Here is a 72,089-nt window from a genome sequence, read left to right on the forward strand (position 1 = left end):
GACTAGTGAGAAGAACCCGCAATTTAAAAAAAAAGAGGGGGAAACTGCCTTTACCTGGAATCAAAACCCTGTCCCAAGACCCAGACCTCGACAATACCCTACCAACTCAAACCCTTACCCCTACTGCTCAAATCCTCATCCTGTTTACCACACCAGTATCACTCATCCTCGACCTCGCTCAAATTATGCCAACCCGCCTACAACCCCTTCCCAAATATCTCAACCAAGCTTTCAACAAGCTCGTCCTCGGCCTCCTTACCACCAAAGATTTCCCCTACCAAATAGACCCACCTACAACTATCCCCGACCCACTGAAACTTACAATCAAAGCCGTACCCGAACCTTCACCAACTTAGGCAGGCCTTTGGACCAAATATATGAGCAATTGAAGGTTGCCAGCAAAATAGGCGTGATTCCCCCTCCAACTTACCTTCATGGCATGCCTGCTGGGTACAATCCACATGCTATTTGTGCCTATCATTCGGGGGTACCTGGCCACTCAACCGTCGATTGCAGGGCACTTAAGCACAAAGTCCAAGACATGATCGAGGCTGGGGAAATAGTGCTAAGAGGAAAGGGTGGACAAGGACCAGGTGTAAGCACAAACCCCTTTCCCAAACATGAGGACACTTTAGAGGCACCCACCTCCAGTGACGAAATCTGAGAATCTTGAAGGCACGTTGCACAATTTGGATGGCCGAGTATTTTCCCTCTCGAAGGGATTTTTGGTAAATCTAGGGGTTGTTATTTACTAAATTTCACAAAAACTGTTTTTTGCATATGTGAATAGTTTAATGAAGGCATCCTTTGCAATTGAGTTTATCTTGTTTCCTCTTTGATTTGGAGTTGCATGAAATGCATAATTTGCTTGATTTGATTATTGTCTTGATTCTTTTAAATTCTTTTAAGATGGCCAAAGTTGAAATTATTTGACCCTCTGAATATCACTGTTCTGGAATTCGATGAAGCCGCACATTGAAAATCCCTTCATTGAAAAATCCCTGCATTAAAACTCCTGTCCTTAAAAAGCCTTCAGTGAAAACTCCTTTCATTCAGAAATCCCTTCATATAAAACTTGCTTCATTGAAATCCCTCCATTGAAAATCCATCCCTTGAAAAAACCTTCATGGAAAAGGCCAAGATCCCTTCATTGATAAAAATTCCTCCCCTGCCAAGCTCGAAGCTGATTGATCAGAGTAGGGTTACCAATGATTGATTCTAATTGATGAAAAACAGCTGAATGTCATAAGCATGACCTATGTTCATAACAAAAGGATCCGCCACCGACCTTCTGAAAAAGGAAACAAAGTGCTAAAGCGATGAAAGACGAAGTCGAAGGCAAATTTGCTTCAAATTGACAAAGCTTATTGGGTGTTCAAAAGAGAGATGGAAGGACAGACATTCCCTCAACCTATCAACTCGGACATGTGTAAGAAGTTCTTTATTTGATTATGCAAATTCCTTCTAGGAAATCATGCAAGAGACGAGGCAAAAGTCAGGCCATCTTCCTTTCCAATCAAAATATTTCATCCCTAGTCATCCCTTTTGAGCCATCAGAATTGACAAATTTTCGTTTGGCAACCCCTGAGAATTGCAAACCCCACACTGGGGCAAATTCATTTTGAAAATGATCAGAAAGGAGGGAAAAACCCCACACTGGGGCAAATTTAGTTTTTGAAGAAAAATGCAAAAGTGAAAAGTGCAATGAAAAGCACGAAGAGAAGAATCCAATCAAACTGGGGCAAAATTTTCCTCAGTTTCGTTCAAAATTGGAAATAATTTCAAAATGATGCAATTTCAGGCTATTTCACACCCCTCTCATCAAATTTGCTTTCAAGCCTCAACTTTTCTTGAAACACCCCACCTGACTTCATTTCAAAAGCCCAAAGTCCTGGCTTTCGTCATTTGCTGTATTTTCTATTGGGAAATTTGCTAATCAACTGGCAAGTGATGTCCATAATGCCTTCGCCTAATCTTACAAGGAAGCGCATTTCACTGATGTCAGCAATCTTCAGTTCATACTCCTGAGTCGATTATGGTTGAGTTTTTCCATTGTTCCTTAGGTGAAAACCCGAAAGAGCACCTCAAAAGAAAAGGAAAAAAAAGAAAAACAAAAGCAAAAACAAAACAAAAGAAAAAAGTGGGGGCAACCTTGGTGAAAACCCGAAAGGGCGCCAAGGTAGGATTTTGCAGCGAGCGAGCACGAGGAAGAACAGCTGGTGATTTGGTTCATTTGGATTTCTCCTCATTTTGTCATCCTTCTGTCAATTTTGAATTCCAGAACAAAGATGTCCAGAGAATTGAATATGACATTTGTTGGCCAAAACTGTGTCATTTTGTAAAACATTCTTTTGCAAAGCTCATTTTTCCAAATTACTTGCATTCATGGCATTTTTGTAAAATTTAAGCACAAATGGTTATGTGTGCATTCTTGTATGACATGTGAATTTTCTTGCATACTTCATTCTTTATCGTTGAATTTTGGTGAATAACAATCCCCGTGGTTTATTCGAAACATACTTGGGTTCAGTCATCTCCTGAAAAGGGTTAAGGTTCAACAAAGTCAGTTACGCAGACTTCACAATATGGCAAAGCACATACCGGATCAGTTTGTAAATCGGAAAAGCTTTGAAAAATCCAACTCAGTCGGCTGCCGCAACAAAAGTTGATAAAGGCATCGAAAGACTCATGTTTACACGATTCTCAAAGGAAAACGGATCAAATGATGGTGGCAATTTCTTTGTCTTCTCTTTTGCAGAAAAACTGCATGCACAGATGAAAGTAATCACGCCTCGCACTGGAATCGGTGTCGGAAAGAGTTCTCCGGTGAGCAAAGGCAGATTGAAAATGTCGCAAGCAAATTTCATAAAAAAATGCAACAGCATGGCGATACCGAATCAACTCTGGACTCACATTGCAAAAATTCATCATACTGGGGCAAATTAATTTTTTGGAAAGATTTTCAAAAGTCAAAAAGAAAAGCAAAAAAAAAAAAAAAAGAAAAAAAAAATCATCATCAATCAAAAAATCAACACAAATTTTATCACGGCAGGCTCGGGTTTAATCCCACTGACCGATTGTCAAGGCACTTTTTATTTTACTCTGCCACTAGCTGTGAGTCAGTCCCACTAGTGCGCATTTCATTTTGCATCGCCACTAGCCGCGGGTCAGTCCCGCGATTCAAAGCATTTTCGGGTCAGTCCCATGATTAAAAGCATTTTCGGGTCAGTCCTATGATCAAAGCTTATTCGGGTCAGTCCCACGATCAAAAGCATTTTCGGGTCAGTCCCAAGATCAAAAGTTTATTCGGGTCAGTCCCACGATCAAAAGCATATTCGGGTCAGTCCCACGATCAAAAGCATTTTCGGGTCAGTCCCACGATCAAAAGCATTTTCGGGTCAGTCCCATGATCAAAAGCATATTCGGGTCAGTCCCACGATCAAAAGCATTTTCGGGTCAGTCCCAAGATCAAGAGCATTTTCGGGTCAGTCCCATGATCCAAAGGTTTTTCGGGTCAGTCCCACGATCAAAATCATTTTCGGGTCAGCCCCGTGATCAAAACTTATTCGGGTCAGTCCCGCGATTCAAAGCCTGTTCGGGTCAGTCCCGCGATTAAAATCTTATTCGGGTCAGTCCCACGATCAAAAGCATTTTCGGGTCAGTCCCATGATCAAAAGCATTTTCGGGTCAGTCCCACGATCAAAAGCATTTTCGGGTCAGTCCCACGATTCAAAGCTTATGCGGGTCAGTCCCACAATTCAAAGCCTGTTCGGGTCAGTCCCGCGATTAAAATCTTATTCGGGTCAGTCCCACGATCAAAAGCATTTTCGGGTCAGTCGCATGATCAAAAGCATTTTCGGGTCAGTCCCACGATCAAAAGCATTTTCGGGTCAGTCCCACGATTCAAAGCTTATGCGGGTCAGTCCCACAATTCAAAGCCTGTTCGGCTCAATCCCGCTATTCAAAGCTTATTCGGGTCGGTCCCGTGATTAAAACTTGTTCGGGCCAGTCCCATGATTTGAATTTCTGTCCAGGTCTATCCCAATTTTACATTTCTGTTCGGGTCAGTCCCGTTTTAAATTTCTGTTCGGGTCAATCCCGTCTAAATTCCTGTTCGGGTCAGTCCCATTTAAATTTCTATCTCGGGTCAGTCCCGCTTTTAAAATTTCCCGTCAGGGGTCAGTTCCCCATCGTTTGAGTAATTCGCAGCTGAATAACACAGGTAAGTTTTGGTGTCTACTTCTTTGTCTCAAGTTTTTCCAAAACTCAGACAAAGAGAGGCAAACTGTAGACACCAAATTTTTGGTGTAATTTTTAGTTTTTTTTATTTATTTGTCGTGTTCATTTTTAGTTTTTAGTTTCCAGTTTTATTTTTATTTTTAAGTTTTATCATAGAATTTGTTGAAGAAAAAGAAAAGAAAGAAAAGAAAAAAGCATCAAAAATATGTTTTAGTCATTTTGTTTTTATTCAATGCTTTCTTGAAAGAAAAAAAAAGAAAAAAGAGGAAAAGAAAGAAAAGTCATAAAAAAGAAAAAGGGAAATTTGTTCGCAAAAATATGTTTATTTCTTTAAATTCAACCTTTTTGCACTTTAGTTATTTTTATTAAGTTATTTTGAAAAAAAGAAGAGAAAAAAGGAAAAATGAAGAAAATTTGAAAAATGGACATTTTTGTTGTTTTTATTTATTTAGTTTGTTTTTTTATTTATTACATGGTTTTGGCAATTTGTTATTATTATTATTATTTTATTTTATCATTTCTGTAATTATCAGGTTGTTCCTAAAAAAAAAAAAAAAAAAAAAATTGATACGCGACTGCAAGCTGCGTTTTTACGCAGCTTGCAAACAAAGGATTTAGCGGCCCTTAGCTGCAAATATGGCAAGAGGGCTGAATTGTTTTAGGGTTGGTTTTGCTGATATAAATAGAAAAGAGGGGACAGCCGCAAGGGGGGAGGATTGAGGAAAGAGTTACGGGAAAAAGAGAGAAGAAAGAAACGGCAAAGGAAAGTGACGGCTAAAGAAAAAAAGAACAAAAGGCTAGAGGATACAGGGAAAGAGAGGGGAGAATACGACTGCTGATAATAGGTAGAGGGGGAGGTGCCGTGAGGGGGAGCCGAAAGAAATTTGAGGAAGAAACACAGAAAGGGAAAGGGAAGTGGACGGATAGAAGGAACCATCTGGGAGCTTTTGGAGTTAGAAGAAGGCCTGAGAAACAGCAAGGGAGAAAACGTTGCGGGTCTTCATCAGTAGTTGAATCCACTCATCTTACCAGGAGGTAATTTTCCCATTCTTTTGCTCTCTGCCCAGTGTGTTCTCCTTTGGTTGTGTAGTTCCACTCCCCTGTTATAGCTTTGACGTTGGCAGTGGTAGAAAGTGCTGGGCTGGTTCGAAAGATTACATCTTTGACTGATTTTTGTTGGTTGTGTGCCTTGAATGTCGTGGTTGTGAAGCCACGGAACATTATCCCAGATTTTTGCATGACTTTGTTGGGTTTTAACGTACGAACGGTGACTTGAAAAAGAGGAGATTAGATATTATGTAGGATCTTCATGAATAAACTTGGTTTTAGTTAGCCTTTCTGCAACTCAGTTCTTCCATTTCGCTTATGTGTTCAGCTTCGACTTCGGATGAAGTGTTTTAGTAGTCTTTCTGCAGATATTATGTAGGCCTATGAGGTTTGTTTGAGTCGTAGTATGGTTATGTTGGCGCTTTAAAGTTTGCCGCAACATGCCATTTGTTTTTTTTGCCCATTGCTGCGTTTTGGCATTGGCTGGGGTTTGGTGTCTCCTTTGCTGCATTTTTTTGGGTTTCCTCATAGCTAAAATTGATGTCTGGAAAATGGGTGTGCTCTTGATGAACAAATGGTGAGTTTAATGCATGTTTCGGCAGTTTAATTCTACATGGGCTTGTCGCTGCAAAATTCTGCAGCAAAGACAAAAGGAAGTTACACTTTTCTGTTCTGATTTTCTGTTTCGTGATTGCTCCCCAAGTTTTTGCACCTGAGTCGCATGTTTAATTGGTATTGAGGGCAGGGAATGGAATGATGTAGTGCGGGGTTTGGGTGTTTGAAGTCTCAAAGACACTTGCATCGCATTCAGTGTTTGCTGGAAAATTAATTTCAGCTTGCCGAATAAAATTATATGGTTTTGTTTCTTGAGTTTTGCTCTTCCTTTTCGACCATTCAGCTATGGTGTTTGTTTAGATAACGATTTCATCCCATTTCTTTTTGGTTTGCTTGCCTGAATACTTTTAAACCGAATAAGGGAATAGCATGAATGTGGTTGCGGGAAAAGCTGAAGTTTATGGGAAAAGTTGCAGCAGTTTTGTTCATCAAATGTTTGCATACTTGCCCAGAATTTTGCATGGGATTTTTCTAAGTTTTCTGCCTGTTTGGATGATGGTGATCATGTAGTTTGCTGCTAGTTTAAAGCTTTCATATTTGGGTTTGAGAACTGAACTTGAAAGCAAGTTATGTGGCTGTTTTCTTGTTGAAGTTGCGGTTGCTAATGGTTTTGGTAGGAGATGTTGCAGAAATGTTTCGTAAGTTTTGCAATAGAGTTGGCCTGAAATTTTTTTTTTAGATGTTTCATGTTTGTTATCCGACTCTTGGAGCTTCAATCTACAAATTTCATGATGAAAAGTGAGGAATTGTGTGATAGTTGTGTTTTGGATTTATTTGAAAGTTGTTTTTTTTGTAAAATGCTGGTTGCAGAAAGTTTTGGCTGAAAGGCTTGTTGCAGAATGCATTGTTTACGACCGTGCATGAGCTTGCATGAAAATATTCTTCAAAATTACCTCTTAACCCCCTCAAGTCTCACCTTATGCTATTATGACCCACAAAATTGAGAAAATTAATCAATTGGGTCCCTGAAATTTTTGCAGCAATGCATTATGGCCCAATTACATTCCATGTTCTTGCAATCAGGTCCTAAGGAATTTGCATTTCAATTATTGTTTGGCTTTATTATTATTTTGGGGACCTTTGAAGTTCTTAAGTGTTTCGATTGAGATCGAATGGGTGACTAATGTTGCAATTAGTTCCCTCTTACATGACAATTTGCCTTGGCATGTTTTTATGTGATTTGTGGACAATGTTAATAGATTTCTAGGACACAATCATGAAAGCGTGGTAACCTGGAAGCATTGGTGGTCTTGATTTCGTTTGATTTAAATTTTTGCTTAGCTAAATTTTGTTGTTAAACTTTAATGAATAATTTTCCATTTTCTCCTTTTCATCTAATTGCGAGGGATCCCACCTTCGACCACTCAATTTCGTACTCCATTTTAGACTATTGATTTTTTTTTTATTATTTATTTAGGACCGAGTTTGCCTCCCCCTTGCATGGTTTATCCCATCTTTAATTATCATTTCATGCTTAATTTCCACTTTTATGTTTAATTCTTGTTTCATGTGATTATTCGATAATTTAAGTGGTACCTTGACCTTTTTATTATTTTGGAGGGTAAGTTAGTAATTTCACTACGTTAGGGCGTCGCTTCAAGGGAGGTACACTCTATCCCTCATTTGCACTACATTTGACCTTACGTGCTCCTACGTGTTATGTGAATATGCATGTCTACTTCGCTTTCCTTACCTCCTTGCATGCGTTTACTCGCTTTTAATTTTATTTAAGTTTTATGGGGTATGTGTACACCTCTTGGCTTGTAATAGATAGGGCTCGGAGAGCATTTGGTCCACTTCCCCTTCCCCTTGGTTGCTTGCTTTTGCTGTTACATGTTAAATTGCTTTAGTAGGCTCTTGCATCTAGTCGAGCATGCTAAGTGCTACGTGCTACGTGTTTACGAGCGTTTTGGCATGTCTACTTGCTTTCATAACCATGAATGAATGGAATGGATGAATGTACGTCACCACACTAGTCCAACGCTAGTTGTGGCTTCTTTTATCGTTTCCACTAGTCCAACGCTAGTCGGAATTCATAGAATGGGCTAGTCCAACGCTAGACCCTTAGGGATTTTCCCTCGTTAGTACATCATTTGCTTGTTCACCACATATCACGCATTTTCCTTAGTTTTATCATTTGGCATGATACTCGAACCCCTTTCCCCTCACTTTAGGTCTTGCATCTCATGCTAGTTAGGGTACATTTGCCTGAAGAATCCCCTTCCGATAAGGGAAACGAGCGAGTGTGGCTACTCGATAGCCTTAGCACGCTAGTTTCGCCTCCTAATCAAAGGGAAAATCGAAGTCGAAAAGTTAGGAGTCAATCCCCGTACCCGACTTGTTGCATTCCCCTAGGGTCATACTTTCATTTTTATCACTTCCATACTCTCATAATCACATTTCTCTTACATTTCTCAATCCATATTTTTTCACTACATCTTTATCATTTATTTACTTTACTTCACAAATGAAATTCAAGTTTCACTTATATATGTACTATTCTATCTTCACACACTTGCACACAAACACTTGGATTTTTCATACAATTTCACACATGCACCTTTTCATACACTTGCACACAAGCACTTGGATTTTTTATACAATTTCACACGTTCACCTTTTTATACACTTGCACACTTGCACTTTAGCCATCATTTGCATTAATCGACCTCTATAAGGTTTTCCTTTATTGGCCGCCACAATTCATGTGGTTGGGACCAAAAGCCTTACAAGAGACATTTTAGAATTTAGGTTTGCATCTTTTCCTTTTTTTTTGCATTCATGTAGTGCATCCAAATGTAATAAATTCTTTGGTTAAAACAAGAAAATCTTTGATTAAATCATGCAACTAGCCTTGGCTAGGTCAAAGGGGTGCCTTGGATTTTATCCTTGCCTTCCCCTTTGTCAAATGTGACTCCCGAACCTTTTTCATTGGTTTACGTAGATTAGGAGTCGTTTAAAAAGGGTTTCTCACTACTTTTCCCTATTTTTCTTTAAAAAATACATTTTTTAGGTGACTTGGTACACCTTAACTCATTACCAAGTGGCGACTCCCATTTTTTCAAAAACCCTTTTTAAACTATAATTTTGGGTCAAATCGTCGCATTTTCAAAACCCCCATTTAGACCCATTTTTCTTTTAAATCACAATTCATTTTCCAATCACAAATTAAATCAAAAAATACATTTTTTAAACATTATTTTTATTTATCAAAAAAAATGGGGCGCGACAGTTTCAAACAAAATTAAACATTAAAATAAACTGTAATTTATACATATTAAAATATCTGTAATTTATACACATTTTGCAACTACTACTTTGTGTTTTCTCTGTAATGAATTTTTTAACTATTGAGAACTTAAGTTTTGTCTTGCAAATCTATACTAGTACAATAGTTTTAAACAAAATTAAACATTAAAATAAATGTTTGAAAAATATCAAAAGTACATTTATCACTTGCAGTAATGTAACAAAATTTTCTCAACCATTATCAATATTTTCACAAAAGTATTAAAAACTAGCAATTGACAATATTAAAAACTAGCAATTTAATTAGTGACGACTTTTCTTGTCATTATAATCTTGAATAAATTAGTGATAACATTATGTCATCACTAAATTTTCTTTGATTTTGACTTAACAATAATGTCTTATTAATAGCATTTGATTATTTTGAATGAAAGTCTGTTATAACCATAGAATTTGACTTTCGTTATTTTCAATTAATGATGTACTTTAGTGCTGCAATTATAAAAAATTGCAGGGCTAAAATATTTGCAAATTATAAAAGTATATTTTCACTTATATGTAATTAACAAATTTTGCCACCTATATTGATGAAAATTTGTGTTTTTGTACTAAAAAATAAAGAATAATACTATAGCAATAAAATCTATGGTTCAAACCAAATTAAAAATAAAAAAAAGCATGATGATTGGTCTCAAATGTTGGGAAAATGATTATTTTTATTGAAACTATGTTATAACCATATAATTTGAGTTTAATTATTTTCAATTACATGATGTTCTTTAGTGCTGCAATTATAAGAAATTAGTATAAAATATTAGCAAATTATAAAAGTACATTTTCAATTATATGAAATTAACAAATTTTGCCACCTATGTTGATGAAAATTTTTTTTTTGCTAAAAAATAAAGAATAATACTATAGCATTAAAATCTATGGTTCAAACCATATTACAAATCCAGAAAAAAAACATGATTTTTGGTATCAAATGGAGGGAAAATGAGTGAAGTCAAAATTTTGATCAAATCATAGTGAAAGTGCTGCGCAACAAAAACAATATCCAAAGCAAAGCAAAGACCAAAGCAGCGGAACACATTCTAAAAACAAAAGCAACGGAACACTTGGTCTGAGTTAAAGTAACGGAACACTTGAGCAACACAAACTTTCACCGAGCTGAAACAAACAAGCTTCTGCACTGAGCACAAAACAGAGCTTCCGCACGGCACCTGATACTTTCACCCACACAACAAATCCGTTCTCTGGCTTCTCACTAGCATCACCATGGCTGTCCAGCATTAAAGGGCAAGGTTTTCATTGGAAAGGTTCGTTTTTCTCTCTCTTATACATTTTCCCCAATTTTTCCAAATCCCTAATATTCTACAATATTTTTTGCAAATTTCTGCCCAAAATCTTTTAGTAGCTCTTGATTATTAGATGCTATCATAGCTATGTTGTACTCGGAACTCCCCCCGCTCGACTCGATTCATCTAACCTGTGGCTGATTTGTTTCAAGTTCATTTCTGCAAGCGTGATTGGTCGTTGAGTTGGATGTCCGTTATTTCGAAGAGGAGTCCGCTTGATTGGTGCATCGATCAGGTTTGAGAAGCTGTCTATTCGAGTCTTAAACGTCTGTCAAATTGTTAGCCATGCTACTACATTTTCTTCTCTTCTTTTTTTTTTTCCCAATCTTTTGCCCCCTCTATTTATGTTGAGGAAGCACAGGGGAGCTTTAAATTGTTGAGGCTTCAATTTTGGCTTTTCATTTTTCACATTGAGGTAGATTTTAGCGTAAGCACAACGTAACCATCGACCGACAAGTCACTAGGGGGCATCTATAACTGAAAACCGTTTACTTGTTTACTGCGATGATTTATTCTTTCTGGACATTGGGCAGGGTATGTAAAAGCAACCCAAATGAATGCAAAGGTTGTGTTACAAAAACCAGTAGTTTATAGGCTTTCTTTTCTTTGTGGAAATTCGATTTTGGAGTCTTTTTTTTTGGAGTCTGATTTAGAGAACAATAAACAAAGGAACGGACAATTAGAGATGGTCATTACCATAACGGTTTTGTTTTTTATGTCCTCCACCGTGAAGTGTGGACGGTATGGTTGAAAGTCTTGCCAACCGGCAAAGGACGTCATACTGACGACCACCTAGTCTCGCTCTCTCTCTCTCTCCCTCTCTCTCTACAAGACATTAGTGGCTTACCATATAATTGGGGATATTCTTGATAAACAGGGTTGGTGACAAAAGCACTGGACATTTTCTCACAGTTGCATTTCAGACCAGATATAAGGAGGTTCTTGTAAAGGCACATACTGCTGCATCTGGAGCAGTGCTAAGATTGGAAATAGCTCCTGTTCTTGGTAGGAAAAGGAAACCAATTGAGTGGTCTGAGTTTCAGGTACTGTTCCTTCATACCATTATTCAGGCTTGAAATTTATATTTGTGCTTTACTCTTCTATTATTTCTGCGTTGGGCATCTTCCCTTTACAAATATATGATGCCTGATCCTATGTTTTTTGAACATGTAGTGTGCTGTTAGCTAGCAAAATCAGCCTATGAAATTGATTATTCATGTTATGGCTTTATCTTTTGTTTGCCAAACTTTTGCATGTATACTGTGGCTACAGATTGTATTTAGTTTGTTGCCTTACTAATGCATTTGTACTTGAGATGGTTGATTTTTGCTAAAAATGTGTTTTACACCTTGGATCCCATTGCTGGTATTTGAGGAGTTTAAATTTAGTTCATATTGCATTGCATTTGTTTTCTATATAATGTGGTGGTCATATTCTTTATGGTAGGATAAAGGGCTGCAACAATATGGATAGGAGTTGGATGTCTATTAAGAACTACCTAGACCCCAAGTATTTAGATGGAGTTGATGAATTTATTAAGTTTGCTTTTCTAGGCAAGGATCCTAATTGTAAACTGCCATGTCCTTGCAAAGTATGCAATAATTTTGAGGATCAAACTAAGGAAGTCATGACCAATCACTTGTGTCGAGGAATTGTTGATAGTTATACTAGGTGGATATTTCATGGCGAAGGGTTTGAATCTGATGATGAGAATGATGACATAGAAATAAATGACAACGATAGTGACTTTGACAGTATGGAGGAGCTGTTAAATGATGTAGGAGTTGCTAACTTTGGTGAGAGTTGGAGACATTCACCGGAACTTGATACGGGTGCTTGTACCGAGAAAGAAGGAGAACCAAGTAGGTTTCTCAGATTATTATCAGAGGCTGAAAAATCTCTATACCGGGCTGTGAAAAGTATTCAAAACTCTCGTTTATTGTCCATATCCTCCACTTGAAAACAATGAATCGGTGGACTTGTAAATCTACTGATATGTTGTTGAAGTTCTTGCATCAAGTATTTCCTACAGCTTTGATTCCCAGTTCATATTACGAGGCAAAAAATTTCATTCGTGAGTTGGGGCTGAAGTGTGAAAAGATCCACGCCTGTGAAAATGATTGCGCACTTTTTTGGAATGAAAATAAAGGCCTTGATCATTGTCCAAATGAAAAATGTAAAGCACCGCGGTATAAATCTCCAAATTCCAAAATACCTAGAAAGGTGTTGCGTTATTTTTCATTAAAACCAAGGCTGCAAAGACTGTTTGTGAACGAAGAGATTGCTCGGGATATGAGGTGGCATAAGGAGAGACGTGTAGATAATGAGAACATGATGCGACACCCTGCTGATTCATTAGTTTGGAAGAATTTTGATAGAAATCACAAGTCCTTCGCTGAAAATCCTAGAAATGTGAGGCTAGGACTTGCTAGCGATGGCTTTAATCCCATTGGAACCATGAGCAATTCATACAGTATATGGCCTGTTATCCTTGTTCCTTACAATCTACTTCCTTGGAAATGCTTAAAAGATCCATTTTTTTTCCTATCAATGATTATTCCTGGTCCCAAAGCACCTAGAAATGACATTGACATATTCTTTAGACCACTAGTTGATGAGTTAAAAGAGTTATTTGCCACTGGTGTAGAGACATATGATGCCTTTAGGGAGGAGAAGTTCATGTTACGTGCAGCACTTTTGTGGACAATAAACGATTTTCCAGCATATGGCTATTTGTCGGGATGGAGTACAAAAGAGTACAAGGCATGTCCTGTGTGCTTAGATGAGACGACTAGTCTATATCTTAATAATGGTCACAAATGTTGTTACATGGGCCATCGCCGTTTTCTGCCTATTGATCATAAATGGCGTCAAGAAAAAAAGCAATTTAATGGAGAAAGAGAACATAGACAGCCTCCTAGGACCCTATCAGGTGAGGAAGTCCTCCAACAACTTCTTCGTATTGAGCAAGTTGAGTTTGGCAAGGCACCTGATTTGTTGCAACAGAAGAAAAGAAAATGCGTGCAGAACAGTTCAAATTGGAAGAAGATGAGCATATTCTTTGAACTTCCATATTGGAGTACCAATAAAATTAGACATAATTTGGATATTATGCACATTGTCAAGAATGTATGTGAATCTTTGGTAGGTACATTGATGAATATCCTTTCGAGAACTAAGGACACATGGCAGGCTAGGAAGGATTTAAAAGAAATGGGATTAAGGGAAGAGTTGCATCTACAACCGGGAGGTGGCGCATCTAAAGTTATGCCACCTGCATGTTACACTTTATCACGCCTAGAGAAAAAGAATTTCTACCAGTTTTTGAGCACTATCAATTTCCCGGATGGCTTTGCTTCAAACATTCCTCGGTGTGTGAAGACCAAGGAGTGTCAACTTTTAGGAATGAAGAGTCATGACTACTATGTGTTCATACAACGACTTCTTCCACTAGCAACTAGAGGAATGCTGTCAAAAGATGTAGCTCAGATTTTAGTAGAGATCAGCAATTTTTTTCGAAAAATTTGTTCTCGAACTCCCTATCTAGATGAGCTGGAAATGCAGGAAAAAAATATGTCGTGTTCTATAATATGTTCTTCATTGCTTGTAATTAAAGTCATTTGATAGAATATGTAACTATTTCTACTACTACAAATTTAGGGAGCATAGACAAATTCTTGAAAAGCAAAATTTATCGAGCGTACAGCAAAGGCTAGACTCGGAGTTTCCAAAGTGGTTTGAAGAACGTGTAAGTATTGGAAGAGATGTTAAAAACTTGTCAATTTCCTTTCCTTTTTATTTTAGTAAACTATTAAAGAATCTGGTATGGCTGATGTAGGTCATGTATACACATGCACGTGGAGAATGTACTGATGAATTGTTGTCCTTGGCTAGAGGACCTGATTTTCGAGTCAATACATTTGCTGGCTGTAATGTGAATGGATTTAGATTCCACATTAAGGCTCGGGAACGAGAAAGAAAGACACAAAATAGTGGAGTTATGGTAAAGGGGGAGCATGCTGATAAAGAAACATACTTCTATGGTATAATTACTGATATAGTTGAGGTTGAATACTCATTTACTCAAAATCGAGTAGTTGTGTTTAAATGTGATTGGTGGGACTTGAGAAATAATTCGGGAATCAAAGTAGACAAGCAGAGCAATATCACTAGCATCAACATGTCAAAAACATGGTACTCAGACCAACCTTTTATATTAGCATCCCAAGCTGAACAAGTTTTCTATCTTCAAGATACGAAGCTTGGAGGTAATTGGCATGTTGTAGAGTTAGTTAGTCCACGCTCATCTTATGATGTTCCTGAGAAGCATGAAGATGATTTGGTTGATAACGAAGAGGCTTACCAAGAATAGTATCATGGAGATTTGATTGGTGTACAAGAAAATCTTGAGTTGGTCAGTTTGAAGAGAGGAGATGTGCAAACTGAAGAAAGGATAGAGGCTGGTGCTATGTTTTTTATAGAATTGTCAGCTAGCCGTGCAAGGCAATTGGATGACAATTTTATTGATAATGATGAGGAAATTGAGCAACAATTCAATTCTGAGGAGGTAAATGAACAATTTGTACAAATCGATGACTATGAATCAGATTAAACATTGTTGTTCATTGAATTTCTTAATCAAATTTTTTCTTGTATTTTTTCTGTAGTTTATGATATGTTGTCATGGCTGCTTGTGTTGTTTACGATTTTGGTGGTGTTTGCGTTATATGATTATATAGATAGATGGCTGGACCAGGGAAAAAGGGAAAATTTACTTTACGACAAAATCAGGATGCTGGGCGAGGAATTGTGGATCAAACTGAAGAAAATGTAAGCTGTCAGGTAAAGAAACAAGAGTCATTTCCAGATATTTTCTTTTTTCCTAAACTAGCAATTATCATCCTAAACTAGTTATTATTGATAAGCGCATTCTTATGTTATTGTAGCAAGCTAGTGAACCAAAAAATAGTGCAATTCCCAAGACAAGCAATGTCACTGAACTTGTATTAACAAAAAGTCTTCTAGGATCTGTCTATTTGATGAATCTGAGGTTAGTTATTATTTTTTTCAATCTGCCATTTAGATAAACTGGTTTATGACAAAGCAATTGATTCAATTTTTACATGTCACTGTATAATGGTGGCTTAAATTGCTGGATTATAGATTCCTAGTGCATCCTCTGCTAGAGAAAATGCTACAAGAAATTCAGGTATACAAGCTGAGAGTAGACAGATTGCTGAAAAATCTTCAGGCAATGGAATGACATCACAAGAAGCTGCTGGGATGCAAACTGATGGAACTCCTACTTCACAGCATGTTGGATCTAATCAAGCTATTGGTTGTGAAAGCAATGAAACTGAAAGTATGCAAGACCTTGAGTCAAACGGTTCAAGTATGTCAGTTTTACGTGTAATTCTACTCTAATTAACTAATTACTGCCATGGCTGCTATTGTTAGAACTTATGGTCTTGTTTACTTTGTATCTACTAGACCAAGTGACGTTAAAAAGAAAAAGAGGATATACGCGTAATATTGCACTATCAAATGAAAGGAAAGCTGGAAAAAAGGTGAACATTATTGTTTCTGAAATAAGTGGAAGACTAGTTGGAGAAGGTGCTCAACGATACATTTCAGATGCAAGTTGCGTTATTCGAAAGTATGGTAAGTGGAAAGCACCTAAATGGGGCAAGCTTCCTAAAGATGATAGAGATCAACTGCTAAGAATTACTAATGTAAGAATCTGCTATCATAGTATTTTTTGGTTTTCTAGACGCAATTTAAATTAGTCCATTAATTTTTTCTGATTTTGATATGTCCTTCTATTTTTAATTTAGAATAGTTTCACTTATGATAGAGGAGAGCATGTGAAACCAGCTTTAATTAAGCAATTAAATTCACAGTATAGAAGTCGACGTTATAATTTTCACATGCTATTCAAAAAAGGTGGCTCTAAGGAGGAAGCTCTTACACGTCGACCAGAATATGTGGAAGAATCAGATTGGATTTACCTTTGCGATTACTATTGTAGTCCAGAATTCAAGGTATGTAGCACATACTTGTTAATTTGCTATATACTTTGCCAATGTCTCTTTTTTATCTAGATCTAAGATAGAATTGACAATTGTAGGCCTTAAGTGAGCGAAATAAGCTGAACAGATCAAAGCAGCAAACTGCCCATACAGCTGGAACAAAATCATTTTTACGTCATAAGGATGACCGGGTCAGTAAACGTGTAAAGTAGTTCATTTATGATGTGTGGTTGGGTTATTTAACCTGTTTTGCTAATAGGAAGCTAAGGAGGGAAGGACAGTTGGACCAATTGAACTTTATGACATGACACATTTTAGTCGAAAGAAGAATGCTATGGTTGACGAAACATCAACTGAAAAACTGGTAAGAAAAATATCACTTTCAACTGAATACCAATGCTTCATGTCTCTTATGCATATATCAATAATAGCAAACCTGTGATTGTAGAGCCAAATGAAGGAGTTACAGCTAGAAGCTCAATCTAGTGGTGTAAATCGAACCGAAGAAGACATCTGTATTGAGGTGACTGGGCATATAACTGGATATGTACGTGGCCGTGGCCCCTCCAAGGCTAGTTTAATTACACAAAAACTTGCAGAGATAGAAGAATTCAAGAAAAGGGCAAAACAAGCTGAGAAACGATCAGTTGAATTGGAAGTTCAAGTCCAATCTCAACAGCAGCTGATGCAAAGGCTTGAGAATCAACAAGCTGAAATGCAAAACCAGCAGCTTGAAATGCAGGAACTCCTCAAGGCTTTACGAGCAGAATTGCAGTCCAAGAACCAAGGCAATGGAAATGCATCTGGTAGTAATAGCTGGTAATGCATCCTTCTCATACGAATAATTGAATTACAATACTAATGTGAACTGTTGCTATTCTGATCCTTTAACTTATTGATTTTGGGGCTGATGTTATGCATCATTGTGGACTATTTTTTATAATAGCATTTTTTGGGGCTGATGTGACCTGTTTTTGGGTAACTTGTGGTCACTGTAGACTGTTTTTTGGAAATAGCTGGTAATAGCATTTTTTAGGGCTGATGTTATGCATCATTGTGGACTATTTTTTGTTATAGTTGTGTAGTTTATGGTTATGGTTATGGCTGATCTGTAGTTTTTGGTAACTTGTGGTCACTGTGGACTGTTTTTTGTTAATAGCTGGTAATAGCATTTTTTGAGGCTGATGTTATGCATCATTGTGGACTGTTTTTTGTTATGGTTGTGTAGTTTATGGTTATGGTTATGGCTGATGTGTAGTTTTTGGTAACTTGTGGTCATTGTGGACTATTTTTTGGTAATAGCTGGTAATAACATTTTTTGGGGCTGATGTTATCCATCATTGTGGACTATTTTTTGTTATGGTTGTGTAGTTTATGGTTATGGTTATGGGGCTGATGGTTGTGTAATAACATTTTTTGGGGCTGATGTTATGCATCATTGTTATCTGAACTTATTCTTTGGGAAATATCTAGGTATCATGTATATAGTGCTGTTAGTTTATCAATAGAGAGGTAAAAATCTGATTGTTCATTTGCAATAGTATATTATTTCCAAGTACAAGCGACAGACGATGCATGGATAGCAATCTTCTTTTTGCCTATGTAGTGACTTGAAAGAAATGAATATAATGCAAAGGGGGCATTTGTGAACTTTGATTGGTTTCACCTGTTTAGATGGTCTTCACTTTCACATTGTGAGGCAAATAGCTCATTCTCTTTGTACAGTTTAATCCTACAGAGGCATCGTTTCCTTCATGATTTATGAAGCATAAACTCCTAAAATCAAAGAGGGCTAGTACCTCCTGTGTTCACACCTCGTACAATAAGTTGCTTTCTGTGTTTTAATATATAAACAACCAAAAGCATAAAGATTAAACAATAATTACTGTGGGAGTCCAATTTAATTGTTCAATAAGTTGAGCTATTTAAAGAAGAAGAAAGAAAATAAAAAAAAAACTGTTTTAGAGAGCTCTTTAGTTGAGCTTATGCAGTGTTGTATTTGTATAGATTGGACTGTGATTTCTAACTTCTTGCTGGTGTTGTAATATGTGGGCCCAAATTATATGAGGTTCTTAATGAATTGTAATTTTTGTCTTAATAATCTAAGTCTCATTACTTGTTCTTTATTATTATACTCCTCCCCTTACCTACTTCTTTTACTCTTTTATGACAGATTAATGCTATTCATACTAGTTTTTGGAAGATATTTATGGTTATGGTTGAAGAATGTTGAAGACAAAATTGCCTTTTGCTCATAGAGTGGTTCATTTAGATGTTCTTCAATTTCTTAAACTGTGATTGCTTTTGTAAATGTACCTTATGTACAAGTGATATTTTGGACAAATGTTATTTTTGTAGGCATTAGTTGGGTAATGTACACTTGAATTTGGCATTTGAGAATGCTATATTATTACCATGTAATCTAATGCAAATACTTTTGGTTGTCAATCGTTCATATTTATTTGTATGATTTGTTTAAAATCAATGATTTAGCAATGATTACAGGCCAAATTATGATCATTAAGCTATTGAGAAATTATCTAATGACAAAAAAAAGTTGTCACAAAATAGAAAATAAGAACTCCTTGTCACAACAGAGACTGTCACTAAATCTAAGCGACATTTGTGACGACAATTGTTGTCAGAAAAATAGTTATATACAATGGCTTTCGGTACTTTTTAGTGACGACTTTAAGTAGAGCATTTTTGACAAAAGGTCAATTCGTCAATAAAACACTTCCGGATTGTCGTCACTAATGACAACTATTTAGTGACGACATTTCAGGTCGTCACTAAATAGTTGTCATTAGTGACGACAATCTGGAAGTGTTTTATTGACGACTTGATCTTTTGTCAAAAATGCTCTACTTAAAGTCGTCACTAATGAGAACTATTTAGTGACGATATTTTAGTTCGTCACTGTTTACTTTTACCGACGGGGATTTAGTGACGACTTTGTGACGATCAAAAAGTCATCAATAAAAGATATTTGTGACGATATTTGTATGTTCTGCGATGACTTTGTGTTGTCACTGATGAACAATTTTCTTGTAGTGTATACTTCTGCTCCCAATCAACCACCCTTCCCCCCCTATTATTTCTGTCTGTCTTTGCACCATTCAATTTTGTTTATCAACATTTAATACCTTTTTATCGACTCTAAGAATCATTGGACAAATATGCCCCTATTGTTATATTCTTTCTTTGTGTGTGCGCGCACACACTTTTCCCTCTTCCTTTCTTTTCTCATTTTTTTTTTCTTTTTTTCCCCTTGGCTTCTTGATTTTTTTCCATGCAACTAAATTCTCACATGTCTTTTTTTTTTTTTTTGCATTTTTAGAATGAACTTGTTATTTGTATAATCGCATCTTTTCATTTTTTTATGCAGTCTTTGGATTTGTTATTTTGTCACCATGAATGACTGATTAATCATGAACTATACCATGTCAAGCTATATTTGAAGTACTTACAAGAGAATGTAATAGTCGCAAATTTATGGTAATTGAATATTTGAATGGGTATGCCTTCGAAGTATGAGCAATATAAAACTAAATATAAATAGTGGAATAATTAATCAAATTTTTTTTGTAGCACAATAAGTTGTCAATCATCACCTTAGCAAATCAATTAACCTTGTTATTCTTGTTTACATAATGTTATGACTTCTATGTGGGCATTGAAATGATTATTATACTTTTGTTATCGAAATATGTTGCATTTATGAAAAAAAAAGGAAAACAAAAGGAAAAGAAAAAAAAACCAATTGAAAGGGCACTTTTGTCCCTTAAAATTTTAAAGGGGATAAAGTGATGATAAATGAACTTGAGAGGAGGAAAGTGACACAAGGGTGTAAATTACGGGGTGAAGTGTAATTTACCATTTTTTCCTCTTGCCCATCTGTTTCTCATTTTGTGATAAGAGTTCTAGCAACAAATAACTGATGAGATTTTTTTTCTTTTTTTGACAGCCAAAGAAAATAATTATGATAAGAGTTCTTAACATAATCAAATGTGCAACACATAAAGCAACGGTTAATGTGAAAGCAACGATTAATGTGAAAGGCATTCTCTCAATCATTTGCAATGTCAAGGAATTAAAGGACACTACATGGGGTAGAAAAACAAGAAGGAAATATTAATGTATTAAAGTATTATGAAAGGGAGTTGAACACTTGTCTTGACAGACTAGGGATCGACCCTAATTACGACTTGCATTTTCTGCGTTTTTTTTCTAGAAGAACCATCGTTTTTTATGTGCTTTCCTTTTCAATGGGTAGTAAACACTACCCATTCCTTCACGCTCGATGCAGTAGCACCATTTTTGCTTATTACCACACTTGTTATTGGTTGCATGTAGAAGTTTAGCCAACAAATGATGTTCATATATTACAACTTTAATTACTTTATTCATTAACACACTTGTGAATACAATTAGCGCATTGATATTACTAACATGAATAGTTTTATTGAAAACTTACCCTGCAACTGTTAGTTACTCATATTATTAGTCTTTTTACTTATTTCAATTCATGTTATGAGAGTTTGGTTGCGTTCATTTCTTACTGTTTCGTATTGATTTTAACGTCTTCTATTACCTTATCTTTATGAAACTTAACTAAAATTTTTACCCTCATTATTGATATCAGGCACGATTTTTACTAGCTAATAGAATACGCTCTTTTATGAACTCTGCTTAATTCAAGTGCATCAAAATTTTTTCTGTTTATTAAACAAATCAGAGTTCTTTTTCCTTACTTAATAAGTTATAAGTTATATCTACCTACTGCTTCAGCTTTGGCTCCCATTGTGATTCCTACACTTAGGTCCACCAATGGATGCCAGAACAATAGTTATATTTATTGGATTTTGCTAATGGGTGCCATAGGTAGGCATGGTCGCAGTTTCAGAATCGACGGTTCTGGTTCTTCAAAGAGCTTGAACCAGAACCGTATAGTTCTGATTTCGGTTCCTTATGGTTCTGGTTCTGGTTCCGTATGGTACCCTACAATTTTATTTATTTCTTTATCCTTACCAATTTTAATACGAATATAACAATATATTTAAAATTTCAAATAGAATGTGCAAAAATAAATACAAAATAAAGATCATATTTTAATTTTATTATTATTCTACAAAGTAAGAAGTAAAAAATAGACAATACAAATTTTATGAAAAGTACATTACATTATCAAATTAAAAAATACATTACACTATCAAATGGTTGTCATGTGTTGACTTTCTTGAGTTGGACAATCATCAATATTGAAGATTTCATTTGAAGAAATATTGCAAAAAATATTTTTTTTGCTTGCTTGATTTTGAGGATGAGCTACTACCATCAAAACTTGCCATTTTTTGATAGCAAATAAGCAAAAAAAAATTTGTAAGTAATAATTTAATACTTGCAAATTATAATGATAGATATTAGGCGAATAGAAATAATTAAATAATTAGTAAAATACATAGAAAGTCTATAAAATTTAAACTTTCTTAAAACCTATTAAACACAACTAATGTTTTTGAATTATCTCACTACTTATATTAATTATTTTTAATTATTTTTAACGGCTCTGGAACCGGTGATTCTGATTTTGGTTCTAGTTCTATTTTTTAGAGAACCAGAACCGGAACCTTTATCCAAGGTTCTGCCATGGTTTTGGTTCCGGTTCCGGTACGATTCCCGGTTCCAAATGGAACCATGGCCATGCCTAGCCATAGGGCACTCATTAACAAACCTAACATTAATCTAATCTATCATGTATATGCACATACTAACAATTATTACCCTCTTTTGTGTTTTTATATTTTTTCCTATTTAATCTTATCTACCCTTCCTTGTATTTATTTATTTTTTCTAATTAATTTTACATTTTAAAAAATATGACATCTAAAATAAATCTTAATGAATGCCCTGTGAGCAACCCGTTAGATAGATCCATATCTATTTGGGATAATTTCAGAAACCTCCCTTGAGGTTTCAAACAATTTCAGAGAGCTCCCTTTAAATTTTAACAATTACATCCACCACTCTTGCTTTCACTATTTATGCTTCAAAATAGACCCAATAGCATACATTTTTCGTCATATATATCTTAAACTACCCTTTCTGCCAAAAAAAAAAAGGAAAAAGATTTTTGCTGATCGTATTCACTAATTGCCTTCTTTGTTGACTGTCTTCTTCCAAGCAAGACTATTAAAAGCCAAGAAATCCTCTCTACCAAAAATTTTTAAAAAATAAAATAAAATAAAAAGAATTTTGATGATTGCCTCTTTTTTGGGCAACACCATCAGAAAAGCCAAGCAAACATCCCAAGCTGAATCAAAAGCAATTCCAACAATTGTAGGCACGCAAAACATTGCAATCCAATTTACTTTCGGCAGCCTAGGCTAATTCTTACAATCTATCCAGCCCCAACACTTTCTCTACAAGGTAAATACACCTCTTTAGGGGCAGGTCACTGGATCGACCCCGGAGAGCTAACACACTGTGAACCTTGGGGCAGGGCTCTCACAACCGCAGGGGATTAATCGGACCCAATGGTTCTGGACACCCCTGTGTCAAAAAAAATATATATATATATATATACACCCGCCTCTTATTATTAAATTGATAAAACTCAACCAATACTCCATCAAATTTTACCAGAAATAAAAAACCCCAAATTTTATCCAAAACCAACACTCCATCAAGAACCAATCCCACATGTCAAATCCCCTTACTCTTCCTCCCTTTGCAGCCTTTCGTTTTCTTTCAACAACCCATTTTATGAAGCCCAAGATCCATTTCTCAAACTCTTGATCTTTGACATCACTAAGTTTTATTATGAGGACTTGTAAAATCCCTTATATTTTTCTTAAAATTCTCTTTTATTTGGAAATTATGACTTTATATTGGCCCTACTACCCAATCACCTCACAATAAGTGTAAATGAACATAGAATGAAAGGTTTTCCCTTTTCGTTTTCAAGTTAGTGCGAATTAGGATTTTACGCCTATCTGTAGTGCGACTATCCGGTACGAAGTGTGGATCAAATTTGGTGATTAAAAGTGAGTTTTAGATGATATTAAGTGTGGGATTAGAGGTGATAATAATAAATTAGTGAATTATAAGTTAAAACTCTACTATACGTGATTTAAGGAAAATCGGCTCGAACCTACGGGTATCGCTCACTACCGATTGATCACACCACTTGACTACCACTTTCTCACCAAAAAATATCATTGATATTGGTGCAAAATATCTCCCTCATCCTCAGCCCTCTTAGCCGAAATATTTGACCAAAAAATGCAAGGAAAAGAAAAAAATTTGAGATGGATTTTGGTTGCGACAAGTGGCAACCATCCCTTAAGTGTTGACCAACCAATTTTCCTCCATATTTATCATCAAAAAACACACAAATTGCCCTCATTTTCTTCCTCCTAGCCGTGAATAAGAGAGAGAGAGAGTGAGAGCAAGAGAAAAACAACTTCACTTCATCTTGATTTGCACTATTTGAGTGAAAAAAACAAGATTCTAAACCGATTAACTTGTAAATTGGAAGTTTGGGAAGCTTAGGGAACTAAAAATTTCAAGGGGAAGTGAAGCAGAACACTAGCAAGTTCTAGTTTTGAGGTAAAATGGCTGACCACTCTTTTCTTTTTCCCTTAATCATGTTGGAGTTGTTTAATAACTTGTATTTGTGATTGTGATGCTTAAATCAAGAGATTTTGGATGATTGGGGTGATGCATTTGAGTTAGGGTTTGAATGATCATTTCCATCTCATACTTGTTGTATGGATGGTATATGATGTATACAAGCTTGTATATGAGTGGTAGTGATGGTTTTAAACTAGAAATGGGAATTATATCTTGATTGTAGCAAATTTCCAGAATTGAAGTTAGTGTATACCCTGTTCTGCCCGGTTCTAGTTCACCATGTTGGAGGCCGAATTAGACTTACCATAAACATGAAAGTTGTATAGAATGATGTTTTATAGTTTTCTAAAAAATTTCAGCTCCATCGGAGCAATGTAACTCATGAAAAGACAAAATTACCCCTGAGACTGCCCTAGGTAGCATCCAGCAGACAGTTTTGACATTGCCTCACGTTGGATGCATTTTTCACCTTAATCCGTATCAAACCAGTCTTTGACCAAAACATGAAACTTTTAGCCCTATGTTTCAACTGTCCAACGCCCTTAAGAACGCCTTAATCGGACTTCAGTAGCTTGAGTTATGGCCATTTGATTGCAGTGCAGTTAACTAGCCTGTTGGTAGGAATCCGGTTCTGTAAATTGGGAATATGACTTGGATACATTAGAAACTGGACTGAGTGGTCTTCATCAAAGTTGTAGGTCTTTGTCGTAGCTTCGAAACGGTATAGATTTCTTCCCAATCCGATAAGCTTAGCCTCAGTTGTGTCCGTTACGGAAAACAACGTCAAATCTGTCTTTTATTTCTTGACTCAAACCTCATTTCCGCAAATGTTCCTAGCTTGGTTTGGTACTTGTAGAACTTTGTGTATATGGTGCGCACTTCCTAGAATTCCAGAAACCCTATGGCGAGTTACTCGAGTCGAGCCGGCAAGGGCTTGGTCAATTGGGTAACGAACTCTGGGTCTTTTGTTTTGTCGAGTGGAGTGATATCTCCTCAACTAATCGGTATACTCGAGTATCACTACCAGTGTTTATTGAGGATTTTGGGCCTAGTAGGGGGTTTGGATGGTGGACGGAGAGTAGTTTAAGCGGTGCTCTACTGGATTGATTACTTACTTGAAAGTTAACGGAGTGTCAAACTATTACTTGATCAAGCTCTGGTGATGCAATGGGGATTTGGCTCCTAAGAGCCATCTATATCCTTATACTTGGAATGATTAGTACTTATCATGTTATTGTTTCGTTTTCAAACTTTACACTCGCTCATGTTGAGATTTGCTATTTGAAGTGTTATTGCTTACTTTTATGAACTTTTCATGCTCATTCATTGCTACATTGAAACTTGTACTGATAAACAATGGTCGATTTGCTATTTGGAACCTCACTGGGCATTTAACTCATTCCACACCATTTGTTTTCCTTACAGGGGGTACAAGCAAGGCGTGAGACCGGTACTGACTAGCGTAGTCTAGTTTTTGACTTTTGTAAATGTACTCACACAAGTCGCTCGATTAGGGTTGAATGTATTCAGAATTCCAATCTTTTGATGTATTTGGGATTGTATGGATGGTTAAAATAGAAATGAATGTATTTGTATGTCCCAAGTTTGGGAACTGTTATTTCATTTATTATTGATGGTGCACCTTATTTCATTTGATGTGAGTGAGTGAGTCCTGGCGAGAGTTGGGCAGGCGGTCCGCCGAACCCTTTGGTTCGCCCTAGAGGGAGGTGGGGCCATCACATTTATCACCCATGATCAACCAAAATTGGATAAAGAACATAGATAAAAAAAAAATCAAACCCACTACACCCTGAATAGGAAATAAAAGGAAGGAAGGGATAAGTCTAATCAAATCAAGTTTGCAAAGAGAAGGGAATTGATGTAGGAAAAGTCAAAAAAAAGAGAAGCCGAGAAGGAAAAAGAGGGGGATAAGCACGGGCAAGAGTTGAGGGACAATAGGTAGTGTCCTGAAGTAGAGCAGGAAAGTTGGGTAGATGAGAGTTGGGCAAAGGATGTAGTGGGAAAAAAAAGGAACGTAAGGGACGCCCAAGAGAGAGAATCAATTGTTGTTGTTTTTGTTTTTGGTTTGGATTTTTGAATTTTTTCCAAAAAAAAGTCTTTAAGTATTTTATGAGGGGTAGTAGAGAACTTTTGTACTGATAGGGGAGGTATGTGTAATTTTAAAATATTGAGGAAAGCTTTCCTGAATTTGTCAAAAACCTCAAGGGAGGTTTCTGAAATTATCCCTATTTATTTAGAATACTCTTTTTACTAATGAAATCAAACTAATAGCACAATACATTCATTGACAGGGCGTCAGCCTGTGCAATAATAATAATGAATATAGAACCTAGCTACCACTAAAAGCAGTCAATAATTAATCCTAGGTACTGGAGCAGGGACTCTAGGTGTGTAATGGGTTATTTGAATCACCCTGTTCCCGAAGAGTTTGCTTAACCCGATATACCAGAATTAATTAGTTGACAAAAATTACTAAATAGTAGACAGTGGCAAGTAGGGTCGTCTCCTTAGGGACTGAAGATATCTGTCTCTTTTAAAGTCCAATTGATAAAGGGGGATTTCACCGGAATGAAACTAAAAATAATTAGACAATTTAACTAAAAATGAATAAATAACTAGCACAAATATAGCAGGAATTTAATCAGGAATAAATAAATTCTAGCCAAGGATGCAACTACTCAGGCACAGTCCATTTATCCGATCATTGATGCAGGAGAGGTTCACTTAATTTATTAATAGGTTAGTTATAGCCATCGATAAACTCTGATGACCAATTTTTCCTTAATTTATAGATGACCAAGGTACGACCATTAATCACCTCTAACCAGAAAAGTACTCCTAGGTACGACCGTAGGAATTAATTTCCCAATTGCATTAATAACTAGAAAAACCTAGCCCTAACCAATAACACGCTACGAGGGTTATTTAAATTAGATTGCACGTTCCCCTAATGTGTAAACACACCAGTTACCACTAATATTAATCAATCAAACAATTACGGATTTAATTGACTAAATTGGCACGAGATTAGTAAATCACATTGAACATCGGGCCCTTGACATCCAATTAATAAAATAATCTCATGAAAATTCAAGCAGACAACGTGCAAATATTAATAAATAAAGGAACACGCGAAAACTAATTAGATCTCACAGATTTTCGGGACTGTGCCGTCGAGTTGACCCTTGACTAGATGGAAGACTTAGCCACGCCGCATAATTAAATCACCACACGAATTAATAGATTGCAAAGACATTGCGTTTTCTATTAAGAAGCAAGGAATAAAAGGTGTTTTTCCCGTTGGGGAATATTGTCGAACACCTGACGTGTGTCAGAGGCCAGTCAGGAGAAAGAAAGAAAAACTAAAGACTAGGCTAAACACTAAAACTAAAAGGTCGTCTAAGAGCTCCTCATCATAGCTCCTGTACGTCTCTTTTCTTTTTAAAGCCAAAAGAAAGATGCCTAGTTTTCTCTCTAGTGGTCCCCACCCAATTGGTAGTCAAAGCTACCCAAAAGAAAGCCTGCCGATTTTACTTCCATGTTTTTCATCTCTGTACGTTCCTTTCTCCTTAAGAGCCAAATGACCAATGCTATTCCGTGGGCCTCCACCGAATTGAGAAGATACCAAAGATAGGCTCTGCGGAATTGACTCTTGTCTCCTATTGCTAGTAGGACCATTTGGTAATTTTCTGCTTCACTCCTGAAATTGATTCCAAATACCAAATATAAGTAAATATCTGCAATTAACACAATATTTGTCAGGGATAAAAGGGAAAATAAATAATAAAATTACTAACAAATTATACCCTATCAATTCCCCTCACACCTGAATCATGCTTGCCCTCAAGCATAATTATCTCAGAAGTACAATCAAGATAGGAAGCAATTTACAGCAGTTCATACCAAAAACGGCACTCCAAATTCCCCAATAACTTCATCGAAATCAAAATATACCAAATCAACAATGCTCACAACTCAAAGTGCACTCATTCACTCCGAAGTATATAGGATATATATATATAAGATGGCTCTCAAATCAACACAATAGAATGATACTACCATAAGCTTGCTCATATATCATATCTCCACCACTTACTTATGAATTTAAATGCAGCAATCAAGGGACTTTGCAAGGTTGTAATGGGACTAGGGTGAGAAGGTAGGATAAAAAAGAATCAAAAGGGTGTAAAAGTATAAAGAAAGTGCTCAGAAACTTACTACACAGATTCTTGCATATTGGGAACTTCAAGGCATCTCAACCATCACAAGAGTAGAGTAAATTGGCACTTGCCACGACCTTCGACTTTTCCTTTCTCCTCTTTTGTTCTATATATTTTTTTTTTCAACAACTCCCAACCAGCACCATAAGAATCAACTTTACTCGTTACTTTCTTGCATTTTGCCTTCTTTCCACCTCTTTTTTTCTTTCTCTTTTTGTGGTTTTTTTTTTTTAGATTGCAAAGCCTCTCAGATACTATTCCACAATTCTGTATAATGAAACCAAAGCACTTCTTCACACGAGATTCAGAAAAAAAGTCTAAAAAGAGGTTTCACGGTTAAAAGCTGGGGTCTCAAGCAAAGATTAGGGGTTAAGGCTCAACTTGGCTCCCTAATGGTAGTAAACAATCCAAGGGTCGGTTTTAAGAAATTCCAAAAAAATGGCTCATTCCTAGGTGCCCTATCATTTCAACGCATTAAACTCATATAAATGCAGCCTTGACATGCATAACCGAGTAAGTTCTAGAATGACAAACCATGTGCAATAACCACTCAAACAAACGAAAAATTAGGCCAAAAAATCACACAAGTGGTCAAATTTATGTCAAGTTCAGCATATTAATCAATCAATTCAGTATCAAGAAAAGTATAACACCCCATGGCATGAACTTACTATGTACGCTCATATCTCAATTTGTATTCATCATCGTTTAAAGAAAGGAACTACTAAGGCAAGGAAAAACGTAATCAGGCAACTAAAAACACAACCAAAGCATAGTCAACCCTCCCCCACACCTAAACCTTACATTGCCCTCAATGTAAGCAAAGGAAGATCACAACAAAGGTACTGGGGCAACGACATTTCCCTTAAACGGAGGAGGGCAGAAATGAATCACGGTTGTAGAGGGAAAGGCGGGCGGAAGCCCACGTGATGGAGATACTGCACTAAATTCTGGGCCATCCCGCCCATTTGACGCTCCATCCGATCCATACGAGTGTCCATGTGCTGCATCTGGAACCGAAGAGCTGCAAGCTGGCTATCAACGGAGGAAGATGGTGGAGGTGCCGAAGAGGATGGTCCGGGGGCATCCGTAGAAGGACCACCAGCCTCCGGGTCATTGGTTTTGGAAGCTCTGCGCTTTGGAGGAACAGAGATTAGCCCCGGGGGAGCAAACTGAAAAACGCCCGCCACCTGTCTCACAAGACCCATTTTTTCCAAACAAACCAAATCGAAGGGTTCCATAGTACAAGCACGATGCAAGTTATGATTATTTAAGTCCAAAACCCCAAGATTTACAGCCAACTGAGTGATAAATGAGCCTAAGATTAATGGCTTATTTTTCTTACTTAGCACAGTTCGGAGGTGGAGGGCAAACCAGCTACCCAAATTGACCCTAGTCCGAGTGACCATGCACCAAACGAAAAAGAACTCGGGCTTGGTCAGAGTACCCGAGCTATCCTTCCTGCCTGAGAAACTATAGGCCATGAATCTATGTAAATAACGGTAGGCGGCGCTCTTAAGATAAGAAGCCTTAGACTGACTGGGGTCATAGGTGTGTCGGTCAACCGACAAATCTCTCCAATAACCAATGTAATGAGAGAAAAATGGCTCCGAGTACTCGCACACACTGTGCATATACTCCTCACTCTGGGAGTAGGGAATATCAATAAACCCAAGAGCCAAATTAAACTCGGTGATAGATTGGTTGAACTCTCTACCCATCAATCGAAACCTCACTACCCCCGGAGTGGTAACGGAGAATTCATCAGGAATATTAAATTCAAAAGTAGCATTGAATTCCCACGTGAGTTCAGTAAAAGCAGGTAGAATGATAGAAGCATAGCGGGTCCAGCCTACGTTAGTCAAGTGCTGCGTGACCTCATCCCTCAAGTTGAGCATATCAAGTGTAGGGTCATGGATGTATTTACAAGGAATTATCTTCCTTGTGTAAGCCGAGGCATACCGTTCCTTGTCGGCAGCCCGGGTGAAGGTCAAATTTCTGCCGAAGTGGGCCGGAGAGGAGATATGAACCTCCATATTCCGTCCAAGGCGGGTACGGGGCCCTCCCGACTCAGTCGAGGGGGCAGGTCCCCCTAAGGGGACCGTAGGCTGAGGGGTGGAGGTGGATGACTTGTTCTTGCCTTTAGTTTTGGTTTGGTCATTTGGTCTAATGGATAGGACAGAGGCAAAGCAAATGTGCACAAAAAAGGTCAACAGGCAGCTGATTCAGTAAAGGGTCCCAATCACAGCTTCCAATCACAGACAAGTCCACAACCAAACAATAAAATTACCCCAAAAGCTAATTAGCATTGTGAGCAGCAAAATTTTCCCAGAATACTACCAAATTGACCCAAAAAGTAATTATTCAAATAAACAGAGCAAAAACTCCCCCCCCCAAAAACTAAATAAACAGGCAACTAGAGCAAAATTTTTCTTCCAATATCACTGGTTGAGCACAAAATTTACCAAACAATTAACAATCCACCACAGATATATCACAGCACCCAAACAAGCACAAAATATCTGTCCTCCGTTAGCAAATAAAAAATCTGGCCTCAGCTACGAAACATCAACTAATAAAGAAGTAATAATCTGGTCTCAGCTAATTAGTGACATAAAAATAAAGAAAGAAATCACCGGAGTGTTTGACTGGCCGTGGGTGAAATGGAGAGCAGGGTAGGACCTAGTACGCGTGTGTGTCGCACGCACTCTGGCAAGCACACGGAGGCTGAGTTGTTGCTCTGCCACTCTTGTTGCGCGAGGAGGCTCGGCTGAGGCTGGTCGCGGCAGGCGCAGCAGGTCGTGGCTGCGGATCGTGCGGCGCGCGGCGTGCTGTGCGCCTGGCTGCTGGGCGCTGGGGTGCGAGCTGCTGGCGCGGGGATTGCGAGCTGCGCTCGCGCGAGGCTGGGCACTGGGGTGCAAGCTCACGGCAGCCTGCGGATGGCTGTTGCGGCTAGTGCGAGTGCTGCCTGCGAGGGGGGTCGCGCGAGGAGGGGCGCGCGAGATGGTGGAGATCGAGCGGCGGGCGACGATCAGCGAGGAATGGTGGCGTGCGGCGCGGTGTGGAGCGGCGGCGGACCAAGCAAAAGAAGGGAAAGAAGAAAAGGAAGAAAAGAAGGAAGAAGAAAGAAGAAAGAAAGAAGAAGAAGAAAAGAGTAGAGTTTCGTGTCTTTTTTTTCATTTTTTTTATATTTATATATATATATATATTTTTTTTTTAAAGAAACCCAGTCTTAGGAGCGGGCATGCCTAACCGCTCCCTCGTCTTTTGACCATCCGGCGCAAATTCTCGATCCGTTAGCGTGACCACCTGGCGTGGGCACGTCTAACTGTTATGGAGTCCGCAGATTCTGAACGAAAATTTCTTTCCCTCAGGCGCGACCACCTGGCGTGAGCACGTTACTACTAATTTCCTGCCACCAAACATCAAACTATTAATTGATACTAACACTTAACTAAAACTTCAAAAATGCATGAAAACTGAAACAAATAGTCTTGGGTTGCCTCCCAAAAGCGCCTTTCTTTAACGTTTTTGGCTAGACGTTGTCCAAAACTTTGCTTAAACTAAGCTAATCGAGTCCTCCAAGTGCATCATCTCCACCCCGCTCAATTGGAAAACCTTCATGATATGGCTTGAGACGGTGACCATTCACTACAAATTGCTTCTCAGTTTTCAAACTTTGGATCTCCACTGCACCATAATGAAAGACATCAGTCACAACAAAAGGGTCAATCCAACGAGAACGTAATTTACCTGGAAATAACTTCAATTTGGAGTGGTATAGTAGAACTTTTTGCCCACACTCGAATGTCTTCCTCGAGATCTGTTGGTCATGAAAAATCTTAATTTTTTCCTTACAAATCACCGCATTCTCATAGGCTTCATTGCGAATCTCCTCCAATTCTTGTAACTGTAACTTCCGTTGAACACCGCCCTCCTCAATATCCATATTGCATTGTTTTACTATCCAAAATGCTCTATGCTCGAACTCCACTGGAAGATGACAAGGCTTACCAAATACCAACCTATAGGGAGACATTCCTATAGGTGTCTTGTAAGCGGTTCTGTATGCCCACAAAGCATCTTCCAACCTTGAACTCCAGTCCTTCCTATCAGGGCGGACCATCTTTTTCAAAATAGACTTTATTTCCCTATTCGAGACTTCAGCCTAGCCATTGGTCTGTGGATGGTAGGAAGTGGAAACCTTATGAAGTACACCATATCTCCTGAACAAAGCAGCAATTGTCTTGTTGCAAAAATGCGTCCCCCTATCACTCACAACTGCCCGTGGCATTCCAAATCGTACAAAAATGTTAGACTTTATGAAATCTGCAACCACCTTAGAATCATTAGTATGGGTGGCTTTTGCTTCCACCCACTTCGAGACATAATCCACTGCTAGTAAAATGTATAAAAATCCACAAGAATTTGAAAAAGGACCCATGAAATCTATACCCCAAGTATCAAAAATTTCAATAAAAAGCATGGGCACCTGTGGCAGTTGATCCCTTCGGGATAAATTGCCTACCCTCTGACATTTATCACATGTCTTACAAAACAAGTAAGCATCGTTAAATAAGGTAGGCCAAAAAAATCCACTTTCCAACACTTTTCTAGCAATCCGTTTAGGTCCAAAATGACCCCCACATGCAAAAGAGTGACAGAAAGTCAATATAGATTGGAATTCACCTTCACTTACACATCGCCTCATTATTTGGTCAGCACCTTGTTTCCACAGATAGGGATCATCCCAGACATAATACTTTGCATCGCTTTTTAGTTTGTCCCTTTTTACCTTGGGCCAACCTGCGGGTAATTTGTCAGTAACCAAATAATTCACAATATCTGCAAACCAAGGAGGGGATGAATTAATAGAAAGTAAATGCTCTTCAGGAAAAGACTCCCTTAATGGTAATTCTTCCTCCGCTACCAGTATTCGACTTAGGTGGTCAGCTACTAGATTCTCCGCTCCTTTTTTGTCTCTGATTTCCAAGTCAAACTCCTGCAGGACCAATATCCATCTTATCAAGCGGGGTTTAGCGTCCTTCTTGGTCAGTAGGTACCTCAAAGCTGCATGGTCAGAATACACAATTACTTTAGCACATAACAAATAAGGTCTAAACTTTTCTAAAGCAAAAATAACAACTAAGAGTTCTTTCTCCGTAGCAGAGTAATTGAGTTGGGCGCCATTTAAAGCTCTAGAGGCATAATATATTGCGTGCGCCGCTTTCTCCACCCTTTGTCCCAAAACTGCTCCCACGGAGTAGTCGCTGGCATCACACATAATTTCGAATGGGCGATTCCAATCAGGAGGTTGGATGATAGGTGGAGAAGTAAGTAATTTCTTCAACTTCTCGAACGCTTCTTTGCACTCCTCGTTGAATTCAAAACTGACATCCTTTTGCAAAAGCCTAAAAAGTGGTGCCCCGATCTTTGAGAAATCCTTGATAAATTTGCGATAAAAACCTGCATGTCCTAGAAAAGAACGAACTTCTCGTACAGTTACAGGGTAAGGTAAAGCAGATATCACATCTATTTTAGCTTTATCAACTTCAATTCCTCTAGATGACACTACATGTCCTAGAACTATCCCGTACTCAACCATGAAGTGACATTTTTCCCAATTGAGCACTAGGTTAGTCTCTATGCATCTTTTCAAAATCAATGTTGGATTATCTAAGCAATCATCAAAACTATCACCATAGACACTGAAGTCATCCATGAATACCTCAATTATTCTTTCCACATACTCAGAAAAAATGCTAATCATGCACCTCTGGAATGTTGCGGGGGCATTGCACAATCCAAAGGGCATCCTTCGATAGGCGAAAGTGCCAAAGGGGCAAGTGAAAGTTGTTTTCTCTTGATCCTCTGGCGCAATTGCTATCTGAAAATAACCAGAAAAATCATCTAAAAAACAATAATAGGCACGACCAGCTAACCTTTCAACCATTTGATCAATGAATGGAAGGGGAAAATGATCCTTCTTGGTCACTGCGTTCAATTTACGGTAATCGATGCACTGGCGCCAACCCGTAGGCTTTCGAATTGGAACAAGGTCCCCTTCATGATTTTCTTCCGCAGTTACCCCTGCTTTCTTTGGCACCATTTGGACCGGACTCACCCATGGGGTATCTGAGATAGAGAAAATAATTCCGACGTCCAGAAGCTTGATTACCTCTTTCTTGACCACTTCCATCATGATGGGGTTCAATCTCCTTTGTGGTTGTCTTATCGGCCTAGCATCCTCTTCCAGGCGAATTCGATGCATGCACACGGACGGGCTTATACCCTTGATGTCTGCAATTGTCCACCCTATAGCTTCCTTATGCTCCCTTAAAACCCGTAGCAGCTTATCCTCCTCCATGGGTGATAATTTGGATGAGATTATCACTGGTAACGTCTCTTTTTCACCTAGAAAGACATACTTTAAATGCTCGGGCAGGGGTTTCAACTCCATTTCAGGTGCCTGCACGATAGAAGGTAATAACTTTAGGTGTGGTTCAGGGACAAATATAGGAGCAACATCATACCTTAGAGGACTTTGGCCTAGTGAATGCAAGGCTCCAACCATTCTTTGCAAATTGATGTCTAACTCCATTTCGCAGGCTGCTTCCAGATCCAAATGTTTGGTGATTGCTATCTCTAATTCATCCCTGCCATTAATCTCAAATACTTCTTGCACCAAAGGGTCAATTACACTCACAGCAAAAACAGCATTAGAATGACACGGATATTTCATGGCCTCAAATATACTGAAATGAACTATTTCTCCATCAAATTCCATCGTTAGGGTGCCCTCACTAACATCAATTTTTGTACGAGCTGTGCTCAAGAAGGGCCTCCCCAACAAAATTGGTGATGGATTTGGAGAACGTTCATCACCCATAGCAAGAATATAAAAATCAGCAGGGAACACTAAATTGTTCACTTGCATTAACACATCTTCTATCACCCCATCGGGATAAGCATTAGTTCTATCAGCCAATTGAATTATAATGCCAGTTTCCTTTAAGGGGCCCAAATTTAGAGAAGCATAAATAGCCTTGGGCATCACATTTATGGAGGCTCCTAGATCTAACATGGCATTCCTAATGCTAGTGTTCCCTATTTTACAAGGAATAGTGAACATACCTGGGTCTTCGCACTTGGGTGGAAGTTTTCTTTGAAGCACTGCAGATACGTTCTCTCCCACAATTATCCTTTCATCTCCCCTCAGTTTCTTTCTATTGATGCATAGGTCCTTCAAAAATTTGGCATACCGGGGTACTTGCTTAATTGCGTCAAGTAAGGGGATATTTATCTCCACCTTCCTAAACATCTCCAAAATCTCCTTTTCCTTGTCTTGCTTTTTAGGCCTTTCCAACCTGCTAGAAAAAGGTGGTGGGTTAGGCTTAACTGAAACCACTGGGTTACGTATGACCTCTTTATTTATGCCGGGAGTTCCTTCTTCCTCAAGCTCCTTCTCAATGCGGTCCTCATTCTTGTCCTTCGGAGCCACTGGTGCTGGTCCTTCAACCTCTTTCCCACTCCTGAGGGTCATTGCACTTACATTCTTGGGATTCACCTCAGGTTGGGATGGAAGTTTTCCCTTTCCCTGGGAGTCTAGTCGGTTGACAATTGAGGCTAATTGACTCATCTGATTTTTCAAGTTTTGCATACGTGCTTTCATCTCTTGATTGCTGGCCTCAGTGTCCTGTTGAAATTTCATAGTATTAGAGGATATGATTTTAACCATGTCTTCTAGGGATATACCTGAGGCAGAGGAGGGTTGATTCCTTGTTCGATATTGTTGCTGGAAGCCCTGCTGTCTATTGGGGATGAAATTTTGTTGCTTATTTCCCCCATAGCTCAGATTTGGATGATCCCTCGAACCCGGATTGTATGAGTTGGAATAGGGGTCATACTGTCTACGTGGCATGGGCATGTTACCAGCCATGTGTGCTTGCTCAGTTCCCTCCTCTTGCAACTGTGGGCATGAGTCCGCGGTATGACCAATATTCGTACAAATCCCACACACTTTGGCCTGCTGTACATTTCCTACAGCTATCTGTCGAACAAATGAGGTTAATTCAGATAACTGCTGTTGGATTGAAGATGAACTTACCTCGTTGACCTTTCTCGTAGGAACATCTGCTCTCGTACCAAACTGCTGGCAGTTCTCTGCCATTCGCTCGATTAGGTCCCATGTCTCTTGGGTAGTCTTATTCACCAGTGCACCACCACTTGCTGCATCAATGATATTTCTATCGTTCATCAGTAGCCCCTCGTAGAAATACTGAATCAGCAGTTGATCACTTATTTGGTGATGCGGGCATCGGGTACGCAGCCTGGTGAACCTCTCCCAATATTCATACAAGGATTCCCTGTGAAATTGCTTGATGCCACATATTTCCTTTCGCAAACTAGCAGCTCTGGATGCAGGAAAATATTTTTCAAAAAATTTTTTCTACATCTCTAGCCACGTGGTGATAATGCCTGCAGATAGACAGTATAACCAATCATTTGCCGAGTCCTTTAGAGAGAAAGGGAAGGCCCTTAATTTAATTTGTTCATCAGTTACTCCCGAAGGCTTCATACTCGAACACACCACATCAAATTCCTGCATGTGTTTGTGGGGTTCCTCTCCTGGCAGACCATGAAAAACAGGCAACAAATGTATTAAACCAGGTTTTAATTCAAAAGCTGCATTCTCACTAAGGTGAGGAAAAGTTATGCAAAGAGGTTGTTGGGTCAAGTTTGGAGCAGCCAACTCCCTTAATGTTTGTGTGTTTGCCATGACGACGTTCTCTTGGTACGAATCACTTGAAGTGTCACCGAACGAATCTGATGGTTCAACTTCGGGCTCAGATCTCTGAGATGCAGCACTGGAGTGCTCCTCTCTGAGCTGTCTGGTTTCCTTTCTCGTTCTACGCGCAGTCTTCTCTACTTCAGGATCAAAAATCAATTCACCTGTACAAGAAGACCTAGGCATACACTAGAAAAATACCAGAAAATTAGAGTAAAAATGAACTTAATAAAGAAACAAATAATAACGCCAGTCCCCGGCAACGGCGCCAAAAATTGACAGGACGTCAGCCTGTGCAATAATAATAATGAATATAGAACCTAACTACCACTAAAAGCAGTCAATAATTAATCCTAGGTACTGGAGCAGGGACTCTAGGTGTGTAATGGGTTACTTGATTCACCCTGTTCCCGAAGAGTTTGCTTAACCCGATATACCAGAATTAATTAGTTGACAAAAATTACTAAATAGTAGACAGTGGCAAGTAGGGTCGTCTCCTCAGGGACTGGAGATATCTGTCTCTTTTAAAATCCAATTGATAAAGGGGGATTTCACCGGAATGAAACTAAAAATAATTAGACAATTTAACTAAAAATGAATAAATAACTAGCACAAATATAGCCGGAATTTAATCAGGAATAAATAAATTCTAGCCAAGGATGCAACTACTCAGGCACAGTCCATTTATCCGATCATTGATGCAGGAGAGATTCACTTAATTTATTAATAGGCTAGTTATAGCCATCGATAAACTCTGATGACCAATTTTTCCTTAATTTATAGATGACCAAGGTACGACCATTAATCACCTCTAACCAGAAAAGTACTCCTAGGTACGACCGTAGGAATTAATTTTCCAATTGCATTAATAACTAGAAAAACCTAGCCCTAACCAATAACACGCTACGAGGGTTATTTAAATTAGATTGCACGTTCCCCTAATGTGTAAACACACCAGTTACCACTAATATTAATCAATCAAACAATTACGGATTTAATTGACTAAATTGGCACGAGATTAATAAATCACATTGAACATCGGGCCCTTGACATCCAATTAATAAAATAATCCCATGAAAATTCAAGCAGACAACGTGCAAATATTAATAAATAAAGGAACACGCGAAAACTAATTAGATCTCACAGATTTTCGGGACTGTGCCGTCGAGTTGACCCTTGACTAGATGGAAGACTTAGCCACGCCGCATAATTAAATCACCACACGAATTAATAGATTGCAAAGGCATTGCATTTTCTATTAAGAAGCAAGGAATAAAAGGTGTTTTTCCCGTTGGGGAATATTGTCGAACACCTGGCGTGTGTCAGAGGCCAGTCAGGAGAAAGAAAGAAAAACTAAAGACTAGGCTAAACACTAAAACTAAAAGGTCGTCTAAGAGCTCCTCATCATAGCTCCTGTACGTCTCTTTTCTTTTTAAAGCCAAAAGAAAGATGCCTAGTTTTCTCTCCAGTGGTCCCCACCCAATTGGTAGTCAAAGCTACCCAAAAGAAAGCCTGCCGATTTTACTTCCATGTTTTTCATCTCTGTACGTTCCTTTCTCCTTAAGAGCTAAATGACCAATGCTATTCCGTGGGCCTCCACCGAATTGAGAAGATGAATAACCAAAGATAGGCTCTGCGGAATTGACTCTTGTCTCCTATTGCTAGTAGGACCATTTGGTAATTTTCTACTTCACTCCTGAAATTGATTCCAAATACCAAATATAAGTAAATATCTGCAATTAACACAATATTTGTCAGGGATAAAAGGGGAAATAAATAATAAAATTACTAACAAATTATTCCCTATCATTCATCTATTTAAATGGTTACTTCTCTTTCTTTCTGTATTGCTGATTGTTTCCTTAAATTTCCGCTTTTGCTCTTCTGTTTTAAAATTTTTTATTGGATTAATTTTTCCTACACTGACAGTGTATACATTATCAGCGTTGGATAAATGATAATTATACAAAATTTGAATTTGAAATTCAACTTTTATACATATGTCATAAATTCAACGATGATAGTGTATACACAGTCAATATAGGAAAGATTTACTCTTTTTTATTTCTCTATACGTGCACCGCCAGTTGACATCTTTGCCTGGGCAACCTCTGGCGAAAAACTTCATAAATATATTTTTAGGTGTGCATATCTTCTCAAGGTTATCCGACTACAGTTTTTCGATGTAGAACAAGTTGCTGGGAAGGTTTTGGACAAAATGGAGCAGGCAAAAGAGAGAGCAAACGGAAGCTGCACTGCCACAACTTCAGAGGAAGTCCGAAGATCAGCGCCGGACTTCCCTTCAGAGGAGAACCGACGCCAACATTGGCATCGGACTTCATCGGAGTAGCACTTTGTTTTTCTTTTTTTTTTTCGTTTTCTGCCTTTTGTTGTAATTTTGTTTTCTTGAATCGCATCTTTGTTATTTTTGGAAAAAGCTCGTGAAACCATTCCTTCTACCTGCTTCCGCATCATTTTTTCTATCCCATGTTTTGACTATTTAAAAGAAGAAAAAAAGAAAGAAAACGTCATATTGCTCTATGCTTTTGTGAGATGTATAATCCCAAAATTAAAAAAAAAAAAAGGAACAATTTTGTATATCGTTTTCCACGCAAGACTATTATACTCCCCAAAAGGGAACAAGAAGAAAAAATGGAAAGAAAATAAACTTCAAGGTTGACTTCAATGCAACTAGCTACCATCATTTTATGGCTTTTGTTTGCTCTCTCTCTCTCTCTCTCTCTCTCTCTCTCTCTCTCTATATATATATATATATATATATGATAGAACGGTTATTTGGCGTATTTTGCACTGCTATTTTGTCCTAATTTTGGCTATTCACGGTACTAAGAATTGGAATTTAACTCATATTTGATATTTGTGTGAAATATAGGTGGCTAGCATTAAAAATGATATCTTGAGGTGAATTTCCAGAAGATTTCTCATTTCAGGGCGTGGCCACGCCTTAGAAGGTGGACGAAACCGAAAGCCGGACCGTGGTCCACGTGAACCCGAAGCGTAGGATAAAAACTCCAAAGGAGATAGCTTTTGCAAAAGGAATTGCTCCAGACGTTTCTTCTTTTGACTTATTGTGGGCGGCGGCTATAAAGGAGGATTCACAAGGATCAAGACCTAAGTTGTGAATTTTACTTTTTCTACTTTTTGTCAGACGCTTTCCGTCGTTTCTTTTTGGCTTTTACTTCGGCAGCAAATTAGATAGCTGGATTGACATTGAATCAAAAACACTTTGGCTTCGTAATTGAGACTCCGAAGTAGGGACGAAGGCAGGGCCTTTTCGGTTGTTATTGCAGTTAATTTCCCTTTCCCAATTCCTTGGCAAATAATTGAATGAAGTCAATTAAACCACGTGGAATTGACATGATGAGGAGCGGCTAATTTTCTCCTCTACCCAAAGGTTGACGCGACGGCGCGGTCCATAATATCTGTGAGATCTAACCAAGCTTTCATTATTTCTTCCAATTTGTTATTATTCGTGCGTTTCCTGAATTAATTGTTCATGGGTATTTTATTAATTGAATATCAACGGCCGGGTATTTGATTTAATTTAATAGCCTACTGCCACGTTAATTAAATAGAATCCGTAATTGTTCATTTAATTGACACCTCGTGGCAACCACCATAATTGGTTTTATGTTGGGGAAACGCAAGATCTAATTTAAATAAACCCTCTTAGCGTGTTTATTGGTTAGGGTTGGGTTCTTCTAGTTTTAATGCAATTGGGTAATTAAATTCCTACTGTCGTACCTAGGGTTGTTATCTGGTTAGGGAAACAGTCAATGGTCGTACCTTGACTGCCGAAAAGGTAAGGAAGAACTGGTTGTCAGAGCTTATTGATAACTATAACCAACCTAGTGATGAATGGATGAAATATCTTTGCATCGATGAACATTTATTTGGACCGTGCCTGAGCAGTTGATCCTTTGGGTAGAACTTTTATTAATTGCTATTTTTAGTGAATTGTGCTTTGTGAGTTAGTTTTGAATTTTATTTGTTTTATTTTATTTTATTTTTATTTGCCTCTCAGTGAAAATCCCCCAATCTCGTTCTACTAATTTGGAAAGAAATAATTTCCTACCTGCTCCCTGTGGAATCGACCCTACTTGCCATTGTACTTAAAATCAGTATTTTTATAGACAAATCCGGTATATCGGATCAAGCAAACTCTTCGGGAACAGGGTGAATCAAGTAACCCATTGCACACCTAAGGTCCCTGCTCCAGTACTTGGATTTGTTCTATAATTATTTAATTGAGGTGGTAATTAGGACTTTTTAGTAATTATTATTGCACAGGTTCGGCACCTGTCAATTTTTGGCGCCGTTGCCGGGGAGTTGGCGTTTGGATTATTTGTTTCTTTTCAAATTCAGTTCTTATTTTATTTTTATTTTATTTTATTTTTCTTGGTACTTTTGCTAGTTTATGCCCCGTTCTTCTCGCACAGGTGAATTAGTCTACGACGCTGAGGTTGAGAAGGCAGCGCGTAAGCGGAGGCAAGAGACCAAGAGGCAAAAAGAAGGGCATTTATTTGCTGCAAACGAGTCAGCAGAAGACGGAGTAAGCATGGCCAACACCCAAACATTGAGGGAGTTGGCTGCCCCGGAACTGACTCACCAGCCCTTATGCATCACATTCCCCACTTTGGCTGAGAATACTGCCTTCGAACTGAAGTCGGGGTTGATTCACCTCCTACCTTCCTTCCATGGTCTCTCTGGCGAAGAACCCCACAAACATGTCAAGGAATTCGAGGTAGTTTGCTCCAGCATGAAACCTCCTGGGGTCACTGAGGAGCAGATAAGACTTAGAGCTTTCCCCTTCTCTCTCAAGGATGCAGCAAAAGATTGGCTATACTACCTACCAGCGGGTAGTATTACCACATGGGCACAGTTAAAAAAGAAATTCTTGGAAAAATTCTTCCCTGCATCCCGGGCAGCGAGTTTGAGGAAGGAGATCTGCGGCATCAAACAATATCCCGGTGAATCCCTGTATGAGTATTGGGAAAGGTTTAACAAGTTGTGCACTAGATGCCCGCAGCATCAAATTAGTGAGCAACTGTTAATCCAATACTTCTATGAAGGGCTCCAATCAACAGACAGAAGTATCATTGACGCTGCCAGTGGGGGAGCTCTTGCAAACAAGACACCGAGGGAGGCGTGGGAGCTCATCGAAGCCATGGCAGAGAACTCCCAGCAATTTGGCTTACGTGAGAGCAACCCTCCCCGTAGAGTCAATGAGGTGGAGACGTCATCCCTCCAGCAGCAGATATCGGAGCTAACATCCGTTGTTCGACAATTAGTGGTGGGAAATGTGCCCCAAGTAAAGGCCTGTGGAATCTGCACAAATATGGGCCACCATACTGACTCATGCCCTATATTGCAAGAGGATGGGGCTGAGCAAGTGAACATGGCTGGAGGCGTGCCCGCGCCTCGTAGGCAATACGATCCGTATTCCAACACGTACAATCCGGGTTGGAGAGATCACCCCAATCTCAGCTATGGTAGTAGGCCACAAAATGCATTCTCCAATCGGCCTCCAGGATTTCAGCAACCGTGGCAACATAAGTCTCAACTCTCATCCTCAAGCTCAGGGAGTTCTTTGGAAGAAATTGTCAAGAGTTTGGCCAACACTACCACTCAACTTGTCACAACCACCACTCAGTTCCAACAGGACACAAAATCAGGCATGAAGGATATGGAGATTCGAATGAGTCAAATGGCAACTGCCATTAATCGCCTAGAGTCCCATGTTTATGGAAAATTGCCATCTCAACCCGAGCCAAATCCCAGGAATGTAAGTGCTATGACATTAAGGAGTGGCAAAGAGGTGGATGGACCTAAAGTGGTAAATTCGAAAAGTAAAAGTGAGGAGGAGATAGAAAAGGAGATTGAAGAGGAAGGGCGCATTCGCGAAGAGCCTAAGGTAACATCTATTCCTTCGATCCCTATTAAATCTAATATAGCTCCTTTTCCTTGCAGGTTGGAAAAGACAAAGAGGGCAGAGAAGGAAAAAGAAATCCTGGATGTGTTCCGCAAAGTTCAAGTAAACATCCCCCTATTGGACGCGATCAAGCAGGTACCCAAGTACGCAAAGTTTTTGAAAGACTTGTGCGTTAACAAAAGAAAGCTAAGGGGTGATGAAAGAGTGATGGTGGGAGAGAATGTATCAGCTGTACTTCAAAGGAAACTCCCACCCAAATGCGGAGATCCAGGTATGTTTGCTATCCCCTGTAAGATTGGTCATTCTAATATAAAAAATGCCATGATAGATTTAGGAGCTTCTATTAATGTGATGCCTAAGTCAATCTATGATTCCCTAAATTTAGGACCTTTAAAAGAAACGGGGATAATAATTCAATTGGCTGATCGTACATGTGCTTATCCGGATGGGATAGTTGAGGATGTTTTAGTGCAAGTAGATGGATTAATTTTTCCTGCTGACTTTTACGTGCTTTACATGGATGATAGAAGTGCCCCAAATCCATCACCCATTATATTAGGAAGACCATTTTTGAGTACTGCCCAGACTAAAATTGATGTTAGTAAGGGTACTCTCACGATGGAATTTGATGGAGAAATAGTCCACTTTAACATTTTTGATACAATGAAACATCCTGTTAACTCTCATTCTGTGTTTGCTGTGTATACCACTAATCTCTCTGTGCAAGAAATTTCTAAGTTTGCTTGTAGGGGTAGATTCAAAGTTGCTGCGAACAAGTCCTATAGGATGAAAGCAATTCATGAGGTAAAAATGGAGAGAAAATTTAGGAAAAAAGTTGCACTCAATGGCCATGTGGATCCTGGAGGAGGGCCACCAATTACAAGGAAAATTCAATTACATCCAGACTGAAGAGTGGTGCTGTGTCTAGCCAAAGACGTTAAAGAAAGGCGCTGCTTGGGAGGCAACCCAAGGATTACAATATTAGTTGTGATCATTTTTCCTTACTTTATGATTTTTCAGTTTTATCTTAATGTTTTGGTTGCTTTTGTGGTGTTGGACAGAAGAGTAGGGGTTACAAGGCGTGCTCACGCCTTGAAAAAAAAAAAAAAAAAAGACTTTTTCTTTGTTTTGGTCGAGCCTTCGCGTGCGCCCAGCTCCCACAGTGAGCAGCTCCGCGCGCGCCAGCCCCTGCGCTATTCTCCAGTCGCGCGCCGCCTCAGCCCCGCGAGCGACAATGCGCCCGGCGAGCCTGCTTTCTCTCTTGCGCTGCCCCACCGCGCGCCGCACAGCCCTGCTCGCCACCCCCACGCACAACATGCACCTGTGCGCCGCCTCCTTAGGCTCCAGCTGCACCTTTTCAGTAGTCAGGGAAGTTTTCGCTCCCTCTGCCCTTGCGAATTATTTTTCCAGGTTACATTGCGGGCAATGTAGGTCTTAGGTGTGGGGGAGTGGTTTCCATTAGTTCTTTCTTTTTCATTAGTTCTTTTTGCTTTGTTACTTTAAAAAAAAAAAAAAAACACATGGGATGAATGATAAAAAAAAAAAAAAAGAAAAAAAAAATGAAAAAATGAAAAACATTGTAGTTAGTTGGCTTTTTGGTTATTTCTATGCTTGTTAGTGTTGGGGCATGTTGCTGTGATGAATGACACAATCAAAGTGAGTGGTTATGTGGTCAAGTATGCTAGCTATGCATTTTGTTTCCCTTGGCAATGTCGTTGAATGTTGAATATGCTGAAATTGACCCATTCTTGTAACTTTTGGGGGAGCTTTTGAGCCTTATATGAGCACATTATTCTTGTTTGCTCTATTTTTGTTTGATTGAGTGGGTATCACACATGGTATTGGCATTCTAGAACTTGCTAGTTTATACATGTCAAGGCCACATTTTTGTTGAATTGGATGCATTTGAAATGATAAGGGCATTTAGGATTTAACCCTTTTTATCTATCTAAAAAAATCAAGCCCTTATCTTATCTCCCAATAGTGAACCAATTTGAGCTTTTGTCCTTCGTTTCTGGTTGTTATCCATGTTTGTTAACCCAAGACCTCTTTAAACTTTCTTGTTTATCCCTGTGTTGTCACGGGATGTCTGAATTCCATCATTTGTGCAAAGCAAGCAAAATTGGGGTTGCAAGTGCTGTTAGATTAGGAGCTATATGATGCTATCCTTGTATAAAGGAGGGGAAATTGGAAAAAGGCCACTGACCAGAGGACTTTGGCTTACAGGGCGTGCCCACGCCTTACAGGACTTTCTCCTTTAAAAAAAAAAAAAAATCCTGAAGAAACCTCGTGACCAGAGGACTATGGGCTACAAGGCGTGCCCACGCCTTGCGAGTAGTATTCAAAAAAAAAAAAAGGGAGAGAAAAGGGGAAGAGTTTCGATACTTGCACAGTGGAAATGGCAAATGAAAATGCCTTGCTCGTGAAATTTCTCTGATGAAGCGTTGTGGTTATGTGGTGGATATCGGACATTCTCTTGACACACTACACCCTATTTTTACCTTCGTATCCCGCCTTTTACCTAAACCCCATTACAACCTTATGAAAGTCCCTTTGATTTGTGTATTTAGTTCACTTGTGAGTGGTGGAGATGTGATAAATGTGCAAGCCTATGGTAATGGCATTCCGTGATGTTGAATTGAGCGTTACTATTATTCATATATATTCTTTGAATTACAACATGTCCGGTGTGTTCTACCTTTGGTGATATTGTCAGGGACCCTAGATGCTTGTGTTAGTATAGACTACTACATGACCTCGGCTCTCTTGGTTGTACTTCTGAGCTCCGAAATGCTTGAGGGCAAGCATTGTCTAGGTGTGGGGGGATTATATATAAGTTTTTTACATCTTCTAAAATAAAAGTCTGCCAAGGCCGATAAATTGTCTTTTTCTCCTTTTGCCTTTCTCTTTTTGTTGATCACAACAAAAAATAATAATAATAATAATAAATGGAGACAAAAATATGAAATGTGATTGTTTCTTAACAACAATAATCAAGCTACTATAACATGTCGTAACAATAATAGGTAGGAGACTTAAACCTAAACAAAATAAATAAAGGTTTGGACATTTAATAAGATAAGAATAGACAGAAAAAATAGATATCCACATAAAAAATTTGATAGAATTGATTAGAGCCATCATAATAAATATTTCATCCCATTTCACCAGCGTCCTAAAGGTACTTATTACAGACAGAGAACCCTTAAAAGAATACAACTTTATGGAGTAGATGGAAGTTTTCATCCTCGATAGTATGTTGTAGGAAATGATAATCTATGCTTTGTGAGGAATGCTTCTATAAAAGCTGCACTACACTGTCTCATGCAGCCAACTCATGATCCATCAGAAAATTTTCTAATTTGTTGATCGAATTAAAAGTGTCTGCAGAAAAATGTTTTCATGTTTTTAACGTATGATGAACTGGAACACCTGAGTTATCCATGGACTTGCTATTGTAGAAAGCTTGAACCATTGATCAAGGGCAAAAGAAATGAAAGAAATCATTGAGAAAAAAAAATATCTATCATTATAACTGCCACTTCAAGGGCAAAAGTCAGAAATATACATCTATGCTTTAAGATTTCATCGTGTAACACGACATCAAAGAAAGAAAGAATGAATGAAATAACCAAAATAAAAAAAAAAAAAAAAGAGTCTTAGACCCTCTCTATATGGTAAATACTACCAAAATATACTAGTGTTGGTTGCTCATTGTCCTTGCATGGCTGAACCGCTCTCTAAATACTTGCTGGCCATACTTTTAAGCTTAATGACCAGGTCCTCTAGGGCTAGGTCCAGAAGCCAACCTTTCAAGCCAATGCGACATCGTGTCTCTTGCTTTTGCATACACGGAAGGAAATGTATCCAAGTGATTGGCAATTGCGAAGTCTTCCTCTGCCAACAACCTCGCTGCATCCACATGAACTTGGCCCATGATGGCAACAAAAATGACAAAAACCAATACAAGAATCGCTGCTTTTCTGCAATCCATCTTGAGCCCGAAAATCAACTAAAACCCGCAAAAAAAGAACAAATTTACCAGCACAAAATATAGGTGATTTGGTTGTTTATTCTTGGTTATGCTTCCAATGGATGCAGAAGTGGGGAGATTGTTATTTATAGCTGGGAGAGTAAGAGTGGTTTGAAACTTTGAACGTAAAGGGTTGAATATTCCGCAATTCTCCTAACTGTGTTACGTGTTGACGAAGGAGATGTAAGATTGAAGCAGTCTTATTGGTGATTGATTTTTATTAGGGAAACTCTGATCGTTCGGCGTAAGAACCGGCTGTAGGATTTGCTTTATTGGGCTCACTTCAGCTGTCCGCTGTTGAACTTGCCATGGGCCATTCTATTATTTTCGCATGTTTTAGGGTTTTTCCCTTTTTTTTTTATTATTTTATGGCCTTTCTTTAGGCTATATTTTTCTTTGATCGTTTATTCATATGAATTCTTTTGGTTTCTATTTCACATTAATAATGGGTTTGGAGATAAAAGTCAGCTCCAGGGCTGCTAAGTTTTTCTCCTATTTTTTTGAGGTTCCATGGCTGCTAAGTTGTCTCTTCTTCCCTTATTTTTCCTCTTGATAAAGCAAATTTTTCTCTTCCTTTCTTTAACAAAATAAACAACACAATAAACTAGAAGAGTTTCATTTTCATTGTGGTTTTGCAGTCTTTTTCTGTTTTTCCTTTAGTTGTCTATCAGGCAGCCCCCGTTCTAAAAATAAATGGCCATAAAATCATGAAGTGTGATAATTTCTTAACAAAAATGATCAAACTACTAAAAGAAGCTGTAACATTTATGATTAGAGAATTAAATAAGAATGGATAGAAAGATAGATATCTACACAAAATAATTGGCAAATTTGATCTTCAATAGTATTATAAAAAGATGGAACTCTCCTAATCATGAGTATCCACAATTTTTTTTTATCCGTAATGCACATATTGCTTTTGTGTGTTTAACCTCAAAAAGACTAAAAAGTTGATCTAATATATCTAATATTCTAATATAAGCATAGTACTACTTACAAACATATGCACAGTTTAAATATATCTCTGTCCCTATTTTTTATCGCTCACGCTATAAAATCTTTGCGATTAGAGTTTTGGAGTTTGGGCTGTATATCACTAATCCCTAACAAAAAATGGGGAAGTTGAGTTTGTGAATAGTAATTCGTGGCCCTTTGTGGTGACCATAACTAGGTGAGTGTTTTGGTCTAGTATTGGTTAGTGGTTGTTTTTTGGACTATTGGGCAGGGAACGGTTTGCTTATTTCTTTGTTTTGACCATGGTGTCCGGATTCTCAAGTATGGTTTTACAATGAGGTCCCTCTGTTCCCTCTATGTCCTTATTAGCAATGAAATGGATTGGATAAACTGGTGTGGTTTTCATGTCTTTTTGCATTCCACTATTACAAACGGTAGTCTGAAATTTTGTTCTTGACTGCTGGACTTAGGAGAATTGGCTTCTTGTTATTGGTTGCGTGTAGATGTTTAGCCAAGAAATGACGTTCATATATTACAACTTTAATTACTTTATTCATTAACACACTTGTGAATACAATTAGACCATTGATATTACTTACATGCATAGTTTTATTGAAAACTTACCCTGCAACTGTTAGTTACTGATATTGTTATTCATTTTACTTATTTCATTTCATGTTATGAGGGTTTGGTTGCCTTCATTTCTTGCTGTTTCGTAATGATTTTAATGTCTTTTATTACCTTGTCTTTATGAAAGTTAAATAAAATTTTTACCCTCATTATTGACATCAGGCACGCTTTTTACTAGCTAATAGATTATGTTCTTTTATGAACTCAGCTTAATTCAAGTGCATCAAAAATTTTTCTGCTGATTAAACAAATCAGAGTTCTTTTTCCTTACTTAATAAGATATACCTTATATCTACCTACTGTTTCAGCTTTGGTTCCCATTGTGATTCCTACACTTAGTACACCAATGGATGCCAGATCAATAGTTATATTTATTAAAATTTTCTAATGGGTCGCCTACGGCTACTCGTTAATATGATAATCCTTAAAAGGTACTTATTATAGACAGAGAACCCTTAAAAGAGTACAAATTTATGGAGTAGATAAAAGTTTTCATCCTCGATGGGATGTTGTGTTAGACAAGCACACCCTATGAAGATTTGACAATATATCAGAAAGCTTCAGCTGAGATGCCACAGTGGTGGTTGAAGAATCTTCTGCAACATCTTCTGACTTGGACCGTTTTGAATGGCGATAATCCGAGTAATCATCCACAAGGCTGTCAAGAACCTGCTTAGCTTCTTTGAGCTTGCTTGCAAGTGCAAGAATTGCAGCATCTTTTGACCTGATTTTTTGCGAGAGTTTCTGTTTTGCATCTTGAAGATCAAGAATTTCTTGGAGCTCTGCAACAGCTTCAAATAGCTGAGTTTGAAGGTTTGTGAAAAGAGCAAGAATTTCTTTGGAGGAAGAAGGATAAGAATCTGGGGCAATTGATGTCAAAGGTTGGGGTTGGGAAGACAAGAAGGAGGGTAGGGAACCTCGAAATGCACTAATCCAATGCGACTGATTAGGTGAGACATCAAAGAGTCTTGGAATCAATTATGGGAATTAACAAAACCCACGGATTCATTCAGGAATGGAGAGTTGCTAACTTTTTAGAATTCACTCCAAAATTTTCAATCCCATACCTGTTATCCAAGCACTTAAAATGGACATCATTCCAAATCCTGAATCCCATACCCTCAAACCAAGCACCCCCTAAATATGATTCCTTAAGCTCAGGCTTGAGTGATGATGTCATGGCGTCCGATTATATTTTCATTTTCACACCCAGTGTACTGTTTCTTTTCCATGGTCAGTTATGTGATGCTAAGTTTTGAATATAGGTGGCAAATTAACTCACTTAACTAAATTTATCCATATCCGTCCATGAATAGATGGGTATGGGTATCTTAAATTTTTTGTATATGGGTATAAATGGATTAACCAATAATACTCATTTAATAAATGGGTATTATTGGGTAACCCATCAAATCTAATTAACCCATTTAGAATTGTCTTCCCCCAAACCTCCTCTCTTCCCCCACCCATTTTTTTTTCAAAATTTTCATTTTGTCATGATGTTAACTACTTTTGTTTCATTATTATTATTATTTGTTGGTTTTATCTTATTATTTTATTTTCTCTTAGTTTGTTAACTTGCTCATTTTTCAGCATAACTAATTTATGATAAGTTTTAGCCTCTTTTCTTACTTTTCCAAAATAAAATTTTAAATTTACACACAAAAAAAATGTTAGAGATTCAAAATTTTTGGATTAAGTTTTTATGTTAACTTTTATACTACTTAGTTCAAATTTTTGTATTCTTATTGTTTAATTATTAAATAGTATGTAATTTTGCACATAGAGTACGGATGGAAAAAATTGATAATTAGGCTTATTGAATATTATAAGTAAATATTTAAAACTAATGATGGGTGCAAAGAATGGTATAAATTGATAACTTAGTTTGCAAAAATCAATTTAAATGAATTTGCAAAAGTTAAAATAAATGGGTTATAAATCGATAATTGGGTTACCCAATTCATTTTTTGACTTACCTATTTATATCTATCTAATTAAATAGGTACAAATGAGTTGACTCACTTATACCAATTACCAAGGTTTGCAAAATCGGGATCCTACGATGGATCGATTTTAGTTTCACAAGATCGAATCGTAGGATTGGATCGTAGAATCGTAAGATCCCATCAAAAACTCCCAAATTAACTAAATTAATTAATTTGAAGTTCATATACAGTTTTGTACAACTAAAAAAATATCAAACAAGTAAATTATTTATAAACATATAACATTTTTTACCTATAGTTTGACAAGAAATAAAGCAACGGAACCCTAAAATGAAAAGAAAAGGTCCGAGCATCTTGTCTAATTAGAAATAAGAAACAACCTATCTTAACGCTTGATAGTAAAAGCATTTAGTACATATATATAACTGATAGGCATAATTAAAACAAACAATCAAATTAGGGGTTACGAGTACTCACAGTTGTTTTCGTTGGGTGACTTCTTTTGCCGAAAATTCTTTGAACTTGGACAAGGATACAAAGACAATAGAGAATTAGAGATGGGAGATTGGCAAAATTTTGTGAAATTTTATTGGAATCTAGATAGGGAAAAAGTATGGAATGGAGATTGGGAAGAACCAAGGAAGCTTTCTCTCTCTTCATCCTTTGTAACTTTGACTCTGCTTGTTTCATTCATTTGTTCCCGAATCCTTTTTTATTGTACCTTTTGTTTTTGAGACCAAAATTGTTGCAAAATTATAATTAAAGGATCTAATTCTTTGATAAATTACAAAAATGCTCAAAATGTTTCCATTTAGTTATAAAATTTAGCCCCACATTTACAAAATTCTCAAAAATTCATAGGATCACAATGGGATCGTAGGATCGTACGATCCTATATACGATCCTACGATCCCACTAACGATTCTAACGATCCTATGCAAATTAAGGCAGTTTTCAATTCTATACACGATTCGGATCGATTTTACTGATCCATATCGTAGGATCGTACCGCGATTTTGATAACCATGCCAATTACCTATTTTACCCAACCCAAACCCGTCCAAATCACTCATTTTGACACCTTTAAATAAATCCTTACTGTGAGAAAAATAGATTGTTCCAAAAACTCCTGATTAAGAGTACCCAAAAATCCCTAAATACCCAATACCTTAAGAACCCAAAATCTAGGACTGAAAATCACTTGTGAACTATTTTCCATCAAAATTCATTATTTCCATGATCAGAATAAATCATCGAACTACATGGTGTATCTTTCGAACGGGATAAAAAAAAGTTGTGGAAGAAGAGGTAAATCTAGATGGTAAATCTTTAGTCAAGAAATGCCCGATTAATTTTTGGGGATATATACTCAAACTATGTACACTCAATTTTATAATCGGGTTAGTAATTGAATTTTTTTTTATAGACATTCTTACAAAATGTTAGTTGCACAAAAATTTCTTTCTATGCAATTATTCTTTATTTCTTTGCTCCTGTATATTGCTGTAAAAGAGACAAAACACAAGCAGCAAAAATGGCTATACCATTGTCTATGTGCATCATTCATTGGGGCAACCAAAATTCAAAATCATTTTAAGGAATTTTCAAGTCATAAAACAACTACAATATATATATATATATATATATATATATATATATATATCTTTGTTTTTCCTTCTTTAGTGAAGAAAATTGACTGCTGGTTACCAGGCCATAATGGGTGGATTTAATAGTCAATTTATCATGACCATTAACCTATGAGTAAATCTTTCATACACTGACGGTGTATACACTATCATCGTTGGATTCATGACATGTGTACAAAAGTTGAATTTTAAATTCAAATTTTGCATAGTTGTCATTCGTCCAATGTCGATAGTATATACACTGTCAGTGTAGGAAAGATTAATCCTTAACCCTATGAGTAAATCTTTCCTACACTAACTGTGTATACACTATCATCATTGAATTCATGACATGTATACAAAAGTTGAATTTTAATTCTCATTTGTTTGCCAAACCCAATAGACCTTAATTCTCCTACCGGCCCAACTCAAACGAAAAAGCAAGTGGTACGTTGGAGTGCTCCGCTATGTTCTACAATTTTATTTGTGTATGTTGTTGTCCATCTCTATTTTTTGTGTGCTCATCCCAATTACAACACAAAGAAAAAGAACCTTTTTTGGTTTAAAATTGAGTTCTAGCAACAAATAACTGATGAGATTTTTTTTCTTTTTTTTACAACTAAAGAAAATAATTATGATAAGAGTTCTTAACATAATCAAATGTGCAACACATAAAGCAACGATTAATGTAAAAGGCATTCTCTCAATCATTTGCAATGTCAAGGAATTAAAGGACACTACATGGGGTAGAAAAACAAGAAGGAAATATTAATGTATTAAAGTATTATGAAAGGGAGTTGAACACTTGTCTTGACAGACTAGGGATCGACCCTAATTACGACTTGCATTTTCTGCTTTTTTTTTTTTTCCAGAAGAACCATCGTTTTTTATGTGTTTTCCTTTTCAATGGGTAGTAAACACTACCCATTCCTTCACGCTCGATGCAGTAGCACCATTTTTGCTTATTACCACACTTGTTATTGGTTGCATGTAGATGTTTAGCCAACAAATGATGTTCATATATTACAACTTTAATTACTTTATTCATTAACACACTTGTGAATACAATTAGCGCATTGATATTACTAACATGAATATTTTTATTGAAAACTTACCCTGCAACTATTAGTTACAGATATTATTAGTCTTTTTCTTATTTCAATTCATGTTATGAGGGTTTGGTTGCGTTCATTTCTTACTGTTTCGCAATGATTTTAATGTCTTCTATTACCTTATCTTTATGAAACTTAACTAAAATTTTTTTACCCTCATTGTTAACATCAGGCATGTTTTTTACTAGCTAATAGAATATGTTCTTTTATGAACTCTGTTTAGTTCAAGTGCATCAAAATTTTTCTGTTTGTTAAACAAATCAGAGTTCTTTTTCCTTACTTAATAAGATATATTTTATATCTACCTACTGTTTCAGCTTTGGTTCCCATTGTGATTCCTACACTTAGGTCGACCAATGGATGCCATAACAATAGTTATATTTATTGGATTTTTCTAATGGGTGCCATAGGTAGGCATGGCCGCGGTTCCAGAATCGACAGTTCTGGTTCTTCAAAGAGGTAGAATTAGAACCGCACCAAGGTAGAATCAGAACCGCACCATATAAGATGGTTCTTGTTCTGGTTCCAGAACCGCATAGTTCTGATTCCGGTTTCTTATGGTTCTGGTTCTGGTTCCGTATGGTACCCTACAATTTTATTTAATTCTTTATTCTTATCAATTTTAATATGAATATAACAATATATTTAAAATTTCAAATAGAATGTGCAAAAATAAATAGAAAATAAAGATCATATTTTAAATTTATTATTATTCTACAAAGTAAGAAGTAATAAATAGACAATACAAATTTTATGAAAAGTACATTACATTATCAAATTAAAAAATACATTACACTATCAAATGGTTGTCATGTGTTGACTTTCTTGAGTTGGACAATCATCAATGTTGAAGATTTCATTTGAAGAAATATTGCAAAAAATATTTTTTTGCTTGCTTGATTTTGAAGATGAGCTACTACCATCAAAACTTGCCATTTTTTGATAGCAAATAAGCAAAAAAAAAAAATTGTAAGTAATAATTTAATACTTACAAATTATAATGATAGATATTAGGCGAATAGAAATAATTAAATAATTAGTAAAATATATAGAAATTCCATAAAATATAAACTTTCTTAAAACCTATTAAACACAACTAATTTTTTTGAATTATCTCACTACTTATATTAATTATTTTTAACGGTTCTGGAACCGGCGGTTCTGGTTCTATTTTTTAGAGAACCAGAACCGGAACCTTTATCCAAGATTCTGCCACGGTTCTGGTTCCGTGGTTCTGGTTCCGTGGTTCTGGTTCCGATTCTAGTCCGGTTCCTAGTTCCAAATGGAACTATGACCATGCCTAGCCATAGGGCACTCATTAACACACCTAACATGTATTAATCTAATCTATCATGTATATGCACATACTAACAATTATTACCCTCTTTTGTGTTTTTATATTTTTTCCTATTTAATCTTACCTACCCTTTTTTGTATTTATTTTTTTTCTAATTAATTTTACATTTTCAAAAATATGACATCTAAAATATATATTAATGAATGCCCTATGAGCAACCCGTTAGACAAATCCATATTTATTTGGGATAATTTCAGAAACCTCACTTGAGGTTTCAAACAATTTCAGAGAGCTCCCCTTAAATTTTAACAATTACATCCACCACTCTTGCTTTCACTATTTATGCTTCAAAATAGACCCAATAGCATACATTTTTCGTCATATATATATCTTAAACTACCCTTTCTGCCAAAAAAAAAAGGAAAAAGATTCTTGCTGATCGTATTCACTAATTGCCTTCTTTGTTGACTGTCTTCTTCCAAGCAAGACTATCAAAAGCCAAGAAATCATCTCTACCAAAAATTTTAAAAAATAAAATAAAATAAAAAGAATTTTGATGATTGCCTCTTTTCTACGCAACACCATCAGAAAAGCCAAGCAAACATCCCAAGCTGAATCAAAAGCAATTCCAACAATTGTAGGCACGCAAAACATCGCAATCCAATTTACTTTAGGCAGCCTAGGCTAATTCTTACACTCTATCCAGGCCCAACACTTTCTCTACAAGGTAAATATCATTAGGGGCAGGTCACTGGATCGACCACCGGAGAGCTAATGCGTTTTTGTGACACCCCGAAAGGATGAGTGTGAGAACCCGAAAATTTTTATATATTTTGTAGACATTATTTTGTTTCCTTGTCTACAATTTATGTCTTTTGCTGGGAAGGTTTTGGACAAAATGGAGCAGGCAAAAGAGAGAGCAAACGGAAGCTGCACGGCCACAACTTCAGAGGAAGTCCGAAGATCAGCGCCGGACTTCCCTTCAGAGGAGAACCGACGCCAACATTGGCATCGGACTTCATCGGAGTAGCACTTTGTTTTTCTTTTTTTCTTTTTTTCGTTTTCTGCCTTTTGTTGTAATTTTGTTTTCTTGAATCGCATCTTTGTTATTTTTGGAAAAAGCTCGTGAAACCATTCCTTCTACCTGCTTCCGCACCATTTTTTCTATCCCATGTTTTGACATTTAAAAGAAGAAAAAAAGAAAGAAAACGTCATATTGCTCTATGATTTTGTGAGATGTATAATCCCAAAATTAGAAAAAAAAAAAAAAGAACAGTCTTGTATATCGTTTTCCACGCAAGACTATTATACTCCCCAAAAGGGAACAAGAAGAAAAAATGGAAAGAAAATAAACGTCAAGGTTGACTTCAATGCAACTAGCTACTATCATTTTATGGCTTTTGTTTGCTCTCTCTCTCTCTCTCTCTCTCTAAAATTGTCTTTTTCTCCTTTTGCCTTTCTCTTTTTGTTGATCACAACAAAAAATAATAATAATAATAAATGGAGACAAAAATATGAAATGTCATTGTTTCTTAACAACAATAATCAAGCTACTATAACATGTCGTAACAATAAATAAAGGTTTGGACATTTAATAAGATAAGAATAGACAGAAAAAATAGATATCTTAATAAAAAATAGATAAAAAATTTGATAGAATTGATTAGAGCCATCATAATAAATATTTCACCCCATTTCACCAGTGTCCTAAAGGTACTTATTATAGACAGAGAACCCTTAAAAGAATACAACTTTATGGATAGTATGTTGTAGGAAATGATAATCAAAATGCCATCTTAATTACCCATCTTATTCTCCTTAAATGTAAAACATAAGAAAATAAAATGCCACCATTTTTGCTAGTTTCAACAAACGGAAAAAAAAAAGAAAAAAGAAAAATAATAAACTGTAAAACCCATTGTACATTAACAAATACACTACAGATTTTCATCAAAATTCATTATCATTGACCATCCTGTGATACCACTAGTGATAATGATTGTGAAATTCGAACCAAAGAGCTCCTAAATTGAGTTAGCGGGGACATGAATTGAGGAGCATGAACATTGAATATCCTCTATTAGCTACAGATCCCCTCCTTGTCTCCTTCATTTCTAAAAATGTCTTTGTGAGGAATGCTTCTATAAAAGCTGCACTACACTGTCTCATGCAGCCAACTCATGATCCATCAGAAAATTTTCTAATTTGTTGATCGAAGTGTCTGCAGAAAAATGTTTTCATGTTTTTAACGTATGATGAACTGGAACACCTGAGTTATCCATGGACTTGCTATTTTAGAAAGCTTGAACCATTGATGAAGGGCAAAAGAAATGAAAGAAATCATTGAGAAAAAAAAAATATCTATCATTATAACTGCCACTTCAAGGGCAAAAGTCAGAAATATACATCTATGCTTTAAGATTTCATCGTGTAACAAGACATCAAAGAAAGAAAGATTGAATGAAATAACCAAAATAAAAAAAAAAAAAACAGAGTCTTAGACCCTCTCTATATGGTAAATACTACCAAAATATACTAGTGTTGGTTGCTCATTGTCCTTGCATGGCTGAACCGCTCTCTAAATACTTGCTGGCCATACTTTTAAGCTTAATGACCAGGTCCTCTAGGGCTAGGTCCAGATGCCAATCTTTCAAGCCAATGCGACATCGTGTCTCTTGCTTTTGCATACACCGACGGAAATGTATCCAAGTGATTGGCACTTGCGAAGTCTTCCTCTGCCAACAACCTCGCTGCATCCACATGAACTTGGCCCATGATGGCAACAAAGATGACAAAAACCAATACAAGAATCGCTGCTTTTCTACAATCCATCTTGAGCCCGAAAATCGACTAAAACCCGCAAAAATGTTAACTCAATTCGAACGAAGAGGTGAAATTTATTAGCTGAAAATGTAGATGAATTGGTTGATTCTTGGTGTATTGTTGCTATGGATGTTAATTTGTTGCAGAAGTGTGGAGATGTTGGGGGTATTTATAGTATGGGAGGTTGGAGTTGGTTTGGAGTCAAGTTTGACACTTTGAACGAAGAGGGTTGAATGTGCCGCAATTTTCCAAACAGGGTTACGTGTTGACTAAGGAGCTGTAAAATTGAAGTGGTCCCATTCGTGATTGAATTTATCAGAATTGAGGGGCTGTACATGTAAAATTTTGAATGCCACGAGGGCTTGGAATTTTTGTATGGGTCTCTTGGCTGTGCAGTTTGGAATTTTTCGTCTCCTTCCTGCTTCTTAAATCTTGCTTTTTTGTCATTAAAAAAAAATCATTTATAGATTTTGTATATGGTGTAAAAAATGATGCATAAAAATGTGAATTAAATTTTAGAATTTGAGCTAGTTTTGAGAGTTAACCTTCGGAAATGGATGCTTTGGCAACAATTCTTGCCCCTCTTTTTGTTGCAAGGGTGTGGTTTTGGCAATGTAGCCAGTAGAATGGGTTAATAGAAAGTATCTGCTTGTGTCATGTTGATTAATTGAGTCCAAGGTTTGATGTTTTGAATGGACCAGCTGGGAGCTGTTTATTTTCTTGGTCTTGAGTCTTGAATGGACTAAGCACTAAGATGCTGCCTTACTAACTAAAATTGCATAATTACCCTTTCAAAATCAGATATAAATTTCTATTATTTTTGGGGTATTCTTCGGCCGGACAGCACATTATATAATAAGACACATGTAAGACATTGTCGGAATTAAAAAAAGAAGAAACAAAAAACTTGATTCATAGTGAATTGATTGTTGTAAAAGGTATTCAGCTTGGCAATTAAAGTATTCAGCTTGACAAATTAAGTAAAAGGAAATTTGGTTACTAGTCATGATGGCTATGCTAGTCATGTGTTCAAAAAGGAAATTTGGTTACTAGTCATGTGTTCAAAAAGTCAATGTTTGACTTCCGGTATGTAATATTATTTTCTATAGCGAATGAGAAATTTCCTATAGTCATGTGTGTATGTGTCTATATGTGTGTGTATATATATATTAAATGATAAAGTTTATTCATATACCAATTATAAAATTAAAAATAAATATCTGCTACAATATTCAGATGTTTTCCTATAAATATTGCATGAAAAAAATATAAGATTATCCACCATATAAGCTCTTATTTTAAGCACATAAACGTGAAATATTTTGTATTTTTCGAAGTTTGGAGAAGGAAAAAAAAAAGAAATGTTATAAAGTGGAAAAATGTGTTGAGAATGGTTTACTGTGGCTTAATTATTAAATGTTTGTCACTTCAATTTCAGAATGTGATGTAGAAGACTTTCTCGTTTAGACAAAAGAGTTTAAAATAATTGTTGAAGTTGAAAATATATAAATATGAGTCCTTAAGCTCAGGCTTGAGTGATGATGTCATGGCGTGCGATTATATTTTCATTTTCACACCCCAGTGTACTGTTTCTTTTCCATGGTCAGTTATGTGATGCTAAGTTTTGAATATAGGTGGCAAACTAATCCACTTAAATAAATTTATTCATATCTGTCCATGAATAGATGGGTATAAATGGGTTACCCAATAATACCCATTTAATAGGTAACCCAATTAACTCATTTAAAATTGTCTTCTCCCAAACCTCCTCTCTTCCCCCACCTATTTTTTTTTTCAAAATTTTCATTTTGTCATGATGTTAACTACTTTTGTTTCATTATTATTATTATTTGTTGGTTTTATCTTATTATTTTATTTTCTCACTGTCAATGGGGCTGGGCCAGCCCGAACTCGGCTCGTTCGGCCCGACAGAAAGCCCGATATTTAGTGAGCCGGTCTGAGTTTAAATCTAAAAATTAGGCCCGAATTAAATGTGAGTCGAGCTTGGGCCTTATTAGGCTCAAACCCGATATAGGCTCGGCCCTTTAATTACCTATATATATAATATTTATATTTTGATATTATGTATAATTATATATCCAAATATATTTTTACTAAATACTAAATATATATATAAATTACAAAACATAAAAATACATCTAAAGACTCTTTCATGAACTTTCTTGAGAGCCAATATTAGTAATGCATAACTAAATCTCTAATTTTTCGTATTGGTTGAGTAAATTTTTGTATTGGCATATTATTGGTTGATTTTTTTTTGTCTACAAACACAAAAATCATCAAGCATATTTGGATTTAAATCACAAGATTATAAAAAAAAGTTTCAGCTTTTAAAGATGTATTGGCTTATGATCGCATGTTTTATTACTATTTTTCATGCATTTTAAACGGATTAAATATAAATATTGTTGAAAAAGTTTTGGTTCATATACTTTTTAAGAACTATTATTTGTTCATGTTTAGTTTTAATATTATAGTCTTGTAAATGTTAAATTAGTTTTACAACTTAATAGTTATAGTAAGAATATTAAGAAAATTAAGTGAGCTTGGGCTAAGCCCGATTAAGGCTCACAACCCGAATATTATGTGAGTTGAGTATGAGTTTCACATTTACGAACCCGAAACTCATAGTCCGAAGCCCGAAAATGTTTCCAATTAAATGAGCTGAGCTTGAACTCATCAAAGCCCGGCTCATGGCCCGAATGACAAGCCTTTTTTCTCTTAGTTTGTTAACTTCCTCATTTTTCAGCATTACCAATTTATGATAAGTTTTAGCCTCTTTTCTTATCTTTCTAAAATGAAATTTTAAATTTACATATGAAGAAAATATTAGGGGTTCAAAATTTTTGGATTAAGTTTTTATATTAACTTTTATAGTATTTAGTTCAAATTTTTATATTCTTATTGTTTAATTATTAAATAATATGTAATTTTACGACATAGAGTATAAATGGAAAACAATTGGTAATTAGGCTTATTGAGTATTATAAGTAAATATTTAAAACTAATGATGGGTACAAAGAATGGTATAAATTGATAACTTAGTTTGCAAAAAATGAATTTAAATGAATTTACAAAAGTTAAAATAAATGGGTTATAAATGAATAATTGGGTTAACCAATTCATTTTTTGACTTACCTATTTATACCTATCTAATTAAATGAGTATAAATGAGTTGACTCATTTATACTTATTACCTATTTTACCCAATCCAAACCCTCCCAAATCACCTATTTTGATACCTTTAAATAAACCCTTGTTGTGAGAGTCAAAATAGATTGTTCCAAAATCTCCTGATTGAGAGTACCCAAAAATCCCTAAATACCCAATACCTCGAGAACCCAAAATCTAACACTAAAAATCACTTGTGACCTATTTTCCATCAAAATTCATTATTTCCATGATCATAAGAAATGTGAAGCCCCGAAAGAAAAGGAAAAAAATTTTGGTGAAAAAGGGTAGGACCAAATCCGGCCAGTTCTTGGCCGGATTACTGGTGCGTTTTGAACAAAAATTGAAATCTCCACTGCCTTGAATCCGGCCTGGAATCCGGCCGGATTGTGACGGATCACAGGCGGCAGCCAAGTTTGACTGGCTGTTTTCTTCATTCTTATCTTGTATTTTGGCTGAAATATCTTCCATTCTTGTTCCTTCTTGGCAGTGCATCATAGAGAGAAAAAAGAGAAAGTTCTTCATTTTTGCTAGCTTCAATCTTTGCTCAAATCTTGAGATTTCACCGATGGTTTTGGAAACTACTCCATACAAGTGCTTACCAAGGAAGTTTAAAGAGGTTGGTGGAGTTGTTTTGAAAGGAGAAGCTCTAAGTTGCTATCTTTCTTGAGTTATGAGGTAAGTTACTATGGAATTCCCTCTTTGTTCTTAATAATGGTATATTAGTGGTTTGTAGTGGTTAAATATGTTGTTTGGTGGAAGATTTCACATTTGGTATCAAAGCCTGGTTCGCGTGGTCTCTGCGCGGAGTGAGCTTGGGCCAAGTGCTGAAAAAGTATGAAGGACTAAGTGCTCGTTCGAGCATAAGCTATAAATCATAAATGTTATAGGTCCTAAATCTTTCTCATGGTATCTGAGGACCATAGATAGGTACGTCAGGTATGAATGTTCGTGGAACTTTTGAAAACGTCATATTTGAGTTTTACGTTGTAATTATTTGAGAACTGAGGACTTTCGTTATATTTGGGATTGTATTACTTTTGAGATTGGAATGTAAGTAAGTATATGTTCTAAGCTTGGGAAATGTTATTTCGTTTATTATTGAGGTTGTACCCTATTTTATTTGATGCAATATTTGAGATGTATATTGTAATTTATTTGAGGACTGTAGTGAGTGAGTGAGTCCCGGCGAGAGTTGGGCAGGCGGTCCGCCGAACCCTTTGGTTCGCTTTAGGGGGAGGTGGGGCTGTCATAGTTGGTATCAAAGCTTAGGATTCAGATCTCTATAGTGTATCCTAGACTTAAAGTTTAGCATGCCGGACTGTGGGTCTGGTTTGAAATATCAGTGATTTCTTGTAGGACCGAAAATCAGACAAGTGGGTTTTGTTTGACTTTTAGTGCTTGCTTGGAAATGCTTGATTGACTTTTAAGAGATATCTTGACCTGATTAGTACGAGTTGGAATGTCGAGAATGACATTCTTTTATGGGGGGGAGCTTGTGAAGCTCCGAAAGAAAAGGACAAAAAAATTTGGTGAAAATGGGTAGGACTGGTCGGATTGCTGGCCGGATTGTTGGTGCGTTTTGAAAAAAAATTGAAATCTCCACTGCCTTGAATCCGGCTTGGAATCCGGCCGGAAATCTGGCCAGATTCTGGCCGGATTGTGACGTGTCACAGGCGGCAGCCAAGTTTGACTGGCTGTTTTCTTCATTCTTATCTTGTATCTTGGCTGAAATATCTTCCATTCTTGTTCCTTCTTGGCCGTGCATCATAGAGGGAAAAGAGAGAAAGTTCTTCATTTTTGCTAGTTTCAATCTTTGCTTAAATCTTGAGATTTCACCGATGGTTTTGGAAACTACTCCATACAAGTGCTTACCAAGGAAGTTTAAAGAGGTTGGTAGAGTTGTTTTGGAAAGGGAAGCTCTAAGTTGCTATCTTTCTTGAGTTATGCGGTAAGTTGCTAAGGAATTCCCTCTTTGTTCTTATTAATAGTATATTAGTGATTTGTAGTGGTTAAATATGTTGTTTGGTGGAAGATTTCACAAGAAATCATCAAACTAGATGGTAAATCTTTCGAATGGGATAAAAAAAAAGTTGTTGAAGAAGAGGTAAATCTAGACGGTAAATCTTTAATTAAGAAATGCCCGATTAATTGTTGGGGATATATACTCAAACTATGTACACTCGGGTTAGTAATTGAAAATTTTTTTTATAGACATTCTTACAAAATGTTAGTTGCAAAAAATTTCTTTTCTGTGCAATTATTCTTTATTTCTTTGCTCCTGTATATTGCTGTAAAAGAGACAAAACACAAGCAGCAAAAATGGCTATACCATTGTCTATGTGCATCATTCATTGGAGTGACCAAAATTCAAAATCATCTTAAGGAATTTTCAAGTCATAAGACAACTACAATATATATATATCTTTGTTTTTCCTTCTTTACCGAAGAAAAGTTTATTGCTGGTTCTCAGGCTATATTGGGTGGACTTAATAGTCGATTAATCATGACCATTAACCTATTAGTATTTTTCTATTTTGCCTTTGGGCCTCATTTGTTTACCAAACCCAATTGCTAACGGCCCAACTCAACGAAAAAGCAAGTGGTACTTTGGAGTGCTACCCTGTGTTCTACAATTTTATTTGTGTATGTTGTTGTCCATCTCTATTTTTTTGTGTGCTCATCTAGGCCTGTCAACGGGCCGGGTCCAGGCCGGAATTCATTACTCCGAATTCGGGCCTGGCATATCATATTAAATCCGGATCCGACCCGTTTATCCGACGGATCTTTTACTCTATATTTCGGATCTAGGATTCGGGTCGGGTCTACCCGAAAAAATCTATCAAACTTATAATTTCTAATAAAAATGAGAAAAAAAATATATTTGTAATCTAATTTCTAACTAATACAAAAAAAACCAAATAAGAAAAGAAATCAAATTGACTTTATTCAAATACATCACCATAATCAAATTATATTGATAAATATATATTTTTTAAATTATCAATCCATTTATATTCGGATTCGGGTATAATACGAGACAGAATACTATATTCCGTATCCGACCCGTTTTTCTGTTTGACAAAATGGATCCGGATCCGGAAAACGGAATTAAATCCCTACCCGTATCCGCAATAATTTGATGGATTCGGTCCGGATCCGGGTCTAGACCTGGACCGTTGACAGGCAGCTCATCCCATTACTACACAAAGAAAAGAACCTTTTTTCGGTTTAACATAAGTTCTAGCAGCAAATAACTGACAAGATTTTTTCTTTTCTTTTTTTTTTACAGCCAAAGAAAATAATTATGATAAGAGTCCTTAGCATAATCAAGTGTGCAACACATAAAGCAACGATTAATGTGAAAGGCATACCCTCAATCATTTGCAATGTCAAGGAATTAAAGGACACTACATGGGGTAGAAAAAGAACAAGGAAATATTTGTGATGGAGTAGAGAAGCTAACTAAAGATGGAAGCAAGACTTAGGTAGCAGGAACAAAGAAGGCGTGAATGTCAGAAGTAGAAAGGCGCGATCACTAGGCAAAACAATTACAAAAGGTGTGAGTAAGCAGAAACCAGGAAGCTAGAACATGAAGGCGTGGATACCAAGAGCTGAAGGCGTGGACATTGGTTCAAGAGATTGTCAAAAGCGTGGCCGACGAATCACGCCTTTCCTGGGGTTTCAGTTGTTCTAACAGAACTTCAAGCGCGGCAACTGGTAGATGCAATAAGACACGTGTTTTGCTTTTATCGGCCTAGTTAGTAATCTGTTAGGATTTGTTAGCTTTATAAGGAGACCTCTCTGCTCAAGTAGTAGGTAATTTTTGAATTATTCAATCGTGATTGGTTGCTTTAGCTTGAGGAGCAATCCTCATTTTCCTTCCCAAACCTTCCTTCAATCTTTTCCCTTCCTAGCTAAATCCATTATTTCTGTTCTTGTAATTCGTTTCCAGAATTCAATTGATGAAAGCTGAAGTTCATTCGTTCGCTATTCCATTGATTCATTGTTCATTGATTTCATTCCATTAAGCTTGATTTATTTTGCTTCCTGCAAATTCTGGCCACTCTGGTTTCTGGACCATAACAGTGAAATCAGAGCTAGCTACGAGCCATTGGGAAATGACTAAGAACCAAGATGAAACGAGAAAAGAGATCACTGAGCTAGGAAGTGTAGTTAGAACTATTGCTAACAGAAGTGATGGACTGGAGCAAGCTGTCAGGATCATGGAGCACAGGCAGGAGAGCACTGAAAAGGCACTTAAAAACCTGGCTCAGAAATATGAAGGCATGATGAACATGATGGCACAAATGTTAGCAAGATTAAATGACAAGGGGAAGGATATAGAAGGCAGCAGCTCAGAGTCAGAATCAGCACATAAGGAGGATAGCAGGAAAAAAGAAGTGTAGAAAGGAGCTATGGATAGATCTGAACCCCAGGGAAACAGGACGTTCACCAGGCTACCTAAGGTGGATCTGCCATCATTCACTGGGGAGAATCCCAGGGATTGGATCAGGAAGGCCAACAAGTACTTCAAAATCAATGGAGTAGAGGAGGATATGAAGTCTGAGGTTGCATAACTCTATTTCAGGGATAAGGCAGATATCTAGTTTCATGGTGTATTCAATGGTAGGGAGGATATTCCATGGGAAGAGCTCTGCAATGCGCTATGTGAGAGGTTTGGAGATGGCTCTCCTGAGGAAGCCATAGAAGAATTCAACAAATTGATGCAGACAGGTTCAGTAGCTGACTACTTGGAGAAATTCGAAATGTTCAAAGCCCTGGTAATGCCTTCCCTTCCTCATCAGCAAGATTGCTATTACAAAACATGTTTTCTAAGTGGATTAAAAGAAGAAATAGTAACTATGGTAAAACTAGCCAAACCTAAAACACTGGCAGATGCTGTGGAGGTTGCCAAACTGCAGGAGAGGAGCCTGAGAGCCTTGCAAAAAATCCACAAAGCTCCTTCCTATAGCCCCATTTACCAGAAACCTCTGCTTAAAATTCCAAACTATTCCAAACTCCCTGACAAAACTCCAAGCTACCCCAAATTACTTGACAAACAGACCCCCAAAACCTACAATGACCACCTCAATACTGAGAGCCAATTCAAAAAACCCACCCCAGCAGAACTCAACCATAAGAGGGAGAAGGGTCTTTGCTTCAAATGTGCTGAACCATATACAATAGGACATGTATGTAGACAATCCCATTTAAACCTGTTGATTATGGAAGAGGAGGAAATGCCAGAAACTGTTGAAGAGGGGGAGAAGAATGATGAGCCTGATATATTCTGTGACTGTATTGGAGGAGAGTTAGAGAATGAACTCATGGAAGTATCTATCCATGCCTTGGCTGGGAGGGATGAACACAAGACCATCAGGATTACAGGGATGATTAGGGGAAGGACCATTACTGCACTAATTGACAGTGGCAGTACACATTGTTTTATTGATGAACAAATGGCTAGAAGCTTGAAACTGGAAACAAAGGGAGAGACTCTATCAGTTAGAGTGGCAAATGGGGAGAGACTGCAATCCGGAAATAGTGCCAAGCCTGTAGCATGGAGGATGCAGGGATATGAATTCCTACATCAGTTCAATACGCTGAGACTGGGAGGGTGTGATATGATACTAGGAGTAGATTGGCTAGCCAGGTACAGTCCAATGGAATTTGACTTTAGAGGACTAAGTATGAAGTTCAAGAAAGGGAAACAACAGGTAGAGCTAAAGGGAGAGGACAATACCATACAATTGAAGCTTATAAGGAGGAGTAGACTGTATAAGTGGACCAGGAAGCAAACGTATGGAATTCTGGCACAGGTGAATGCAGTGGAGGACAGGGAACTAGTCTAGGAGCCAACTCCACCAGCTATGGAGAAGCTACTGCAGGACTTTGCAGATGTATTCCAGGAACCACAGGGATTACCCCCTGCAAGGAGCCAGGATCACTGCATCACTCTCATGGAGGGAGCAAAGCCATTCCAAATCAAGCCATACAGGTGTCCCTATATTCAGAAGGCAGAGATTGAGAAACTAGTGCAGGAGATGCTACATTTTGGGATCATCCAACTCAGTAGCAACCCCTTTGCCTCACCAGTGCTGCTGGTAAAGAAAAAGGATAGTTCATGGAGGTTTTGTGTGGATTACAGACAGTTAAATGATCTGACAGTGAAAAATAAGTTCCCTATGCCCCTTATTGATGAACTGTTGGATGAATTGCATGGCTCCAAATATTTCATCAAAATTGACCTCAGAGCAGGGTATTTCCAGATAAGAGAAAGGGAGGAAGATATCCCTAAAACAGCTTTCAGAACACACCAAAGACTATACGAATTCAAAGTCATGCCATTTGGACTGACCAATGCACCTGCAACTTTTCAAGGATTGATGAACCAGGTATTCCAGAAACAACTAAGGAAGCATGTATTAGTATTTTTTGATGACATACTAATCTACAGCCCTACACTGGAGAAGCATGTCCAGCATGTTACTGAAGCCTTATAAATTCTAAGGCAACACCAACTCTATGCTAAGGAGAGCAAGTGCTCCTTTGCTCAGAAGCAAGTAGAATATCTAGGCCATATCATTTCAGCAGATGGAGTGAGAGCTGACCCCAAGAAGATTGATAGCATGATGCAGTGGCCAAGACCAGGGAACACCAAACAGCTAAAGGGATTCCTAGGACTGACAGGTTACTACAGGAAATTTGTCAAGGGATATGGTGCTATTGCCAAACCCCTAACCACCCTCCTCAAGAAGGATGGCTTCAACTGGGGGGAGGAGGCTGAAGATGCTTTTCAGAAGCTCAAGTTAGCTATGTGCAGCACCCCTATACTAGCTCTTCCAGACTTCTCTCAACCCTTTATAGTAGAAACAGATGCCTGCTATGGGGGAATAGGAGCTGTACTAATGCAGAACAGGAGACCATTGGCTTTTCTCAGTCAAAGCTTGGGGCAGAAGAATTTGGGACTGTCAATCTATGAAAAAGAACTACTGGCCTTAGTCACAGCAGTCACTAAGTGGAGGCACTACTTGAAGGGTCACCATTTTATCATCAACACTGACCACCAAAGTTTAAAGTACCTATTGGAACAAAGGATCACCACCCCCCTCCAACAGAAGTGGCTGACTAAACTAATGGGATTAAGCTATGAGATAAGCTACAAGAAAGGAAAGAAAAATGTAGTAGCTGATGCCTTCTCCAGGATAGGGAAAGAGGAAGCTGAGTGTGCAACAACTACCACAGTTATACTAGAATAGATGAAAGAGGTAATGGAAAGCTATCTGGGAGATGACTGGGCTGAGGACCTCATCAGGGGAATCTTAGCATCCCCAGGACAGGCTTCAGACTACAGCTATCAGAGTGAAATTCTAAGGTATAAAGGGAGAGTTGTAGTTGGGAAGGGGGGAGAAATAAGGAAGACACTCATCACTGCCCTTCATGACTCACAGCTAGGTGGACATTCAGGCATACAGGCCAGCTGGATGAGAGCTAAACAGTTATTCCATTGGCCAAGTATGTTCAAGGAGATCAAGGCAGCAATATTGCAATGTGATACCTGCAGGAAATGTAAAGATGAACGTGTGGCCTACCCATGCCTACTCCAACCACTCCCTATTCCACAGCATTCTTGGAGTCATGTCACCATGAATTTCATGGAGGGGTTACCCAAATCCGAAGGGAATGACACTATCCTAGTTGTATTAGACAGGTTTACTAAGTATGCTCACTTCATAAGTTTGGCTCACCCTTTTGATGCCACCAAGGTAGCTAGGATTTTTCTGGACCATGTCAGTAAGCTACATGGCATCCCTCAGAGCATGATCTCAGACAGAGATAAGATCTTCATCAGCCAGTTCTGGACAGAGCTGTTCACATTCCTGGGGGTAGGACTAAACCTGATTACAGCCTACCATCCTCAAACAGATGGCCAAACAGAGAGAGTCAACCAAGTATTGGAAATGTATCTTAGGTGTATGACACACCTGGAACCTAAGAGATGGAACACATGGCTATCCTTGGCTGAGTGGTGGTATAACACTACCTACCACACTGCTGTCCAGATGACCCCCTTTGAAGCTTTGTATGGATCCAAGCCTCCACAGCTAGCTCTTGGCCCCTATGAACAAGCTAAGGTAGCCACAGTGGGTGATTATATAAGGGACAGGAGACAGATGGATGAGCTATTGCAGCATAACCTGAAGATTGCTCAAGAGAGGATGAAAAAGTATGCTGATGAACACAGGAGTGAGAGGGAATTCCAAGTAGGTGATTGGGTGTACTTAAGACTACAGCCTTACAGACAATCAACTGTGATGGTCAGGAATAATACCAAGTTATCTGCCAAGTACTTTGGCCCCTACCTCATAGAAGAGAAGATTGGAAAGGTTGCTTACAAGCTTAAACTACCTACTGCATCCAGGATACACCCTGTATTTCATGTATCCTTGCTAAAGAGGAAGCTGGGGGACAAGACTACCCCTATCCTACAACTACCAGACACTGATGAAAGGGGGCTAATTAGAGTGGAACCAGAGACCTTGTTAGGTAGGAGAATGTTCAAGAGGGGGAACGCTGCTGTAACACAATGGTTAATCCAATGGTGGGGAACTGAACCAGCAGACGCAACCTGGGAGGATGCTGTGATGATTAGGGAGAAATTCCCTCAATTCCAACCTTGAGGACAAGGTTTGCTGCGAGGGGGAGGTATTGTGATGGAGTAGAGAAGCTAACTAAAGATGGAAGCAAGACTTAGGTAGCAGGAACAAAGAAGGCGTGAATGTCAGAAGTAGAAAGGCGCGATCACTAGGCAAAACAATTACAAAAGGTGTGAGTAAGCAGAAACCAGGAAGCAAGAACATGAAGGCGTGGATACCAAGAGCTGAAGGCGTGGACATTGGTTCAAGAGGTTGTCAAAAGCGTGGCCGACGAATCACGCCTTTCCTGGGGTTTCAGTTGTTCTAACAGAACTTCTAGCGCGGCAACTTGTAGATGCAATAAGACACATGTTTTGCTTTTATTGGCCTAGTTAGTAATCTGTTAGGATTTGTTAGCTTTATAAGAGGCCTCTCTGCTCAAGTAGCAGGCAGTTTTTGAATTATTCAATCGTGATTGGTTGCTTTAGCTTGAGGAGCAATCCTCATTTTCCCTCCGAAACCTTCCTTCAATCTTTCCCCTTCTTAGCTAAATCCATTATTTCTGTTCTTGTAATTCGTTTCCAGAATTCAATTGATGAAAGCTGAAGTTCATTCGTTCGCTATTCCATTGATTCATTGTTCATTGATTTCATTCCATTAAGTTTGATTTATTTTGCTTCCTGCAAATTCTGGCTACTCTGGTTTCTGGACCATAACAATATTAATCTATTAAAATATTATGAAAAGTTTATAAGGGCTAGTGGTTAGGGAGTTGAACAGACAGACTGGGGATCGACCCTAATTACGACTTGCATTTTCTGCCTTTTTTTCCAGAAGAACCATCTTTTTTTATGTGCTTTCCTTTTCAATGGGTAGTAAACGCTACCCATTCCTGCTTGCTCGATGCAGTAGCACCATTTTTATGTAGTCTTTGGATTTGTTATTTGTCACTATGAATGACTGATTAATCATGAACTATAGCATGTCAAGCTATATTTGAAGTACTTACAAGAGAATGTTATAGTCGCAAATTTATGGTAATTGAATATTTGAATGGGTATGCCTTCGAAGTAAGAGCAATAAAACTAAATATAAATAGTTGAATAATTAATCAAACTTTTTTTTGTAGCACAATGAGTTGTCAATCATCACCTTAGCAAATCAATTATTCTTGTTTACATAATGGTATGACTTCTTTATGTGGGCATTGAAATGATTATTATACTTTTGTTATCGAAATATGTTGCATTTATGAAAAAAAGGGAAAACAAAAGGAAAAGCAAAAAAAAAAAAAAAAACCAATTGAAGGGTCACTTTTGTCCCTTAAAATTTTAAAGGGGATAAAGTGATGATAAATGAACTTAAGAGGAGGAAAGTGACACAAGGGTGTAAATTACGGGATGAAGTGTAATTTACCATTTTCCCCCTTGCCCATCTGTTTCACATTCTGTGATAAGAGTTCTAGCAACAAATAACTGATGACATTTTTTTCTTTTTTTTACAGCCAAAGAAAATAATTATGATAAGAGTTCTTAACATAATCAAATGTGCAACACATAAAGCAACGGTTAATGTGAAAGTAACGATTAATGTGAAAGGCATTCTCTCAATCATTTGCAATGTCAAGGAATTAAAGGACACTACATGGGGTAGAAAAACAACAAGGAAATATTAATGTATTAAAGTATTATGAAAGGGAGTTGAACACTTGTCTTGACAGACTAGGGATCGACCCTAATTACGACTTGCATTTTCTGCGTTTTTTTTCCAGAAGAACCATCGTTTTTTATGTGCTTTCCTTTTCAATGGGTAGTAAACACTTCCCATTCCTTCACACTCGATGCAGTAGCACCATTTTTGCTTATTACCACACTTGTTATTGGTTGCATGTAGATGTTTAGCCAACAAATGATGTTCATATATTACAACTTTAATTTTATTCATTAACACACTTGTGAATACAATTAACGCATTGATATTACTAACATGAATAGTTTTATTGAAAACTTACCCTGCAACTGTTAGTTACAGATATTATTAGTCTTTTTCTTATTTCAATTCATGTTATGAGGGTTTGGTTGCGTTCATTTCTTACTGTTTCGTAATGATTTTAATGTCTTTTATTACCTTATCTTTATGAAACTTAACTAAAATTTTTTACCCTCATTGTTGACATCAAGCACGTTTTTTACTAGCTAATAGAATATGTTCTTTTATGAACTCTGTTTAGTTCAAGTGCATCAAAATTTTTCTGTTTATTGAACAAATCAGAGTTCTTTTTCCTTACTTCATAAGATATATTTTATATCTACCTACTGTTTTAGCTTTGGTTCCCATTGTGACTCTACACTTATGTCCACCAATGGATGCCAGAACAATAGTTATATTTATTGGATTTTTCTAATGGGTGCCATAGGCAGGCATGGCCACGGTTCCAGAACTGACAGTTATGGTTCTTCAAATAGGTAGAACCAAAACTGCACCATCTAAGATGGTTCTGGTTCTGGTTTCAGAATCGCGGGTTCTGGTTTTGGTTCCAGAAAAGGTTCTTCAAAGAAGTAGAACCAGAATCGCATAGTTCTGATTTCGGTTCCTTATGGTTCTGGTTCCGTATGGTACCCTACAATTTTATTTAATTCTTTATCCTTACCAATTTTAATACGAATATAACAATATATTTA

General features: G+C 37.4%; 3 protein-coding genes, 1 long non-coding RNA gene and 1 other non-coding gene across 5 annotated transcripts; 3 read left to right on the top strand and 2 right to left on the bottom strand.

Moving 5' to 3' along the window:
• The first annotated feature begins 11,973 nt into the window (after positions 1–11,973).
• On the top strand, positions 11,974–14,880 carry LOC113737613 (uncharacterized). Its single transcript, XM_027264814.1, has 4 exons — positions 11,974–12,427; positions 12,541–13,988; positions 14,125–14,256; positions 14,347–14,880. Exons 1-4 carry the CDS (start codon positions 11,974–11,976, stop codon positions 14,878–14,880), a joined length of 2,568 nt encoding a protein of 855 aa, XP_027120615.1.
• A 1,595-nt stretch (positions 14,881–16,475) lies between these two features.
• On the top strand, positions 16,476–16,745 carry LOC140038133 (uncharacterized). The gene is made up of 2 exons (XR_011841948.1): positions 16,476–16,549; positions 16,636–16,745. It is a non-coding gene; the product is annotated as an uncharacterized lncRNA (long non-coding RNA).
• A 15,236-nt stretch (positions 16,746–31,981) lies between these two features.
• Positions 31,982–32,539, bottom strand: LOC140037952 (uncharacterized). The gene has a single exon (XM_072083135.1). The coding sequence runs from the start codon at positions 32,537–32,539 to the stop codon at positions 31,982–31,984; it is 558 nt and encodes a 185-aa protein (XP_071939236.1).
• Positions 32,540–41,639: 9,100 nt separating this feature from the next.
• LOC113737612 (uncharacterized) lies at positions 41,640–44,063 on the top strand. Its single transcript, XM_072083136.1, has 3 exons — positions 41,640–43,136; positions 43,290–43,425; positions 43,540–44,063. The coding sequence occupies exons 1-3, from the start codon at positions 41,640–41,642 to the stop codon at positions 44,061–44,063; spliced, it is 2,157 nt and encodes a 718-aa protein (XP_071939237.1).
• Positions 42,153–42,259, bottom strand: LOC113738334 (small nucleolar RNA R71). Its single transcript, XR_003460120.1, has one exon. It is a non-coding gene; the product is annotated as a small nucleolar RNA R71 (small nucleolar RNA).
• Positions 44,064–72,089: the final 28,026 nt, after the last annotated feature.

The sequence above is a fragment of the Coffea arabica genome, chromosome 3c (genome assembly GCF_036785885.1).
Source record: "Coffea arabica cultivar ET-39 chromosome 3c, Coffea Arabica ET-39 HiFi, whole genome shotgun sequence".
Taxonomy (NCBI): domain Eukaryota; kingdom Viridiplantae; phylum Streptophyta; class Magnoliopsida; order Gentianales; family Rubiaceae; genus Coffea; species Coffea arabica.

Excerpts from the sequence above, each read along its gene's own strand:
- LOC140037952 (XM_072083135.1), bottom strand. The coding sequence starts at position 32,539 with ATGGTCCGCCCTGATAGGAAGGACTGGAGTTCAAGGTTGGAAGATGCT.
- LOC113737612 (XM_072083136.1), top strand. The coding sequence starts at position 41,640 with ATGCCCCGTTCTTCTCGCACAGGTGAATTAGTCTACGACGCTGAGGTT. Across the intron at positions 43,137-43,289 it reads GCATTCGCGAAGAGCCTAAG|GTACCCAAGTACGCAAAGTT; the intron begins GTAACATCTATT and ends GCGATCAAGCAG. Across the intron at positions 43,426-43,539 it reads ACCCAAATGCGGAGATCCAG|GACCTTTAAAAGAAACGGGG; the intron begins GTATGTTTGCTA and ends CCCTAAATTTAG.
- LOC113737613 (XM_027264814.1), top strand. The coding sequence starts at position 11,974 with ATGGATAGGAGTTGGATGTCTATTAAGAACTACCTAGACCCCAAGTAT. Across the intron at positions 12,428-12,540 it reads TCTATACCGGGCTGTGAAAA|CTTTGATTCCCAGTTCATAT; the intron begins GTATTCAAAACT and ends TATTTCCTACAG. Across the intron at positions 13,989-14,124 it reads GAGGAATGCTGTCAAAAGAT|TCATTTGATAGAATATGTAA; the intron begins GTAGCTCAGATT and ends TTGTAATTAAAG.